This window comes from Limanda limanda, chromosome 6 (assembly GCF_963576545.1).
Source record: "Limanda limanda chromosome 6, fLimLim1.1, whole genome shotgun sequence".
NCBI classification, from domain to species: domain Eukaryota; kingdom Metazoa; phylum Chordata; class Actinopteri; order Pleuronectiformes; family Pleuronectidae; genus Limanda; species Limanda limanda.
In genome coordinates, this window is record NC_083641.1 from 1596792 (window position 1) to 1668880 (window position 72089).

Consider the following 72089-nt stretch of genomic DNA (forward strand, 5'->3'; position numbering starts at 1 on the left):
GTTAACACAATTTCATCTGTATGTGTCTAAAGTTTTCAGTTGGAGTCTTTGCAGAGTCAGAAGCAGGCTGTGTTGACCAACAGCAAACTGCAGCAGTACCAGGCCACCATCACACTGAGGTACACTGTCAGGAAACAGCTCAGTAACAGTGTGTGGACAAACATGTGATCGAGACATCTCATACAATATTTATCAATGATAACTTTGTGTGCTCTATACAAACTGCAGAGATGAGGCTCGAAAACAGATGAATCGTTTGTCTGAAGAGCTCGGAGCTGTAAAGCAACAATACAGAGACGACTACCAATCTGCCATGACAACACTGAGAAATCTCAGAGGTACCCAATTGTATTTGTATTTTGATTGTAGTGGGTTATTTTTTAAAGAAAAATATGGTAATATCAGCAATAAATTCTTTGCATTAACTGCAAATCATATTACTATTGAAGTCCCTCACTAACCTTAACAGCATCTCAGTCTCCAATGTTTGTGGAAATGTTTAAAAGTAAAAGCTGCAAACTGATAAAAAACGCTGAGCGATTTACTGAACTGTGCAAATATGTAAATATGTAGGAAAATACATAATCCCCGTTGAAAATCCTTACCTCAGACTGTGCTGTTTCAAGCATGGTACAAAACAGCAGAGGCTGGCAGCCTTCTCATCTCATCTCATTTTTGTTTACTCTGTATATACTTTCCTCAGAATTAATTGGCCAATGAGTCGTTCATATAAGCATAATAAGAAAAAATCTTAGCACATTCTTCTTGCATCTTGTGCCTCATATTTAAACGTTGACTCAGTTTTTGTGAATTTCCTGTGTCCTTGCATAGCTAAAGATAAGAGTTAAGGACTCTCCAACCAGGTAAGGTGACCTGTCTGAAGCCAATGAGGGGCTTCACCAGCGTGTGTCTGAATTGGAGAGTCTGGCGTCTTTCAGTGTCCTCTAAAGGTCACAATATAGTTTCAGTCCTTTTATAGCATTAATGTAAAAAGTCTTTCTTGTTAGTGTTTTTAGCTCTGCAGCTGTGATGAAGTTACTGTACCCCAGCAGACTACAGAGGTTATTAAAGCAGGATTAGTCCACAAAGCTGTATGGAGATAACCCCTTAAACACAAATGCCCTTTTTACCTTCGCAGAGGAGGTCATGGTTGTTTATTTGTAAACAAGGTTACCCAAAATCTACCAAACAGATTATCATGAAACGTAATTGAAGGTTGAGATAGGGGTTAGGGAAGAATCCAGAAAACTTTGGAGTGGATCTGGATCAGGGGGCTGATCCAAGTATTTTTTCCCCCTGTCTTTAACATTAAGAGATTCAGCATTTTCACAGATTTCTAAAAGAATATTTCGTGGACCTTGATTAATAAAATCAGACATGTTATGGGGTCTGATATTTGTATGTATGTGCAATTCGGTTCAGATCGAAATAAAAATCCAGATCTAGTGAATTTAAATGTCGTCTCATAAGGGGACTGTTGGACCTTGATGGAGGCATGTGCTCTCCGAAGTGCTGTTCTAGTTAAGTTTTGTTTTCTCATCCACTAAGAACAAACCTGAAGTTCCAGGAGTCCACTCATTTCAGCTTTCATTCATCAATATCATTATAAATGCATATGACGAGTGGGCAGATCTTATTGTAAGAAGCCCGGCATTAAATGAGTAGTTGCCTCACTGTGAAAACACCATTTAAATACCTCAAGACTTCATATGCTCCTCTATGCTGTGGCTACTTCCAGTGCTCAAAATCATCTGTTTTTATTAAAGCACATTTGGAAGCACATATGTTGCTTGAAACGCTGTAAAGACACTTGTTCGTGTTGCAGCAGCAAAGGACAACTATCACTGAGAAACTGTGGAAATTAACAGCTTCACCCTAGCCCATTGTAGCTGATTAATTTTATATGAACATTTACCTAGATTATTTAAATATGTTGTTCGATTCACGCTGCAGGATTTAAACAAAGTGTGGCAAAGGTGGACGTCTACCGTCCAGCACTGGGAGGCCAAGAGAGAGCTGGCTCCCATCACTGCAGGACACAGCTGAAAACACATGCACACTGATAATGAGCAGCACATACAGAAGAGATGTATGTCACAAACAAACATACACAAACACATCCACCCCTGATCACAGTGATCCTTTGTTTTTATTCAAACATTAAACAGTGACCAACAGAGAGGGAGAGATAGCAGCAGCTGTGTGAAGTAGCAGCTGTATTGTCAGACCTGTGTGTGTGTGTGTGTGTGACGTCCTCAATTTATATCCATCAGATTTTACATTGGTAAGAGAGGAAACATGCACTCTCATCAAAACAAACTATACAACCATAACATCTGATATACCTCTTGACTATACAAAGACATCTGATTTTTTTTATACCAACTGATTCTTTATACAAAAGTTAATTTTTTATATATCACTTTGTACAAATGTATGATCCTGCCTCTGTTGTAGTTGCACATTATTATGTGGATAGTTGGCTTCTGATATTTGGCGAGTTAACTGTGAACATATGGTGCAACGTCACACTGTCCTGTCGCGTGATTCCCGGGTCGTATAAGAGCATGCAGATCTGATCTGGGAACACGAGATGCGAATAATTCAATAGCAGAGTTTGTTCCACTTCCAGCAGAAAGGGGCTCTGACATCAACCTTGTCCAACAGGGTGAGGTCGTTGCCCGTTCAGTGAACTCCAGCGATGCAAAAGCTCCTCTCCACTCCGTTTTCATCCTGCGGTTCGACAAATCTACCAACTCCTCTGTGTAGACTTGAGTTGACTGTAGATATAGAGACTCCCTGTTTGGCTGCACTTTGCTACAAATCCTGAGAAAAACATCAACCTGGAATCCACCTCCTTTTGTTTTGTTTTTGGAAAAAAAGCTGACAAATCTTAAAAACTTACAAACACTCACAGTAACAAGAGACCAGTGGGGGTGACCGATACAAGCCATGACAGGGGCTCAGACACCATTGCTCTCTACAGCCATGAGAGGGCAGCATTGCCTAACAATTTGCATCCATTACCGAGTTGAACGGATACCAAAATTTGGACAGGCTGGACACTGCTGATCCCAGTTCATTTTAAATTCCTTGTACCGTTTGAGTTACTGTTGTTACCAATCTTTAAACTTCTGATTTCTTGTTCTTTTCTACTTTATATAGTTGATGCTTCAAAGAAGGGAAACAAGTGAGGAAACATGTTGCTTGATTGAAAACCAAATAGCATATGAGTCACACGCAAAATGAGAGAAATGTTAAAATACAAAAATAGATGATTTGAAAATAAATTTAAAGGTAGAAAAATATATGTAATCAAATGATATTCATGTACAAGAACAATGGTCAAGTGACCCATGCTTTAGTTTGGTTAATGCAGACAATCGACAGTAAACTTTTCAAACTGAAAACTCATTTGTAATGCTGAAAAGATACATTTCCTTCCTGTATCTTTTTAAAGGCAACAATAGGCGTAATGCGCTCTGTAGCATCATTTTAGCTCTGATGAATGTATGATGTAGGACAGGTTGTGTGTGTGTGGGCTATGAAGACGGAGGTCTTCCCATGGTCGCCAGGCCGGGTGGAGAGGTCACCATACGGAACATTTGTCTACAGGATTCATTGGGGAACCCTTGGGACAGTGGAACACACGGGCAAACTCATCAAACTGGGAGACGCTGCCGATCACTCTACACGGGAAAGAAAGACAAACATCCAACATGGTAAACATCTGTGTATGTTTGTGCTATACTCACCTCCGCCAAGGAACTACTGAGGGATTACCATGTAACTTGGTGGAGGGATGTGGTATGGGTGTATTAGAATTGAAAATAATTTGCATAAATCTAACTTATGAATGGATCATGAGTGTGTACACTGTACCTGTAGTGCTCTGGCGCGTGTTTGTCAGTCAGCAGCTGCAAGTAAATGGACTGAGATCTTCTCTTCATACACCAGTTCTGAAATGACAGCATTGACTCAAACGTGAGATTAGATATTTAATAGGTTATTAAAGGTGAGGTTGGTAAGCTGTTTCTGAAACACTTCTTATCTTGTTGGTTGAAATCCTCTTCAGTCCTGATAACCATAAGTAAATGAAGTTGTCAGAAGAAAAGACAGTGTCTGTGGCGCACGCAGGACTGAAGTTAAAATGACCAAGATTATGACCACCATGGTTGGCTGGCGTAGCTGTCTGTCACTAACAGACCTGACTGCCTGTACACAATCAGGTCGGAGGTTAGCGAGTGTGAGTCACAGAAAAGTCCTCTAGCAGTTGTCAGTGCAGGTTCCTCTGTTTTGGGGGCGTTGCTTTGCCAAGAGGGCTGATAGGAGGGGGTGAGATGTATCGGTTGTATATTTTTAAAGTGCAGCCTGCTCTTGATAACTTTTCAAGGATTACCAACCCTTGCTTTAAATTCAAAAAGTCATGTCCATTGTCCCTGCTGTGCAGATGTGAGTTTTCTTTGTGAACACTGAGGTGCCTGGAATGTCTCAGAGCTGAAGATGATGCTTCGTCACACAACCTAGACTCAAATATAGTGTATAAATAAACGTTAACGTTAGGTGATTTTCTTATCACCTCCCCATGTCAGGAGTTTTCAAAAATGGGATAAAACTCAGCAAACCGGATTAAAATGTATTTCTAGATTTCTGTCATTGTATCATTAAGCCATGGCTTTTTCGACTAAACCGCCATTTAAATGATGGATCATAATAGACGAGCAGGGGTGGCCTGGTGCTTTTAGACACCACACTGTCATCAAAACTCATTTGTTTTTGATCCCTCCAGTGGTTAATGAATCCATCAGCTCGTGTTGGGATAATAAAAACTCCTACCTGCTCTGTGTGATCAGTCACTCCAGCCGAGAAGAGCTGCTGTAATGACTTAACATACAAATGTAATGAAAGACACAAGTGTGAATTAGTTGGGAGACTTCTGTACCTGTGCAAAGGCAATGAAGAGCAGCTGCTCGTGAGTGTACTTGAGTCCAGGCAGTGGCCTCTCCGGACCGTGCTCCCTCACCCACTTCTGGTACGCCTGGACAGGAGAGCGACAGAGGATTCAAATCAACTGACAGAATTATGTTTACACACCTCATTTCCACATAACCTATTCTCTTCGCATTAGATAGAGATCGATGATTTCCCTTTGAAGAACTCCATGAGATATGATGAAAACTTCCTCGTTATACTTGCCTCAGCCAATCTGACTGATGGACATGACCACCAGGCCCGTGACCCTATTGTTGCATACTTATTTTGTACCTATTTGTACTTTTTGTTTCCACTCCCTTCCTCAACATAGGCCACTGATACAGTCGATATGGAATTGAAGTATGCAGCATCGCAGATCCTCCACTGTCCAGACAAGCACACACAAAGACACACACAAACGCACGCACGCACGCACGCACACACACACACACACACACACACACACACACACACACACACACACACACACACACACACACACACACACACACACACACACACACACAAACACTGATGCAAGCAGAGAGGGGTAATTTAAGTTTGAATGTTTATCTTTTATCTTGATTAAGAGGCACTTCTGCTTTTTACTTTCACACAAATAAAGCTAAGAGGTCATGCATAATAAAGAGAGATCTTCTTCAGAGTCTTTGTGTACTGATAGAACAAACTCACAGTATTTAAACATTGATGTTATGGCATATTACTTACAAAGTACGACAGCTTTAGCCCGCCCATGTCTGCTATGTTCTCCCCCAGTGTCAGACGACCATTCACCTAGACACACAGAAAAGAAACCTCTGAAACACTGACAGGTCTCAGCTCTGCCTATGCTGTTTTTGCTGGTAATAAACAAGGCTGCAGTCGGCCTAAGCTTAGCATAAAGATAAAAACAAAAACAAATTAATACAGAAGTAGCTTACTCTGTACCCACTAGCATCTTAAAACTCAATAATAACACATTACTAGTCTGTATTAAAACCTAAGTCTCAAAATTACAGGGGTTTGCCTACTTCCTGGATGATGTCAGGGATTCCGTACTTGTTGACACTTTGAGTTTGTTAGGCAACCGGTGGAGACTCCGGAAAAGGCAGGTCAGCTGTTTTTCCTTATTTCTGGACTTGATGCTAAACTCACCTGGCTAAGCTAATCCCCTGCTGGTTGTAGTTTTAACATATAGCACACAGACGTAAGAGTGATACTGATCGGCTCATCTGAATCTTGGCAAGAGATTTACCTGAGCGGTAGAGTTACCAAAACACCACCAGGCCATGAAACTCTCCCATGACGCCATCAAAAGTATACTGTATTTAATTAGTATTGCTCTCTGGACTTTGTAGACACAGATAAAAACAGAATGTAACCATAATGTCTGAACACAGTATGAGATAGAAAAAGATAAGGTTAGAGTCATAATAATGTTATCTGTAGAAAGGCTTTTAAAGCTGCTGCAGAAGCACAAAAGACATTATGCAGTTGTTTTTGCAGGCTGAGTAGTGCTCCTGAGGAAACCAAACTAGGAATGTAAAATGTAAAATGGGTAAAATGCTCCTTTAAAGAAACATTAAAATAAGGTTTGCATATCCACATGTAATCTGAGCTAAATTATGCAAGTCTTTCATACGTTATTATAGTAGTATTGATCTTATAAGAAATAATAAATAAATCTGCATCATTGCGGTAATTGACACTGACTTGGTGTGTAAAATGATGTTACCATGAAAATTGAAAATGCACTTAGGACAGGTGCAGTGTGCGTACGTGTTTGCAAACCCACCCTCTGGTTATAAACACTGAAGTTATCGTAGAGCTTGACGATACACTCAGCTTTCCTTTGGAACTTCCTGTAGGAGTCCTCCGTCCACCACTGTTTGAGGTTGCCATGGCTGTCGTACTGGCCCCCTAGGGACATGAACCATTGCATCACTAAGATGAAGGGCAAAAGGGCATGGGTATTAGCATGGAGACACCACAACCTGCAACTTTTCTTCGCAGTCCAAAGAGCTGCCCAGCAGGTCATCTGTTTTAGCACTTTTTGGTAGCTGCAGGAGTCAAACCATAAGGTAATTGTTCTAAAATCCATAGTTGACCTTGGCTGATGTAATCAGTTCATGAGCCAATGGAACAACTTTTCCAACAAACTTTAAAGGCAAAGAAGCTGGTAGAACATTCAATGCAGCATTGAGAAGGTGGCTGGCAGGAAGTTCACCCCCTCATTAAATTATTTTACTGTATTTTAAAGGGCAGCACTTTGACTGGAAATGAAAGTTAGAGATTGTGGCTCAAGATAGTCTTTACTGCACAGTCGGACACACAGTAATCCTACAAATGTCATAAAGTTACAGCAATCACCAGGGAACCCTTGCTCTTTCTCTCAGGTAGTCTTGTGTGTTGCGATGATGGGGACACAATGGTAAAAAATGGAGATATGTGTAAGTTGAAATGGATGATGGGTGAGGAAGCTGTCATTCTCACCCCAGTCATCATATCCATGTGTTATCTCATGACCAATGATAGCTCCTATTCCTCCGTAGTTGAGAGACCTGGCAGCAGAAAAGAGAAATAATTTACAGAACTGACACTTTGATAATTTGTACAGGTATTTTGAAAGGTCTTGAGCTACCTTAACCTAAAACAAATCTAAGAACTATTAAGGGAGAGCATGTTTTGCTTTTAAAGTTAGATTCATAGGCAATAATACACCCTTGATCGGTTCAGTACACTCTGGAGTTTTGCTGCTGGTCTGGTATGACCACTAGCTTGTGACGGCGACAGAATTTTTGTATGTAATTTGAACTGACTTAGGATCAATCAGGATTTTTGTTCATAACAGGTCTGAAGGGGGTCATCATATAACGTGTTTGTGAGCTTTACAGGTGCTGTTAGGTAGATTTTGTTATTTTAGGAATAAACATCAATGGGCATTAACTAGTTAGCTTTTCAGGAGATGAGGCAGAAAATGAGGTTCAACAAATTTCAACAAATTTCTGGAGCATAATATACACCTTTAGAGGCTTTCATTTATCCTACAAGGGGAGTTTTTTTTCTAAAAGTAATAATTATCAATACTTTGCATTACTTCCTCTTACAAATACACAAATGTGTCTGTACCTTTTGACCTTCTGAGGTATCGAAATTGCTTTGTCTTTCTTCCCCTTGTCTTGGTTGAGACTGGTATTGAATAAGAAGCTAAATGCCATGTTCACGCTGATTAGAGAACATCGGAGGTCTGTTTTCATGACCTGCATGCGTCCATCTCCCTGCTCCCTGCGTCCAAAGACCTATGGGTCGCTCTACCTCTCCTTGACTGTGGGCTGATCCAAAGTGCTGTCAATGGAGCTCATGCAGATATAGAGAACGGTTAGAGGGCAGGCTCAGGGCTATTCACATGGCTACGTCTGAAAATGACTTTCTGACAGCTAGTCGATACGCTGCCTCACACTGGGCCAGACTCCCTCGCTGAACTAACTGGCTGATTGAAGCATCATTATACTCAACGTGATAGTGGAGGTGTGTGTGTCTGTGTGCGTGCTTGTTTGGGCGAGTGTGAGCAGGAGTAGGAGAGTGTAAGTTTATGGGAGGTTAGGGCTACTGCAGTAATAACTTAAAGGGGACAGGTGTACACACACACACACACACACACACACACACACACACACACACAAACACACACACACAAACACACACAAACACCTTACAAAAATTCTAAATTAATATTAATTAACATGCATGGCAGTGGGTAAAGGAAGTAGTGGTGATCACACCTAATGAGGCAAAGAAGTGCTACCCAATGTTGGAAACACAAGCTGCTAAATGCAATTAGCTCATAGTTGTGTGAAGTGTCTGTGTGTGTGTGTGTTTGTGTGCATGTGTGTGTTTTGTGTTATTTTTTATTTGCTCAGGAGAGTTGGTATGAATGCAGCAGGTGCAGCTACTTGAACTGGATTGTATGCATTAACTTAAAATAATTCTCTGCGGCGGCAGTAGGATTCTGTGAATAGCTTTGGTGAACAAAAGGGTGTGATGGGTGGAGAGGCAGTTGTTTCCCTGCATATTCCCCAGTGCTGCGCATGGCTCTTTCACTGACCGTGATCCAAACCACAGAGAGTGGAAGCTTACTTATTTTAAAGGTTTCTCTCACTGGTGCGTTCAAGGAAACTCTGACATACAAATGATTTTGACCTAAAAAACCTTTTTGCATAATTTGTCTTACAGTGTACATTGTATAATCATTCTTAAATGCATAACCATGGATAAAGTCTTAAAATTGCTTTATTCAAAGTCACTTTAGAACTTGACTCTGGGGACTTGAATTTGTCCAGTGGATAACCTGCGCTGGCGGCCAAACTGCAGCAGTGGTTATTTACCATTCATTTACATGCCCACATTTAAAAAACAAATGGCCCAGGTTAAAAAATAACAAAATTCCCTTTTTCAGTGGATTATCACACTGTACTGAACAAATACATTGAAGACAGTGGTTAGCTGGAAGGGAAATTAATCTGTTACCTCCATGAGACTGTGAGAAATAGCCAAGAGAAATGTAAATTATATGCAGGTATAAATCATTTATCCTCAGTCAGTTTGTAATTAATGGGTTCAAACATGCAAAACTACATGATCCTCTGAAGTGATTGTTTCATGTGGTAATTACAGCATAATGGTTCATTTAATTTACCTTCATTTCCCCAAAGATCCTGGTGAGCAAGGTGCTTTACAGATGCCATCATTACACAACCTGACTGAGAGCAAATGGAATGTGACTACAAGGAGGAAATGAGAAGCCCATGTCTCCTGGTGAGGTACAGTGAGTTTTCTGTCCTATAAACCACTGAGATGTTTATATGTGACAGCCTAAAATGTCATGTAAAAGTATAGCACAGGAAGAGAGGAGTCATAAACTCAGCAAACTGTCCAGATCAATATGGTAACTTTACTAACATTCACTCACATAAGGTATTTGAGGATTCTGGTCATACCAGACCATGTAAAGCTGTAGCAGCCAAACCCAAAAGTGAAGTAAACTCAGGAAAAGTGCATTTTGTGGCTGATTCAACTTTTGATATATTATTGAAGTAATCTGAAATTAATGTTATATGTAATTTTTAAAGTTGTATAGTGTGATGTTCTGTAATTTTAGTTTGTTAATTTCAGTCGCTTTGTGTTTTCTGTTTCCTGTAATTTTTTGTTGTCTCGTTCCCTTGTGTGTTCTTCAGCTTCTTGGGTGTGTCACTTCCTGTCTTGGTGATTGTCTTCCCAAATCCTCATGTGTTGCACCTGTGGCTAATTACCCCTGCCTTCCCTGTGTCTCTTTATAAGCCTCTGTGTTCCCCTTCGTCCCTTGTCGGTTCGTTACTCGTGTTACACGTTGTCGCTTATGGTTTGTCTTGTCTTGCTGTCTCGTCCAGCTTTCCCGTCCTGGATCTTCTGTGTTCTCCGTGCGCCTTGTAGCTTGGATTATGATCCTCGTGTTCTAGTTTCCCTCCAGTGTTACCTGTAAGTGTTTTATGTTTTGTTTTGGACTTGTTAAAAGACTCTTGTTATATTAAATACCCTTTTGGTTATAACCTCTGGGTCCATCTCTCCATCCTCAAACCGTGACAGTATAGATTTCAATCAAATTGTTAGGAATACATGTATACGCTTTGTAGATGTAGGGGGTCTACAAGAAGGATTAGATCCGCTTTCCCCATTTTTGTATGACGGTTACGTAGTTTGAGTCAAACCTAAATATTAAAGAGTTGATCAGTTGCTAAAGCATTATTATTATTATTGTTATATACTTATACTGTTGCTGATTGTCAAACTTTAATACTTCTCGGGTACATACATAAATGTGTGTATAGTATGTATGGTATTCAAAGCGATGGCTTGATTGATGTCTGGTCAGATTTCAAATTCAAGTTTTTCCCCTTTTAGACGCACATTTTACATTTTTTAATTCTTGTCTCGCAATAATTTGATTTGTAAAGATCCTACATTTTACCATAAAAGGGAAAATGTCCACTCAGATACCGTATTCAAAAATAACATGGCTATTGGCCATGATACCTGTCAAACCTTATTAAAAACACAAAAAAGTACCTTTGCAAAATGCGCAGCCAAAGAATAAAATGTTTGTTCTCAATGTATCACTAATTTGAAGTTATGACCTTTTTTTTCCAGAACTGCTGGAAGGCCATGTAAGTTCAGCAAAGTTACTTTTAGAGTCGACCTCTCCGTGATACCTGTTCCATTAGCAGGACCTTCTTCAGTAATTGAGCTCTTGGTGGGTAGTTAAATTGGTTTAATCAGCCATGCTGGGACTCAGAGGCTGGCCAGACTAACGCAGCCTTTAATAGCCTGTTGTTGTGGCTGTGAAGATGTTGTTTCCTCCCTGTGGGCAGCAGCAGCAGCAGCAGGGGAGGGCAGGGACAGGAGGAGGGCGACTTACTGTGGGAACTCAGGGTTGTAGAGAGTGGGCTGAAGGATGCCAGCAGGAAAGACTGGAAAAGAGATGAGGAAACAACATGAGCAAAGTGGAAAGGTTCAGGTACTCCAACAGCTTGTATGAATATCACACACTTTCAGTGACAGTATACGGGGTCCTGAAGGGGGAACAGACAAGATTGGAGAAGCAAAACACTGTTACCAGATCACACTGAGTCAGAACAGATCAAAACACTATCTAACGCCTGTGATGAAGCAGCAGCTTTTCAATGTTCATCAAGTATAAATGCAGAATAAATCATTATTATAAGTATGACATGCAGTTTACAGTATCCTTATGACATAATATTGTACCTAAAGTGGAAAGCTCCTCCGGCGCTACAGAAAACATGATAGGTCTGTTTCCCCATTTTTTTTACTGTTGTTATTTAGTCATGGAATATTATCATGAACTATAATTACTAACTTACATTTACATGCCTCCTCACAACAGTCAACAAACATAGCCAGAATCTCCCCTTCTCCTTTGTAACAAATTTGAAGAAATGTGCTGAGGTGTTCCTTAGATAACATGTTCACAAGGATGGGTCTGACGGACAACCTAAGAAAAACATCCTCTGGCTGTCGCACAGAAATTTAACATTTAAAGACATCTCAGGGAATTAAAGTAACTTTAAGTGAGAGCAGTGAAGTGGTATCATTCAAAAATGTGTGTGAATATCTTGCCTCTATTGGGAGAATTTGCCAAAAAGGCTATGATGTTTGTTTTTCTGTTAGTAAGTTAGTTAGAAGAATTACGCAAACAAAATTTAAGAACATTTTGTGGAATGGTTGGGTGTATCCCAAGAAAAAATCCCATATGTGGTTGTAGTGAAACTGGATAAACCAGTGAATCCAGGATTTTTTACTTTCTTTTACATTGCAAGACCGGCCATTAGTTTGGTCGATGATGAAATATCTGGAGAAACTTTAGAACACTCCCTCCAGCTGCACTTTGTCTAATAAGCAAATGTTAACATGCAAATGTGTTAAAATATGATGGTTCACATTTTACATTTTGTAAATCATTATCATGTTAAAGATAAAACAGCGGACATTGGAATTTAGATCAAAGCACACATGAGTAGCATCACACTGACGGTTAAATATCCTATTAAAGGTTTCAAACATTTTGAACAAACCTAAAATAGATTACTTTGTCATGGAAACATTATGTGACATTTTCTGACTGGAAATGAACTATAACAGAAATTACACAGATTTAGTTGTCTCAGTATCTTCAAATAAAAGCTGATGCTAGACATAAAAAAAAGTGACTAAAACAATTCGATTAAAGATAAAATTTATTGCAGAAATGAGCATACTGAGAAAAAAGAGGTGAGAAGTGAAAAGTTCAGGGTTAAGTGAGAAAAAAAAAGTGTTTGGTTGAAAAAAGATGACCCAAGGGACACTCATGACTGTTTGTCTGACTTCTCTTGTCCTCGAGAATCAGCTCGCGAGCACACCATTGATTTTTCGGTCAGAGATTTAATCCAGCAGGCAGGCTGACACAGACAGCAGGGGAAGCCTGGGAGAAGATGAGGCGAGCAGCGAGGGAAGGGTGACATAGCAAGCCTAGATTTGTTAAAAGTCGGGAAAGTGTCACGGCTTGTTTTTCCTCCAGGGGGGTATTAAGTATGTGAGGTGGAGATCGAAGTAGAAAGTGAGTGATGACGGGGAATATGATATGAGGGAGTGGATGCTGTTCTCTCTAAGCAGCCGCCATGTTTGACTTTCAGAAAACAGGCGGCAACATGGAGTAATTGTGTGTAACTAATGCGAGGTCCATGTCATGGTGCAGAATGGCAATAGGGGAAAGTGTGTTTGTGTGTGAGTGTGTGTGAGTAGACAGATGGCAGAGAGAACACAAATATCAGTATGTATAATGAAGACTTGCACTGACCCATTTGGTTCTTGTTAGGGAGGTAGTAGGCATTAAGGGCCTGGGGGGGGAGAAGCCACCTGCGGAGAGAAAACAGTGTCAAACAAACAGAGGATTACAAATGGGATCAAAGACACACACACACACACACACACACACACACACACAGATATCTGGAGTGCACGGCCTCTCACATGTTGACTGTTGGACAGAGATCAGGGGCAGATCAGGTCATCCAGTCTTGAGATGAACAGGACACTCATTGGCATAATACATTTGCCAGCTCCTTACCCTAACCTTAACCATCACAACTAAATAACCCTGACCTTAACCTAATTATAACCTTGACCCTAAAGCCAAGTCTTAACACTCAAACAAGCCTTTGAAAAAGTGAGGACCAGCCAAAATGTGGTCTGTGGTCAAAATAGTTTTAAGAAATATATAAGTACAAGTACAACCACACGTACACACCAATGTACCGGCTTAAAAACACACCCTTAATCCTGAACAGAATCCACCTCCTCTGTCTCTCTCTGTCTAAACTCCCTGGTGAGAAACGCTCAGTGTGTGCGGTCCCACGGCCAGAGTTCCTCCCTCCCTGAATATGAAACTGCGGACAGTTCCTTTATGGTAATCCACTTAAAGCCAGACTAATCGATTGGCATAAAATCCCCCAAATGACTAACTCTGAAAGTGTGAGATGCCCTTGTTCTCGTAGCGAAAGAGTGATGACTGCGTGTGGACTGCAGAGAGTTGGAGAGGAGACAAACACAGGGAAGAGGAGGAGGAGGAGTGATACTTTATTTTTTTTCCCTGCGACAGGACAGAGTGAGTGATGGAGGGTTCACTTTTGGGTGATATAGAGGGAGTGTGTGGTTTAACTCTTCAGGGCACTGAGTGTGGGCTAATGATACAGTTGTTTTGAGCACCTTGGAATACTAATGTGACTCATTGTGTTGTCATAGCGGAGAGGCACTCAATCCAACCGTTACAGGGCTCTATTTTAAAAAAGAGAGCTGAATGTCCCATAGCACTTTTCTGCTGTCTGGCTGTGCTAGATAAGTAAATCAAATGGATTTCTCCTGCTGTGTGTGTCAATATGGTATCTGTTGGTTTAATTTAGAGGCACATCAACAAATGTGTCAAACTACAAAGGGATTCACAGGGACACATGTTAGGCATGTCAGACATATTAGCGCGACCCACTCACAGTGGCGTAACTGCAGCAGCGTCCGGTGTGAGCCTCAGCTGCGTGAGCTCAGAATACATTTCAGATATATTGACCGTCTTTAATTCCTTTCCCCTGCGTGTCAGTGAGTGGTGACGGCTGCCTAGTGTCACTTGTGTAATGCGAGGAGAGGACTCACGCGTTCTTGTCAACCTCTTCGTGGATCTTCTTGACCGACAGCTTGATGTTGAACTTGATGCTGTTGAGGATGTTCTTGAAGTAGGTCTTCTCATCCACGACAAACTGCAAAACCACAGACACAAGGTCAGTGTGAAGACTTTCACTGTATGCAGTACAGGAATCGTTAGACATTTTGGGAAGTGCACTGTTCATGGACAGTTCCAGTAGCTGTTAAGTTTGACACCACTCTCATGTGTGTATACTGATGAAGCTACCACACTCTTAACAGTCTTCTCGAAGTGGGGGAAACAGAGAGCCCGGCTTTGATCGATAGTGACAAATGCGCCCTCTTGAGCTCTCACTTAACAAATTATACTTCAATCGTTTAATCCGTATAAAAAAAAGTAAATTTAACTATTTGCTTTGTGATGTGCCAGAATATTTTGTCTTTCACACTTCTTGAAAGGTTTCCGAGGGGTTTTATTACCACTGGATAGAGACAGGTTTGCTGTTTCTGCTTGTTTCTTGTCTTCAGGGCTAAATTAATAAAACTGGCTTCCGGCTCTAGTTTCATATTTAAGTGTTTAGTTCCATGCCTGTTGTAAACATGCTGTTGGAATGGGCTGTTTGTTTGGCCTGTGGTAATGCTGGTTGCAGCTTTCTGAAAATGTAAAAGTTACGTATGATGAGCTGGATTCGGTTTTTTGCTCTGATTTTAAAATCAATATTTTTCATGAAATGAAACAGATTTAGATAAGTTTAAATGATTCACCGAACTGTGCATAATCTTCAGACCCAGGTTCACATCTTTTTTAATTAAAAGCTCTGCAATTCAGCTCGATATAAAGCATTGCTGCAATGTGCATGTGCTTTTACTTTGAAGACTATTGATAAAAAGGAAGTGATTCTATGAATTTAGCTGCCGCGGGATATGCAGCCGTGAATGTCTGTTTCATTCTCATGCGGTAAAAAACACTAATTCACACTTTACTGCACTGTCTGCCTTTTTATTTTACCTTTATTCATATTGAATATAACATGTGTCCAAATTGCACCAAATTCAACAATGCACCCTCTAGAGCCATAAACAATACATGTGGGAAGTGTGAAACAGATAAGATTAACGGTTCTTTCATTCCATAAACAACTTTTAATTTAAGTCTTGGTAAGAAAGCCAGTAAACATATTTGTTTAATTGGATGTTTTTGGTTAGTGCAAGCCGAACCTTTAAGTCAGCAGCTAATCAGCTCTAAACAGTGATAATCTGCAGTGAATGTGGCAGAATTTATTCAGGATTAAATTCCCCCTGTTCGGATGCTGGCGTCTAGCGTTAAAATGTACTTGCAGTCGTGTACTGTACACAGATTGAGGACCCTTTTTGTTCACATGCCAGAGGAATTTTATTTTGCTTGCTTTGGAAGCATCTCCATCCTTTAAACTGACAGTATACATATAATCTCTCTTTTTTTGTGTGCTTGTTTAGGCTCACAGGCCAGAACTGCCTCCGAGTGTTTGAGAAGAAAATACACACATAAACACTCAGTGCTGTGATTGTGGCAGCATGGAGACCAAGCATAGTCTCTGACAGAATCTCCAAAACCACCTCGCTACCTCGAGTCGGCACTTTTAACATAAAACCAAAAACACTGGCAGAGCAACAGTGTACTTATAAATAACGTTTTTATTAAAGGAATGGTTTGGCCTGGCGGACTAAAACTATATTTCAGGCTGAGAAATTTTACACGATTCCCGACGCCCCTGTTTATACAACTAATTTTGTCGGCTAACCCTATGTACTTATGTAAAAGGCCCTAGAGCAGTCTTACATTTTGTCACTATGTTGATCTGGTATCAGTTATCTAGTTTACAAAATACAATGAAAAGCATCAGAATGGTGGAGGATACCCTGCATGTTCACTATAAATAGCCCATTCAAGCCATGCTTACTTTTTTATGTTGTAATAAACCCATTTCTATGTTGTATTAAAACCATGAATAAAAAAAAAAATGGCACTTACTTATAGCACTGTGTAGTTTTGCTTTATTTTTGAAGAAATTGTACTTTCTTGATTCTTGTTGTTCTTGGTTTGTACCCTCATGGTTGAATGCACTTATTGTAAGTCGCTTTGGATAAAAGCGTCAGCTAAATGAAATGTAATGTAATTTCATATAGACATCATCAAGCCGTCATTTATACCATATGATAAATGATTAGTTCATCCCAATAAGGTGTCAGTTCACATCTTTTTAAAATAAAAGCTCTGCAATTCAGCTTGATAGAAAGCATTGCTGCAATGTGCATGTGCTTTTACTTTGAAGACTATTGATAAAAAGGAAGTGATTCTATGAATTTAGCTGCCGCGGGATATGCAGCCGTGAATGTCTGTTTCATTCTCATACGGTAAAAAAACACTAAGTCACACTTTACTGCACTGTTTGCCTTTTTATTTAACCTTAATTCTAGGGCTGGGCAAGTTAACTCGTTTTAATCGAGTTAACTCATCACTTATTTAACTCAGACAATTACTTTATCTTGCATTAACTCAGGTTTGATTATTTATTGTTTTATTGTGAAAGTCAGGCTTTTGTTTTGTGAAAGTCTGTTGCTGACTGCTGCGGAACCGGAAAAAAGAAAATAATTGGCGGATAAACAACCATGGAAAAAGGGTACGGAGCTTTTACATGGCCATTTTCATTTTAAAGTTCTTCCAGACGGCGGAGTCGACAGAACCAAAGTAATTTGTAGCCACTGCCAAGGTATACATTTTTCATAACGAAGAGGATAACATTAATGCCCTGGCAGTGGCATTGAGCTTTAATTTTGTATTTGCTTTGATAACATTGTTAAGTTGAGATTTACACTGAATATTTTATTTAACTGCTACTGTATTAAATGCTGATGTTAAAAGTGTTTGCACAACAAATGTTATGGCACTTTCGTTCATATGGCAGAACATTGAAAATAAAATTGCGCTATACACTACTTTTTAATTCATTATTGGATTTTGCGTATACAAATGCGATTAATCGTGATTAATCAGGAAAATCATGCGATTAATCGCGATTAAAACTTTTAATCGTTGCCCAGCCCTACTTAATTCATATTGAATATAACATGTGTCCAAATTGCACCAAATTCAACAATGCACCCTCTAGAGCCATAAACAATATATACACAGACAGAGATTTGTGGACTTATATGTAGATGGACATGACATCCCAATAAGGTGTCGACCCTTTCTCCAAGCACAATGCTTGTGGCTGAGGGGTAGAGTGGTCGTCCTCCAACCTGAAGGTCGGCAGTTCCATCCCCAGTCTGACCCATCTTCATGCCAGAGTGTCCTTGGGCAAGATGCTGAACCCTGAATGGCCCCCCATAGAATAACAAACTGCTGCGAATAGATGCACTGTATGAATGTGTGTGTGAATGGGTGAATGTAAAACTGTACTGTAAAGCGCTTTGAGTGGTCTTCATCAGACTAGAAAAGCGCTATATAAATACAAAACCATTTACCATGTTAATGCAGCAGTGTCATGAAGACTTCACTCCTACATCATAATCTTAGCTGATTTTTCGATCTTTATAAGCTTCAGTGTTTGTCTATAGTCCTCTAGGATGGAGTGATACCTCAGTTTTGAACTAAACATGACAAATATGATGTCTATAACTTCACTTTGTCTTTGAATATGACAATATATGATCCATCCATCATCTTTTTTGGATGTATCGCTTCATATTGTCTTTCTATGATTTCTTGGGTAAAATTCTTTTCAGATGATACTTTTCTTACCTTGACCTTTGACCGATTACTTCCAAAAGTCAATCATGTAGAGATACCCACCCATATAATATAATCTCTAGGTTTGGCAGAAATTCTGCTTCATGGCTAAGCTGGCACATGGGGAAACAATTTGGAGACTGACCCAGTAACCTGTCTAAATACTGTGTTTTCAATGTATGCTATTAGTTAGTGTTTTTGTCTGACCTGTTCCCTTCACTCAAGTACTTCAAAACTACATTTGGGTAGATGTACCTCATCACTACCCACCACTGATGTTAACCAGTTTCACTGTAAACTTTGACTTGTTGTCTGGAAGACTTAGGAGTTAAGAGTATATAGTTGCAGTTTCATGTTTGAGTCACCTCCCCTCTTGCAGCAGAGCCTTCTGGTTGAACTTGATTGGTTTAAAGTTCTTGGGTTCACGCTTTCATTCTCTCCACCCACAATTAGGCAAATCCTCATCCCAGTTGTCCGCAGATGTAAAGTATACACTTATCTTTTATTTATGCAGCTGTCCCCACAAGCTCTCCATCAACACACTCCTGATTGCACATTTTCTTTGCCAGCTGAACTGCTCCCAGGTTTTACATGTGCTACCTCGTTAGATTTACATACTTAAAGCATGCGATTTATATGAACACTCTCATCAGTGCGTGTTTATATACTTCCGTGCATGATGTATTTTTGCTCGATCTGAATACAATCACCCAGGCTGCATTGTAATGGCTGCTGGAAAGTGATTCTGGAGAGGGGGAGGGGTTGCTGGGAAATAGGATTAACAGTGAGGGTGGGTACTTGTGCATGGTGATGGCTGGACAGTTTGTGACTCACCCCATATTCCTGATCTATGAGCTCAGGTTTGAGCAGGAAGTCTGGGTATCCTGTCATCACCATCATGTGCTTCAGCTGCGAGGGGGAGGGAGAGAGGATGATGAAGAGATGGAGAAGTAGAGGAGGAAGGGCTGGCCTGAAATCACGTAACATCCATTTGCAATAATTTACAAACACTCATACACACTCGCTTAGGGACCAAGGTACACAACCATCCTTCCACACACACACACTAATCAAGCAAACCCAAAGTAATAGGATTACAAGGAAGCTCTTTATATTCAGCATGGCCCTCTAAAAGGATTATAACTCCATATTGTAAAAGTATTAGAAGGAATATCTTGCAGTGCAGACCCTAAAGCAGCACCTCAGAGAGATCTGGATTAGGAGATCCTCACTTCTCAATGTCAAGCCCTTGATGTATTCTATCACACACTTCCATCTAACCAAGCAATCAATCAAAGCCCTGGAAAGAAAAGAACTGCAAAGAAATAATTAAATCCTTTTCAAATACTAATCGGATCTGGCAGGGAGCTGTGTCTGCGATGCAGAAGCTGACTTAGGTTCCGAACCTTTGCTCTGGCAGCCTCCTTGGTGGCCTCATCCATCCAGTCCAGATCTTGCAGACGGAGGTCCAGGGAGTGTTTGATGTCCTCCACCAGCTCCTGTACCTGGAGGGAGATTACATCATATTGGAAGAAGTGTCAAAATCCTTAAAACATATTACAACCTACGTGGATCTCCATAAACACATGTTCAGCGGATGTTATGACAGTATGGAAAGTTTTTTTAATAATTGTAAATGCAAGTTTCCTCTGCCATCAATTGTGGTTTCTTGCTGGGAGCAGGTGGTAGTGGTGAACACTTGCCAAGAGTGCTTTTCTGTGTATCATTGCTTGTGCTAATATGACTGGTTAATAAGAATTAGGAGGTAGAGTGGGACGTCCACTAATCAGATGTGCGATGGTTCAATCCCCAGCACCTCCAGTCTGCATTCCAAAGTGTCCTTGGGCAAGATACTGAGCCCCAAAGTGCCCCTGACGCCCGTGCAGAAATTGTGTGAATGGTGTGTGTTAGAGATAGGGTGTTAAATGTGTATAAAGGTGCCGTATGTATGTGTGTAAATGTACTGTAAAGTCCTTTGATTGGTAGATTGCAGTGAAAAGCTCTTTATTTATACAGTACATCTACCATAAAAAGATTCATCTAAATGTATAATAAATCAGAGAGTTACAATGCTGAGTTTGCTCCACCTGTGTCGTCACATTAAGCTGCAGTTCTTGAAGTCAGTTGTGTGTAATGCTAATTCCAGTCTAGTAACCACTGACCCTCTGTTCAGCTGCGACAGGCCACAAATCCCAAGTCAAAGTGTTCCGCCATCAATGGATTGGTTTTATGTGATTGAATAAAAGGTTTAAATAACATGGGACTCTGTGCTGTTTTCCAGCTGAGCACCAACACAAGTAAGAGTAACTGAAATGGGTCAACTAGGATTTTCAGTCCACAAAGCATGAAGGCTGCAAATGTCTGCATGTAGCATGATAACCACTGCATATTGTAAGACATGATTAACTCAGCCCTTTACACACCAGGGGTGTGAAAAATAAACAAGAAAATGGGACTTGCCTTCGAATATTCCACATTTCAAAATTCTTCTTACCGGCACTGATACAAATTTGCAAAATTTTTTCATTAAAAAGTTTGAGAAGATTTGGCACATGTCATTCCTCAGAAAAAAATGAGGATTCAATACCATTCAGTGATGATGATCTTGTCCTCGTCCTTCTCACCCAACAAAAATATGAGATTTTTTATTTCAAAGTCTGAAATTCGTCGTAGAGAGTAAGCTCTGGATCCTTGCTCCTGATCGGCCCAGACCTGAGGTGCTGCACCTCTCACCGTGTATGTGTGTGGAGAGCTGTGTTAGACCAAACTTAACCTGTGGCTCTCTGATAACCTGGTGCTTTAGCATAAAGTTAGAGTTTCTTTTGGATTGTTTCCTTTTTCAGTATCTTCTACTTTCAGTTTTAATTTCACTGTCCTTTGTAAATCTTGCCAAAACCTTTGAAGTGTAGAGCTGCTATTTTTGGCCTCACCCATTTTTCTCCTGTTTTGGGTGTTAGGAAGTTTAGTATTATAACAGTTTTTTGTGGTTCATTCAGAAGTGTGGTGTTGTTTCTAAATGGGGTTATTTTGTTTGTTGTTTTGGCCCGGGCTCTCCCCAAAGTTAAACAGACTTCAAGGACTTCATGGCTCTTAAAGTCAGTTGTGTGTGATGCTAATTCCAATTTGTCGTGTGGAGTACCCACAATGGAAATGAACCACCTTCAATTAAACCAGGCTTGGTGATATTGTCTCATATCTGTCGTGTCAATTATTTTCAAAATTCCAATTAAAGGAGTCCATGGATTTAGCAGTGCACACATAAACAGTGGATTTTTCATGTATTTGTTCTTAACTTCAGTAGATTTATTTCCCGGTCTTTTTACTTACTTCACAAAATATACTGTATCAGCAAATATATTTACTTTCACTCAAATGCATTTCAACTGCAATGTATTGTGTAACATGTTCATATTGTTTTTAATATATTTTTTAATAATCAATAACGAGAGGGGAATTGGTCGACTGAACCAATCAGAGTGGGCAGGTAAAATTAAATCCTGCTCACTTGTGAAGACTCAGTTGCAATTACATAGTAGACTGTTGCATTAGGCAATAGACTCAGCAAGGAATTTTTACTTTAAATTCTGTGAGTACATTCATTTTACCCAAGTGGAAAAGTTAGTGTGTTACTTTTGTGGAGCACTTGCTCCATCACAGCCTATTGACGGACTCACAGTACATATATATTTTTTAAGGATAAAGATCAAAATAATCTTTTTTATTCAAACCCTGCCACTGGACTGGAGGCAGTTTGTTTGAAGATCGGTGTGTGTGTGTGTGTGTGTGTGCGCGTGTTATGCTTGTAGCAGCTAATGCTGTATGGAGCCACTAGTCTCAAGCAGAGATGCAGAACAGACTCCAGAGGTCTGATAAACTAACTTCGTTCCACGTCCACACCTCCAGATTTGAGACCTTTCAAATGTAATCTCCAGACAGAGCTGATATTGACTCAAGTCACGTCAGTTGCGGAAGTTTATCGTACAGCACAGCTTCCTCTCAAGACACAAACAGGCTTGATGTGTAAAGCTGATGGAGTTGCCCTTTAAATAACCAGAAGCTGCATAGGTCTATGTACAATGATTCTGTGGATATTTGTTTGTCACATGCAGTTTTAGGCTCAGTGTCCCTGGTAATAATGTGTACACTGTATAATTCCACATGATTCACATCAAACCCACCTTTATGTAGCATGGCACAATGTAAGTGTGTAAGGGTTGAGGTGTTGGATAGTTGTTAGTATCCGACTTTTATGTTAGAGAGCAGAGTTCACGTCCCGTCAGAATCGATGACAACAACTGTTTCAGACTCTATATCTTATCTTAACCACGCTCTAGATGCCACATACAGATAATGTGTCCAAAATAATTTAAAATGTTTTGGCACTAAACATAATTAAATTATTAAATAAATTGTCTTTTCTCTTGATAGGAGCAAAGAACTTCTTCTGTCCAAACCTCAAATAACCTTTGAAAGAACTCTACTGGTGCTTTCTAAAACCCACGGTAAGCAGAAATGCTACTCCTGAATGGCACCGGGACATGTTGTGTCCCTCGACAATATCTCCACATTGGCGATTCAGAGTAACAACAAAGCTTGTCTTTCCCACTCTGTCTCCTGTCAGCCTCTCAGCTCCTGACGCTCATTAATTCCAGGTCATGCTGAGGCAAGCAGCATCAGTGAGTCAGTCAAGGCTACACACATCGCCACTGGCCTCAGGTCTGGTACCTCTGGTGTTGATAATGAGGTCTCCAACCTGTGTGGACATGCCAGCATTGTACACACCCATGTCTCAGAGCAATGTAAAATGATCGACGAGGACAGGGACAACATCAGAAAGTGCAGCAAGTGTGAGACTTTCTATCCTGTAGACACTCTAAAGGACCAGTAGTGTGATGTTTAGATGCTTATGGATTCAACACCCATTTTATTAGGTTAACAACATGCCCTAATGGAGGCTTGACCCTAAAAAAAACCTCTCTTCCATTATTTTCTTCATCAGACAGAAGCCACTGACTTGAATTGTCTTTGAAATTTACACTTTGTATCTCATTAGAATCTTAAATAGAACATTGGGAGCTTGCAAACTTTAATTTCAATTAAGGTACAGTACATAGAAAGTAATTAGTGGACTCATCCACTTGTGTCCGACTTGCTTTAAAAGTCCTGAGCTTTGGCAGAGATTTTAAAGTTTGCAAGAGGAGAAGAAAAGGCAGCTCAAAGCAAGAGAGCGTGCACGGTTGGACAGTCAGAGTATAAGAAGAAGAAGGAGGAGGAGGTGGAGGAGGTGGAAAGGCGATGATGGAGGGCTTAGAGTCTAGGGTTACAGAGGTCAGAAATTCCATTGGGACCCAGATCCCCATGTCCTAGAATTGACACCAGACTAGATAAGAATACATATAGGGGAGGATAAAGGTGAAAGAGAAGGCGACAAAATGGCAGAAGTGAGAATTAGAAAAAGATTGACCTCAGCGTAGAACAAATCAGAAACAAAAAGAAGCAGTTAGTGAGAGGTACAGAGACTAAGGAGATGGCTGTGATTAATCCAAATTAAATCCCTCTAAGTCATCTAGACATGTCAAAACCGACAATGGGAACCCCCCCTACATCGTGCCTGTCACAACCCTTAGTGTCAGATTTGATGGAACTACTCTAAAATATTGTTATATTTCAGCAAAAAGTGCTGTCACAAAAATTTAATTCCTGGTCAGTTATGTGGGTTTTCCTCTTGCTGCCTTTGAACATCGCGTAGTTTGACATTAGTGAAATTTCTCTCCAAGTATTTTTTTGGAACCATTGGGACTGCAGAAAATTGCTCATTAAAGGGACTCTCACCTTTGTTGCATTTTTACACTTTTTTTGGATAAGGTTAAATTGGTATTAATAAGGTAATGACACTCTAAAATGCAAGACAGACCCACCAGGAGTAAAAACAAACAATTATTTCACTCTCATAATATTTAGTGAAAACTTCAACCAATAAAATTCTTCGGACCGAAGGACCTTATTGGCCGACAGACCTGTCTGTTTGCTGCATGGACATGCAGGTTTTCCGTCTGCTTCTTGTGGCGCATTCGGGCCCGCGTCATCAAGGCGCGTCCTCAACTAGAGGACTAGATAACTTACCGGTGCTTCTGAATCCGAATCCATTGCTTTGGTAAACAAAAACTCACGTGCGTGCGCGGAGGCAGTGGGTTGTAAGTCTGCTTGTAAATAAAGTTTCTTCAAAAAAATAAAAACACCGGGATGGTTGTAAGTCTGCTTGTGTAAATAAAGTTTCTTAAATAAAACACCGCGGATGGGAACGAGGGGGTGGGGCATTGGAGGAAGGCGGGATGATTTGAATGTGCTGTAATTCTCAAATGCAACAAAGGTGAGAGTCCCTTTAATGCAAACATCTTAGTCTAAGTATTGCTGGAAAAACATTCATTAAAAATAAATGATACAGTTGCAGCTTGACACAGGGTTAAATCTCCAAACTCGGTCTTAAAATTCTGAAATGTCTGAATTATCTCCCCCAATGCAACTTCCCGAAAAGTTGTGTGCCGTGTAAGGCCAGACCCAGCGTAGGAGTGTGGCTGGTTCTTAAACTGTGTAGTCAACAAGAAAATGGTTGGCAAAAAATGTTGTTACATCCCCAGGAAGCCACTTTATTTGCATCATTTGAGCGAATGGAGTCACATGCAATTAAAGCACTGCTTGCCAGAGTGTGACAAAGTACCGGGTTGGATTTGGGCTGCTTCCTTGCATTAGCTTTTAGACCAAATGTGCTAGTTTTGGTTTACTACTATTGGTTTACTTATTTCCAGATGGAATTTTATGACATATATGTTGTTCTCTCTGGGCACCAACCGACTCTGCCCATGTACTACAGGTAGATATTCATTGCCCAGGGAGAGGAATGACAGAGAACATTAATGCTATCTCACTTTCATATTACAAATTAAATGCATATGGTATGCAACTACTATAAAGTCAGTTTTGTAGTGCACTGGTTTTGAAGTTTCAGAGATAGTCAATTAATATCAGTAAATAATGTTTTCACTGTTCCGGACAGTAAAATAAAACCAAAAATCAAGCAAAACTGTGACTTTGGAGTCACACTTACACCTAAAATATATAGAAAAATAATACCCAAATAAAACCTTTAAAAAAAAATTTTTTCCCCAAGGTCTATGCTTGATTAATTACTCTCTGTATGTCTAAATCATCAAGTGAAAATTAACAAATTTGGGACCAAATGGAAAACCATCACAATAGAGCCATCCATCTTTAGTCCAAACATCCATCCATCCATCCATCCATACCTTAGCCTTGCTGTGTGAGGAGAAGTGCTGGTGGACGAACAGGGCTCCTAGAGCCATGCCAAAGTGTTTGTTGGCCTGTGTGAGGCAGAGCCGGCCCAGCTCCAACTGCTGCTCTGTGCCGTCAATCTCCCGAGAGAACTCGTGGATGATGCTGCGGAAGGCGGTGGACAGGTGTTCGCTCAGCGCTACCACAATGCGCCACAGCATGTAGTTATGGAGAACCCTAAGACAGATGACATGGAAAGGACGGGTCAGTTACATTTCCATAGATTTGGTTTGGATTTAATCAACCATTGAAACACGGTAACAGCTCTGCAAACACCATATGAGAGACAGATGTTTTTCGATGAATAGTGGAGGGATTGAACATGAGGCAAGGAAGAATTCATACATTGCTGATGGGGATCCAGAGAAAGGGGCAGATTCTGGATTTTTTCCGAATATTGTTTGAAAGAACATTTTTGACATTGTCACCAATTTGCCCAGGAATCATTCAGGGATCTTGATGAAAAACATCAGGCACAGAAAACAGGACTGATATCTAGTGTCAAATTTGGTGCTGTTTGATTGATTTTAAGGGGACTGTTGGGCCTTGGTGGAGATGTGCACTCTGCTTCTTTAATGTACGTCTATAGGACTATGGACAGACTTGAGTCTTTGTAAAGCGAAGTCTGCAGTGTCGCAATCTTCCTCATGGACCAGTTTCTGTTTTTACATTTGTCCTCCGAGCCAGAAAAGTTAGAGGGAAAACCAGAGGGGGACAGTGATCGAGAGCGAGTGGTGAGGAGTCAAGAGGGTCTAACAGTTAAAGCACAGCTCTCTCGAATCCAGAGGGACACTCAGCGGAGGGGCAGCTGAAGGGTGAGGAAAGTGTCGAGTGGGAGGAGAGAGAATGGATCATTCATTAATGTATTCAAGCTGTGTCTCCCCGAACTCCCCCAGACGATAGAGTTAGAGAGGGCTGCTGTGTCCTCATGCCCCCACTGGGTGCAAACATCTCATCTGCCCTGCGGAGACAAATGCCCACCTCAGTCACCCCTACTGGGAGATCGCCATGCGAACCTCGAGGCATGTTGTTGTTTTCCACTGTTTTTTCCTTTTTTTGATGCAACACCAGATATTAAATCAAAAGCGCCTTGGCGACAGCACCCTGAGGTCCCCGCCAACAAAGCACTTGTGAAGTGAATTTAATTGACGGGAAAAGTGAAAGGAAAGCAGGAGGTGGAGTGAGGGGAGGGCGAATAAATGAACGAGAGCCTCAGGTGGTGTCCTTGATCATCAGCCACCATCAGCTAATCAACATGTGTTACATGTGTGGCTGCATGCCTCACGCGATTAGCTGCTCTGTGTAACTTTGTCATCACCTGTGTGCGGCAGATTTTGTGTGTGCCTCAAAAGAGAAGATACACGTATGGAAGTCATCTATATGGAAATGGTAAAACCTACATCTCCTCCTGATGTGTGGGAGCGTTGGGGAGAGGAGCGAGGTTTTACTCCAGGCATCTATGAAGAAAAGCGATGACAGTAATCTCTCAAAGCAAAGGGGGATAACCACAATGAGCTGTGTGCTTTCTAAAAAACAAACACACAACGTTAATTAAATTTGCACCTGTGGTTTGCTTTCTTTTCATGGCTGCACGGTTTGAGTGTACTAGCCGATTAAATGCGGCAGTCTTCATCAGAAAGCAGGACAACGGTCATTGCAAACACTTAAATACAAAAGTAATGTGATGCTGTTACATCCATAACAAGTCGTAGATACCGTTTTAAATCCAGCCCTCAAATCATTGTTACATTGAGTCAGAACACTCATGAGACTGCTGCTATGGTGATCTGAAAACGATGCACGTATTCTGACTTGTTAAACTACTTGTATATCAGACTGGTAGTGAAACACTAGAAATCACAAGGTTAATAAAAAATATATTTTCATCACTTGACAAATTTACAGCTAAGGTCAGGCTGTAGCAGTTTGACTTCCTATTGTAGTACCAACCTCTAATTACCAGGTTTTGGCAGTGATGCATTGTTTGATGGATGGTTGATGTCAATTTTGTCCTCAAGTGTTCAGGGGGAGAGACCGGACAGAGATGTCTCAGGCTGGTGTGGGGGCTAGAAATGTGTGTGTGTGTGTGTGTGTGTGTGTGTGTGTGTGTGTGTGTGTGTGTGTGTGTGAGAGAAAGTTAGAGAGAGAGTATGTATATATTTAAAATCAGAAGATGTTTGCTCAGAATTTGAGGGTGTGATGAATAAATAAGCTGTGTCTCAATTCAGGAGCCGCATCTTCAGAGGCTGCATTTGAAGACTGAAGGACAGCAGTGCGAATAGACAGTTCCATTTCAACAGCTACTTCAAATGCAGCTAACAAATGTGTCCTTCCATTCCCAAGCAATGAAGGATCCAATAGGTAAATCCTGGTCTAACCTCTCCTGCCACATATCGGGTCAAACTATGCTGTCTATGCTGCCGTCAAGAGGGGGGGTCTTTGTGGGATAGGTAGCCCGCATCCTCAGAGGGATGCAGCCCTGAATTGAGACACAGCTTTTGACTGTATATAAAGATGGATGACTTGTCCCCACTTCCTCCCACTATCCAGTAATGAAGCTACAATATCCTGAATACAAGACTGCACAGTAGCAATCAGGAATGGAGCTTCGTTAGCGAGGTCATGGGAATACAAGGGCTCCACCAACTGTCAGCTTCAGTTGTCAATCATGACCTTTCACTCTAATCTCTATACCATCAAATAACTAATTAAAACCAAACTGACTGTAGAAATGAACACATGAACAAATATCAGTGTGATAAGAACTACCTCAAATGACAGAAACCATCATGGAGATAAAATTATTTAACTCAAGATTTATGACCTCTTGTGCAGCCAGCCACCAGGTGGTTATGGAAATAGTATGGCTTCACTTTTAGGGGAAGCTGTCAAGTTGTCCTACTTTTTACAGTCCATTGTTGAATACAAGAGATGTGAGGAGTCATTAGAAGAACAATTAGTAGAACAAGTTATTCCTGACTCTTGTTGAAGGTTAAGGACAGAGGATGTCACACCTTGTTAAGCCTTATGAGACAAATTGTGATTTGTGTATATGGGCTATACAATATGGGCTATGCAAATAAAATGTTATTGATTGACTGATACACTTTATAACTAATAGATGGGTAATTAGTAAAGCAATTTGTATTTGTATGAATGTTTTGACAAAGGAAACTCAAAGACATTTTCAACAATCCTTCATAGCAACAAACTTTCTTCTAAACATCCCATCTTTTGCATTACATGGTGATTGGAATTAGTCACAAAATATATCAAATGCCATCAATTTATCATTAGTCCCCTTGAAACTCCCCTAGAGGGTCACATCACCCCACTCTTCCCTGCATGTCATGTGTGCTTTGCACAGTCATGGAGTCACAGCTGAGCTAAACGAAAGCAGAGGGCCTGACTGCCAGAGTCCTCTACAGATCAGGAAGTAAGTTTAATTACTCGAGGACTAAGTGAAGGATCATTAAGTGAATCTTTTTTAATGTGGAGGATAGGGAGATTAAAAGATACTGTCCATGTGCACTGCATCAACACATGAGCACAGGTAATGACCCTGTAGGTCAGGGGTGTCCAAACTACGGCCCGCGGGCCATCTGCGGCCCGCCATCCATTTTAAATTGGCCCGCCTCAAAAAAAATAAAAAAAATAATAATAATAATAATTTTTTTTTTTTTTTTTTTTTTAAACTAACAATTTAGTAGCACTTAAATGGTACTTCCTTATAGCACACTTATTGTAGTTTTGCTCTATTTTTGAAGAAATTGTACTTTCTTGATTCTTGTTGTTCTGGGTTTGTACCCTCGGGTACCCTTGAATGCACTTATTATAAGTAGCTTTGGATAAAAGCGTCAGCTAAATGTAATGTAATGGACTATGGCCCACTGTATTGTACTTCTCAGTTAACACCGTTACGCCCCCCCCCCGCCCTGAGCGACGCGATGGTCAACAGTCCGCTCCAGGGCAGGGGGGCGTGGTGGCGTGAGTGGCCCAGACCTTCGTATTTTTTTCTGTATGTGGCCCTCGGGATAAAAAGTTTGGACACCCCTGCTGTAGGTAATAGAGGGGGGAAAACCTCCTCTGGTCCAAACTTCACTTCTGGATATGCAGACAGCAGAGATATAATATTTTACATATAAAATATTAAGATAAAAGTGTAGTAATGAGACATAAAAAGAAAAAAAAGGTTCTAAAATACAAACACAAACACAGAGAGAGAAAAGCGGACACATTTATGCGTGAGATGTACATCCAATGCACCATATAGCAGCAGGACTGCATGTATTTTCAGCTTGGGAGGCCCAGCTGGGAATCAGTCCTCGACTGCTGAAAGCTACTTAACCATGAAATCCAACGTTTGTGAACAAAAGCTTTACAACTACCTCGAGTGTGCATTTTTAAAAGTGGTGGACCCAGCAGGAAGTGAACCCACCGCTGGTGCTCCATCTTTTCTGTGGGTTACTCGTGAACTCAATTTTATTGTCTTGCTTAAAACACCTCTAAACAAACACACATGAAATGAGAGACTCTCCCCGCTAGTCTTCAAACAGGCAGGAGAAATAACACACACCACCTACCCCTGCACACGCCCTCGAGAGTGACGGATGAACAGAGTGAGCAGACGGAGAGAGAGAAGAGAGAGGGGGTATGTGGGCGAGAGGCTGGTGCTTTCCCCTTCATTGGAGGCCTGCTCATCTGGCTAATGGGATTGGCTGCAGTCACCCCAATGCAAGGGGGACTACACTCTCACACTCTCACACACACACTCTCACACACACACACACACACACACACACTCACACACACACACACACACACACACACACACACACACACACACACACACACACACACACACACACACACACACACACACACACACACACACGCACACACACACACACACACACACAGAGACACTGGAGGGAGAGAGAAAGATGGATGGATGGAGCATGAAGAGACAGACGTGTGACTTCTCTTGTCAGTAGCCTTGTATGATGGGAAAGCCATCAATGTGAGAGTATGGTAAGGATGGAGAGAGATAACAATGGAGAAAAGGATCAGTCAATAAGATGCCTAAAAGATGGAGAGAGAGAGAGAAAAAAGGGACAGAGGAGAAAATGAGAGTACAATGGATAGATGGAGTTGTCAATAGCAACCCAAAACCAAGTTTAAGAGAATGAAGACAGAGGAGAAGAAAATACTTAATGCATAGAGGGAGACATGATTGGTAGTAAAGGGAAAGGATTAGGATGGAGTTTGAATGAGGCATGGATGGATGGATAAAGAAAAACACATCGGAAAATGTAGCCATGGAGAAGGGAAAAGAATGAAGAAGGGAAATGAAAAAAGAAATGACACTGGACAGGAGGTATAGGAGGAAAGAAATACAACGTGTCAATAGTAGGAGAGCAGGAGGGGAAGTGAGAAATGAACGGAAGCTGGTGAGATGGTAGATCCATTCATTTTTTTTACCGTCCATCCCGTTGTCATGAAACACAACAGTCAGATGAAGCACCTGTCCGTGTTCCTGTCGGACACCTTTTCACCTCAGAGTTCAACTTCAAACTGTTCCTCCAATTTACCAAGAATCCACTCCTCTCCCTGTCTGCATTCATATAAAAGTCTGTTCCAATGCCTTTGGGTCTGTAATGAGTTCAATGCACTCTTGATCTGTGTGTGTTTGTGTGTGTGTGTGTGTTTGTGTGTGTGGGCGTCAGTGAGTGACAAAAGTTCAGCAAAGTATGACTGTGTAGAAAATAGTTTTTCTGTGGCCGTTTGTGGCATTGAGAAGAACAAAACCACTTCACCGTCTGCTCTACTGGACAATGACACCACGGGCCAACACCTCTGCCACGACCTTTGACTCCAGCTATATGAGGCTAAACAATGGAATCGTGCGAGTGTGCCTCAGTCTGTACAGTAGTGATCTAGGGATGGTGCCCTGGTAGCGAAGTCCAGTTGATACAGACGCTTTACCAATTGTGAGTCAGCGTCAGCTGTCAATCATGACTAATTAAAACCAAACTGACCAAATTTAAGCCAGTATCAGTAGTGTCCACCTGAAAGTATAAATATTTCCCTCATGGTGAGGGTAACTATACAGACACGTCAACAAACTGTTGGAAAAACCAATGCAAATGCATCACCACCGGAGTCTGAATAAAGAGTGTTTTCCTCTTCTGCTAACATTGCATGAATACAGAATAAATATCAGCATGCTAACATTATCATAGTGACCGTGTTAGCATACTGATGTTAGCTCTTAGCTTAACAAGCTCAACACAACACTGATAAGTAGAGCCTCACAGAGCCGCTAGCATGGCTGTAGACTCCATATTACTTGATTAATATTTATGCTATTTCCGCTGTTGCGACATCTATTTATGAAGTCAATAGCATATAATATCCCTACTTATAGTGAAGTAATGTTTTGTCAAATTAATTAGTTGGGAAAGGAAACATGGAGTAACAAACCTACCCAACAGATGAAACACTGGAGATAGGAAGTGTTTTTTGTTCTGACAGGATTTTGCACTTGCAGGAACAGATTCCTGGTGTTATCTCCATGTGAATGTTAACTTTAGTTTCCTGGAGTCTGTATTTATATGTGTGGATGTGTTTTCTGTTCTTGCTACAAGCTGTGTGACTTGTTAATAACTGGCAGTGGTGGAAAGGACCCCTTGATGTGAGCAAGGCAATGCTAATGAGCAATACCCCATAGTGCCATTCCACCATTTGTACAACTGTGTGTGTGTGTGTGTGTGTGTGTGAATGAGCAACGCCAACCTTTGTTTAAAATCTAAAATGAACTTCCTAGGAGACGGAACCTGGAGACAGACTGGAGGTGGAGACTGAGCAAGAGAGATTAAAAAGAGAGAGGATAGCAACAGAGATGTTGGGAGAGAGTGAGGAGCAGGTGAGGGAGATGACAGAAGGTAGCCCCCATAATTGATTGAAGTAGGAATAGATAGGTAACAATGGCAGAGGGGCAGATGGAGAGATGGGAGAGCAGAGAGTAGTTGGGAGATTGAGGCAGATTGAGGCAGATTGAGGGCAACTACAGGGTGGTCATGCAAAATTGAAAAGGAGAGAGCAGCCAGAGAAGATGGGGAACGAGAGACAGATGGAGAGAGGTGGTGGATTAGGGGATAGGAGAGTTAGGTGAACCGAGGGTAAGAGAGAAAAGAAGACTGACTGAAAGAAGAGACAGACAGAGAGGAATAAAGTCTTAAAAGTTCAAACTGCTGCTGCTAACTGTCATTGTATGGAAGCCCATTCCTGCTCAAAACTTCCTGTCTCACTGCAGTTTCATAATGAGCTGGAAAAAATCTGCACTTCTTGTGCTAACAGAAACAGTCTCTAACTTATTGTTAAGTGCAGTAGCATCATTGTAGAGCTGTGTGCAGCTCCTCTTCTCACTGTATCTCTCACTGTATCTCTCTCCAGTTGCTTATCTCTTCTGCTTAGTGTAATGCAAGGTAATATGGCGCGGAAAATTGCGGAAACCCAACAGTTTGTGAATGCACGCATCGGGAAAAGTATTAGACATGACAAATATTATGTTGATGAGAGGTTATACATGTCGGTTTAGATACATTTTCAGTTAATTGTCCAGCCCTATATGCACTTACTGTTGAGGCTCTGCAGGAATCCTTCTGAAGTCGCTAGAAGCATGATGACATTACGAAGGTCAGATGTTTTTGAAATGGACTTGAACAGCCGATGGGGCAACTATGGATCAAGATGTAGTCGATTAACCAAAATGTCAGTGGTTTGATCTTGGCTCCTATGCATTCAGAAGTTGGGTTAGATAGTAAACCCCAAAAAATTTCCTTGACAGCTGAGCCAGCAGTGTATGAATGGCGTGTTATATAGAAGCACTGAATGGATATGTGTGTGCTATATAAATACAGTCCATTTATGTTCAAATTTGGGCAATTTTCTGGCGTTTACCAGGCAGAGAGTTTCTAGCAAAACGTGTTGAGTTGCATTATGGGAATTGCACGAATTTTGGAGCTAAACTGAATAAGTCAACAACTGCTCCATTGATTTTAACTATTCTTGAAAAAATATCAGGTCAGTCCTCCAACCTAATACAAGTAAAGCTGCTGTGTATAGCTCCGCACTGGAGTTTCACCCTGACTGAGTGAAGAAATGATAACAGGGAGAGAAGACAGGATTTCATATAGCTACAGGTGGAGGGGAGAGAAAACAGGGAGAGAGGGTGATGGAAGCAGAGTCTAGTTTATTACTGAAGCCATCAGGAAGGATGGATGGACAGACCAGTCAGAGAGAAGATTGGTAAACAACAAGAGAAGAGACAGAGCATCAAACCTGGCTCCTGCAACCTGTGGAGAAGTGAGGCTGCGATAATGGATTGGATAGAGGCGCAGGTAGCTGTATATTCACAAAGGAGATAATGAAACCCTTCAATGATATGACCCCAACTCAATGCATATGCATGCAGGACTGTTGTGATGTACAACTACATTTCACAAAGATGGAGCTCAGCAGGAGAGCAGATAAAAGGGATCAGGAATAGTCTGTTCTAAAAAAAATAGCAGCTCCAAACAGAAAACCTGACACTGATGGGAGCTGAGCAGAAATATACATTCTTCTGTTGTTGATCATTAAAGTAATTTATATAAAATACAAAGGTTTGTGGATACAATAATAAGAAGTAAAGAAAAAAACATTTACTATGAATAAATATAAATACAATCTAACTGGAGAAAGGAAAAATCCAAGTGCAGACATAAAATTGAGCAATTTATAGCAACCATGAAGTCATTTGCATGATGGCACATATGAGTTGGGCTGATGTTACATAGAAAACTGACGGCAGTTCTGTGGCTTTGTCTGAGGCGGTAGAGAGGGTCATCCACTAACCAAAAGGTCAGTGGTTCGATCCCTGTTCCAACAGTTCGGTTCAAGATACTGAAACCTAAATTGCCCCTGACGGTGCCGACAGTGTATGAATGGTGTGATACTTGTACTGTGAAGCACTTTGAATGGTAGATAATACCACTGTTATACTGTGCATTTACCGTATCGTGTACCAAGTGGTGGTGGTAAAACCCTGTCAAAAGAAATGGCTCTCCTGGAATCATGATTTTGTAGGCAGTTCCAATTCAAGTTTAAATTGATCCTCTGATTCTAGCTGCTGCTCTTGTTGTGTTCATCTCAGGAATAGTTGTTCAGTGATGAGGGGACTTGTTAGTTAATGTGTCTTTCTCTGTGTCAAGTTCTGATCTGGAGCGTACACGATGTTCAGGTCTAACAGGTTGAGGCACTGATTGGTTGACCAGAGGAACTGATGGGTCATAGTGACAACACAGTGACCTGGTCCATGTTTAACATGTGGACTTGCTGTTGTGACAAATGAAGTACCACCCACCTCTTTGCCTAACAAAAAGGTAGAGGTGACATTTTAGTCAACCGCCAAGTCAACCATCCAGTCAACCATCCAGTCAACCAAAAAGAGATAGCAGGCAACTTGGAGTAAATGTTACCCATCTTTGTTTCAGGCAAAAAAAAAATCATACAAAATCTGAAGTTCAGAAATTAGAAAAGACCTTTAGACCTGTAAAAAGTAACTGAGTGGAACATGAAAAGTCCTCTTTTTGTTTTAGATCACGCACTGCGTTTGGTCAGTATTTTTGAGTTAAAAAACCCCTCTAGTCTACTGTACAATAAAAAAAAGCATCTGTCCGATATCCAGTTCTCGGATTCTTTGGCAACTTTTTTCCCCTTTCTTTGCTCCTTTGCTTGCAAGTGGGGGTTAGGAGCTCTGTGCCCACGTAATGACGATGACTGAGAAGCTGGTGAGTCCCATAATGAGGCCGAACACCATCAACAGTATAGTCCTGTCAGTGGCTGTAACACACATCCTGGTGTGCAACAGCCCTCTAAAGCTTCCTATGGAGTCTGTCATGAGGAAGAAGGGGGGATGAAGTAAGTGTGCGTGTGCGTGTGTGTGTGTGTGTGTGTGTGTGTGTGTGTGTGTGTGTGTGTGTGTGTGTGTGTGTGTGTGTGTGTGTGTGTGTGTGTGTGTGTGTGTGTGTGTGTGTCCGTCCATGTGCATCTTTCTTAGTCTGCAGGTGGTAGAAAGGTGTGGGTGTGAGATCAATAATAATCATTTGCTGTAGAAGTGGAAGTTCACCCAACAGTGACTCACCTCACACACGCACACACACATTGGCTTATGCGCACACAAATACATGCATAGCAGCACTCAAAGCCCAATCCATACAACTCGTGACATTATACGTTGTAGCCAAAATAGTAGTGACAGCCCTAAACCAAAGGAACACACACACACACACACACACACACACACACACACACACACACACACACACACACACACACAAACTAAAGAATAAAAGCGCTTACTCGCACTCAAAAAGAAAAGACTCAAAAATGCATGGGTCTAATTTCATCAATTTTCCATACACCTCAGTGCCCTCATCTTTCTCTCCCTGCCCCACACCCTCGGCCGTCAAACCACACGCCAGCCATTCTCTCTTGCTCCATACCTCTTTGAAGTGGTGTTGATGATGTCAGAGACTTTCTGTAAGTAGTCAGTAGCCAGCACCACGATCTCTTCGTCCTCCGAGAGGTTTTCGAGGAAGATTTTGTCCAGCAGCCGTTTCCAGTGAAGCTGTGGTTGGACAAGGAATGATCGAGTCACTTCTTTTTTAGGTTAAATACAGTTGTTGTCAAATGTGCTAAATACTATTTGAATTGTTGGGAGTTCCAGGCCACGGACCATGATGCTTTCCAAATCAGTTTGGTCCTGTGTTAGACACTTAAAAGAGAAATATACCAACCCAGATGCTATGAGGATGAAAATATTTGGAAAATAAGTTTAAAAATATGATGACGAAACTTAAATTTTTCTCTCTCTAACCTGTAACTGCTTCACAATGCCAAGCTCAGTCTGGGAATTGGCCCACATATACACAATTTTCACTTCCAATTATTGCTGCCCAAGTAATGTTATTTTATGAGGAACTATTGATATCACATCACAACTGTGAAATGGACAAAGTGAGCGAGTCAGTTACTGTCTATCTCTTCCAGTAAAGATGCACAGTGTGCACCGACCTACAGGACTCGAAGATATCGAGAACATTTTATCTTATCAGCTCCACACTTGGTAAATGTTTTGTTCAGGGCTAAAGAAAGTGCATTGTAAAATTTGGACGTTCAATATTAATACACTTTGAATAAACAGGCGTTATGTAGAAGCGGCGGCCATGGGACTAATCAACGCAAGTGCCTACAATGCATTCACAACAACGGCAACACCTGAGTTTCCAGTTCAGGGTTCTGCATACTGAGTCGAGCTTCACCAAACTTTGCATGAACAATTGAACAGCTCTTTCCAGCAGTAGGTCTTTACTTGCTGCAGTTCAAATACTGCAGGTCACTTTTTACAGTTTCCACTGCAAGCAGTATCACAGACAAAGTAAACAGCCTATTCCAAACAGGCAGGTTTAGAATAGAACTGCACTGGTATAATGGTATAAATCAGTTTTAAAGAGCCATGAACCTCATATCTTCCTTAAATTCATTACAGTCACATCACACATGAAATAATCCTCTAATATTGCTACTTGTATTGTGTAGTGCTACAACTTTTAAATCCAATTCAGTATATAGGCTATTCAACTCAAATGAAGACGAAGATGCTGAGGATGGTGTATCAGACAGCAGAGAATCGGGCAGATTAAATGGGTGTTTAAGAGCTAATGCTGCAAGCAACAACACTGGAGAAGGAAATCGCTTGTACAACCCTCACGGCTGCTGCTGTCCCTCCATTAAAAATGTGCCCTTACTTCAGGTCTGCCTGTGACCCGGTCCTTAATCAAACAGGCTCAGATCTTGCTGCTAGCAAGAGGCCGACGGTAGGATGCACAATGTTCCTCGATATAAATAATGCAAATACAACTGATTTGTCTTTGTCTAATGTATGCTGCATATGCTCGTATTTACATTTGTTAGACATAAATTATGCTTTTAAAATTAAATTTGGGGAGTTGGTATAAGGCAGATTGCTGCTTGTTCCTGCTTGGTGCTTTTACATATAATTGCACAGCAGCATCCTTGTGACTGTATTTTTTTCAGAAATCTTGAGTGACAAGCTCCAGGGTTTTAGTTGCAACACACTGAAGCAACATTGGAGTACTCTATTTGAATCTTCAACGTCTGATCTACATCTTTCCATGTTTCTCCTTTTCCTTGTCACACCCCTTGTTTCCACACAGTTTTTTTGGGCTGGGAATCTGAAAAATATAACTATTTTTCTTCTTCTCAGCACATTCCCAGTTTCCATCTCCACTCCCTCCCTCCAGTCCTCCTTCTCGACCATTAAAACATCTTGACGATTCTCTGTTGGTGTTCCCGCTGCTTCAGAGGAGATCCTCCACTTTCTTGACTGTCCCTCTTAGTGTCTCCAGTGTCTCACCCCCTCCTTCCGTCCAATCCCTCCATTGTTTTCCATCAACTACCCCTGCTGGCGGACAGCTCTTGAGAGTCACTTAGGTCTCTGTGTGTGGGTCTGATTCAGTCCACGTTCACATGCATATTAAATCATAAATGATGTTTATGTGCTGTTTGTGTGTGTGTGTGTGTGTGTGGTACCCACACTAGGAGCGATGCGCTGTAGCTCCCTCAGGGTGATGCGGTTGTACATGGTGCTGATGTCCTTTCTTTGGTCATCATATTCGGACACAGTTATCTGGTGAGAGGGAGGACATTTTACACAACAATGCACACACGCACATACACTAACATGCACGCACAAACACTCACATAAGCTCACATGCACATGTAATAAGCTCACATTAGCCAGACGAGTCTCCAGCTGTATAATCTCCTTGGACTTCTGCGTGGAATCTTGAGCTCCCAGCATGCTCAGCAAGCGCTCCATCAGGGCCTTGTACGCCGCCAGGATCTGAGAAGCACAGCGACATCAGCGTTAATAGGCAGGAGAAGCCGCGACATCATCAGTAATGGCCAGCGACGGGGGCTGACATGTGGCAAAGTGGACAGGATAACAAAAGCACAGCGGGCGACAGAGGAAAACAGGTGGATTGGTGAAGAGAAGAGAGAGAGATGGGTCAGTATGACAGACGGAGGCGGAGAAAGGAAAGAGAGGAGACTAGGAGGAGGGGAGGTTAGGAAGGAAAGAAAGAACCTAAAGGACGTCAAGTGTGAGGTAAAGGTAGAAAAAAGATAATGAAGGGGACGATAGGAGAGGGAAAAATGGGAGAAAACGAAGTGATGGGAAGGAGGGATGAACAGGGAAGGGTTAGATAGATACTGTCCAGAACCTACAGTATGTGCTCAGTTATTACTCTTCAGGCTCTGTGCTTTAGCACATTCAATTTGAAATTAAATAATTGTACTTGTGCCTAGTGTCAGCTTTCATTTGAGTGGGTGAACGACAGTGTGGAAAGAGTCGTGTGTTCGATTAAGCCCTTAAAACAAATACTAAAAGGGTACAACCGTAATTGGACACTGGGCCACCAAGGTTTCTTAGGCCGCTGTGTTGTCTCAACAATAGTTAACGCACAAAAGAGATCACACATGGCTCACAGTTGATTGAGAGGTGAGATTTTAGGTTTGGGTCAGTCGTTTCATTCCTCTTCGCGGGTCAGTGACTGCAGAGTTTGTTTTTTTTTGGATCTTTTGGGGTTATTGATAATAGTGAGAGTGAAATGGGGGGAGAGATCGGAGGAGGACGGCAAACGGCCAGGTCACATGCTGCCTGCTGCCGAACCCCACGTACTTAGTACAGGAAACTGTCTGTCCTCTTAATAAAGGATAGTGAGCCAAGGATTTTTCCCAAAAATATAAAATATGATTTAGTTCGAAGTAATGTGAATATGTCAAACTACCTATGACCCATTTAACCTTGGACACTGTGTCTACAGTATATCTCCCACACAGTCCTTTATATATTAATGTGAACTAGCTCAAATGTAAGCTGAGACTGAGCAAATGAATGACACATCAATTTATGTGTCTGAGGCGCAGAGGAACAACAAAATGTGTAACTGACCAAATTAAGTGATAGAAACCAAAGGAGGCATGTTTACCTTTACACTGTCCTCATCCTCTCCCAGATAGAGGGTTCTCTCCGGGAGTGTGAGCCCCTCCTGATCAACCTGTACACACACAGACACACACTCACACGGTCAGAAGATCAGATGGTAATTTTCTGGTACGTAGTTCCATATGTGACATATGTATTTTCAAAGGAATGTAATAATGCCAGTTTGTGCAGGCTATGCCACATATGCTAGACTTGTACATTAGCTATGACCTTCATAAATAATTCCTGCAGTGTGTGCGCTGGACTGACATGTCATCTGTTATTTAATCTCAGCTTTGCGCTAATAAAGGTTTGTCTATGAGCAGTGAACAGTGACTCAGATCAGATATTACACAGCTAACCTGACAAGAAGAAACACTCTGCTTCAGACTGTTTCAGAGCAGTGATGCACTTTAAATAAAGGCTTTATTATTAAGGTGTGTTCAGAATAAAAGTAAACTGAATTTTGCATATTGAGAGCCTGCAATAGGTCATAATAAGGCACAGGAACTAAATGAGGAAGAGTCTCACCAGTGGACACAATTATATAGACCAGGTGAAAACTCACTTTGTGTTTAGCCTGAACACACCTTTAATGTCCCATGATTGTCCTCTTTTTACCTAGGATGAATAACAATCAATAAGTTTGTGGCCCCATGAAGTCACATCGTGCATTCACAAGTACACACAGCTTCATCTCACCCTGATAGCGTTCCTGGAGGAGTTTTTATCATCCACATTGACAGTGAGGGAGAAAAAGACGGCAGTGCTGTACACCCCCTGTGTCCTGTACAATAGCTCATCGAAGTCCGGCCTCTGTGGTGCACCTTCGCTCTCCCACCCAGCAGCACCCGGAGGAGCCCCCACCAGGTCCCAGCCCCCACAGCTGTCTATCACCTCTGTCATAGGGTCAGAGCCGAGCTTGTCGATTTCCTGGATGTTGACGCAAGATCTGTAGAACTCCTTGACCTTGCGCTCCGCCGAGTTGGGCCCACGCCTCCGTACTGGCTCCAGAAGGAGGTGCTGTAGTTTCTCCTCGTTGTGCTCCCCTATAGCTGTGATGATGCCATAGCTGAGCTTGTCGTCTGGGATGAGGTTGCGCCTCAACCAACCACCACAGGCAAAGGAGTAGAAGTCCTGGCAGGGCTGGATGGTTGGGTCAATATTGGACTGAACGAAGCGAGCCGTGCGCAGCAGGGAGCGTTTGCGTTGGCAGTCTTGTCGGCACTGCGGGTCCTGCATGGCGTCCAGGGAAATGTACTTGAGTGCCAGCATGCTGCCCAAGATAACACACATGCCTCCAGCAAAGACCAGTGCAGAGAGGAGACAGATCTCCCTCCGGCTCCATCGAGGAAGCCCTCCACTGCTGCTGGCGCTGCTTGGATCTTTGTTTCGACCGTTTGACAAGGTCCCTCCTCGGGTTCGCCCCACATGGCGGTCCAGGCTGCCTCCAAGGTGAAGAGTCATGCCATTGCTTAGGATGTCACTGCTGTACCGACCTCCATGTTTTACTTCCTGGAACTCATCATAGTGGGCAGTTAGTGAGTACGTCTTCTCCATGGCAAATAATTGTTTTAGGTAGAAAGCAGCAGATGGATTCAGGGTGAAATGGATGAAAAAATTACTTATTTCTACGTTCAGAGTACTATCATGACAACTGCCGCTAAAGGGCAAAACGCTGAAGAGAAGTCAAAATCCTGTTGGGCTGTTTAGGCAAAGTCTCCTTTATTATTTTTAAATCAGCAGAGCGAGGGGGCTCCCATTGAGCATGAGGAATCTCTCGGGTCCTTCTTTCTCTCGCTCATCCTCTTTCTTGCTGCTCCATTTCCATTTGCTCCTCTTGCTCTCTCCAACTGGTAAGTGGTTCTGTAAGGCGAGAGAGAGAGAGAGAGAGAGAGAGAGAGAGAGATTGGAAATTGAATCCACAATTACAGCAGCAGAGAATGACAAAGTAGCACCTTTTTCGGCACATTTCCCCCACATGGTTTCCTTATGTTGTTTGTCAGCTAAAGCTGTTGAATTGATTGGTGATAGTCATCCCTCGGAGGGAGAAGATGCCCCCGGTGACTCATGGCTTTGGAAAGATCAATGGAAAATGAGAAAAGGGCTGAGTATCAGCTGGACATGGAGAGGCGTGGCAATCACCATAACTTAGCCTGTGTCAGTTCAAATTGATGTAAAACTTTTTAATATTACAGAGGGGCAGGCAGGATTTATGTCCTGTCTCACCAGGCTAAAGACACACACACCAACACAGATACACACTTACAAACAAGTCCAGCAGCGATGGCATTAGCCGATCTTCTTCTGAGATTTAAAAAAAATTATAAGAAGTTATCACATTACAAGCAGCTGCCAAAATATAAATCAAATGCACAAATATCCCATAATGTTTACATTTATCCTGACGTTAAGTATTTTTTCAAGTAAGTCCCACAAGACACTGGATTCACTGCATGTCCATGAGCTGGTATAATGCGGCACTAACAGACAAACTGCATACACATTAAATATTTGTACTTCTGTTTGTATTCTCCTTTGCTGATGCATGCTACTTGCTTACTAGCCTGTAGGCAATATCACAAGCCTTTAGACAGGGAGACTGACAGACAAATTGTTTTTTGGAAGCTCTTCCACTGAGTTTGCAAGCCCTTTTCTCTATCTCTTTGTGTGTGTGTGTGTATGTGTGTGTTTGTTCGTGTGTGTGTGTGTGTGCGCGCGCGTGCGTATGTGTGTGTTACACAGTGAACTTGCTTAAAGCTGTGAAGCTGATCTGTGAAAATGGATCCGTTATCTCCGTTTAGAATAGCAAACTTCAGCACCGGCGTCTTTAACAAGCTTTCCCTGACCTTACAGTGGAGTGCTCTATGTAGATAAAGAAGAGAAAACAGTCGGGAAGAGAGACAAAATCAGAGAAAGGAATAAGAAGTTCAGTCTTTGCAGGTAAACAGAGACGAGCAGCGGGCGCTTCATCCTGTGAGAGGTGGCAAGTACAAATCTTATGGGAATGGCAGGTAAGTGGTTAGTGGGATAAAGCAGTATGTGTACAGGTGGAGGGGGTGATAGACAGAATATGAAAAGCTTGATGCATGGAAGGTGAAGAAATAAAATTCATATCTCCAACTGCAGAGATCTGTGGTTCGAGCAGAGATAATGATAACAACGGATGGATTGTGCAAACACAATTGACTGTGTTTTTATTGCCGGGAAGCCAGCAGGGGATTCTTCCTGTTACAGCACAATTTTCCTGGGAATAAACGTTCATGTGGAATAATTTGATGTATGATTTATGGTAGGAGCCAGTGAAGGGTATCCCCTCACATAAGAAGGCAGAAAATAAAGCTCAATTTAAACTTTACATTCAGCTGGGAAGGTTTGCATGAAGTAAATGTTATCATCTGGTCACATCTGCAAGGATCAGTGCTGCCTGAAAATGAATAATAGCCCTGACAATCGGCACATCCCAACCTCACAACTCATTGTGCTACAAACAGAAGGCTGTGTGCTTCTGCTGCTTTAGCCCATTTACTCCAAATCAAATGTAATTTACGTTACAGCTCGCCAATTTAATAACCATGCCGTGTTTCTGTGTGCATTTATTCTGCCACTCCACACATCCATTTTATTTTCCATTCAAGGAACCCTGTGGTACTTGTGTTGTCTTGTTACCAAACCAAAGGTATGTTTACAGTCAGTGGTGTCCACCATTATTTTTATGTCCATTTAAATGAATATGGAAGACAAGTCTAAAGCCATACTTTCCTGGATACGAACACTGCCATGTTTCACCAATGACATTATTTGCAACCAATCTTCTAGCGATAAGAGGAAGTATTGAGGTCCAGCCAATACACCTGCCGGACCACTCGCAGGTCAATCATGGCAGTTCAACCCATTTCTTTAGCAACAAATAACCAACTAAAGCCAAACTTCCCAGAAAGATGTACACTCCAACAAAAATTAATGTGATAAGAACTACAAAAATGACTCTTCTTCTTCTGCCTCGACTTAAGTATTGCAGTATATCATGACATGTTACTGCCAACCGTTGGTCCTTGGAATATTGTAGACAGACACACAGCTCCACAGCCGTTGTAGAGGTTAAAGGTCCAAAGGGATTCAAACCAAGAACCTTCTTTTATTGTTTGTATTGCACCACTGTGCTGCCCATCTCTTCACACCAGGGTCACCTCACTGCACCACTGTGCTGCCCATCAACAAAAATATAAAATAAAAATAATTTGTTGTTCAGGAGATAGATTGGCACACACTCTGGCATGTTCAATTCAGGTTGTGCAGGTAACTAGCCTGTATTTATATATCTTATATAGACAGTTTTGCCATCTCCCCATTCACACACACATTCACGTCCAATGTATGTGCTGGAAAATATAACTGATTCCCATGAACCCAATTTAAGCCGTTTTCAGACATGCCCTGCCAGTAAAATCGGGAGAAGGAGTTTACAAGCAGTCGGACTTTAACACCTGCACAACGCAGTGGGCAGTTCTCTTCACACCGGTGTCGGCTCTTATCACCACAAACTCTCTTGCCATCTTTGCCTGTGTTCTTGTCTGTTTCATTGCTTTTTCACTTATATATTTGTCTTCTTTTAGTTTTTTCATTTTGTCACATGTCATGTGTTAGAAGCGCCATCGACCCCTAAACTCGCTTGCGGTGAATCCAGAGGGATTCTCACATTGAATTCTCCAGAATATGGACTTTACACTAGGAGGCCTCCGGAGAAAATACGGAGGACCTGCCGAGTTCAGTGGATGTCTGAAAGCAGCTCGAGTGTCCTGTGCTTAGCCATTCGGTATTTCCTGAATATTGTATAAAAAACAACAAAAAGCACTTTGAGATTGAATGTTCAATGAAACACTCTCCTTAATGCTGGATTTTATATCATCCAATTCAACCATCCTGTTTTGTGTGTGGTGTAGCGCTCCCTACTGGTTGGTCGAGGTGCTTGCACATTGGATGGTGGAGCTGAGGGGAAAGCATGAAGCTCCTATGCATCATTACATCCTCATCGTGCTTTTCATGGCTGCCACATGAAAAGCAGCGGCTGGCATCAACATGTTGTGAATGAGTGTTTGCACTCTCTTCCTGCCAAGAGCAGAGTTCAGTGATGGGATGTGTACTGAGGAGATGAGTGGGCCTTTCAGTGGGAGAACATGTGCAGAGAACTGGGTGAGAGTCAAGGAAAGTGTGTCTTTGTGATGTGTCATTATCATTATCAGTTTAACATATCATCTATCAATCCTCCTCCTAGTACACACATACTCACACACACGTGGTCAGAAACATGTTGTATCTATGAAGGAGAATCTGGTGATAATAGTATTGAATTTCTACACAGCACATGCATTCTCTCCTTCACTCTGTCAAATGCACATGCACTCTCTCAGGTCAGGACTCTACAAGCTTTATAGAAAAATTATGCTATGAATGTACGAGTACACACACACAGACACAGACACCCCCACACACACACACACTATAACATTCTGAGTGGACACCCAGCCCATGGCTAATGGATTGGGTCTTGTGTGTGTACCATCACACTGAGATGCATGCATGATGAATGGCTATTTACCGAAAATGACAGGGCCTAATATCTGAGAGTTATACTAAAACTGCTGCACGCTCTTACACACACATACACACACACATGCATGGAAACTGAAATTATAGCACAGACACGCACACACAATCGGTCGTGCATACCACCTTGTCAGTTGTCAAGAATTTCCCAGCGATTTTTTTTCTTTTTTTTATCAGACATTGACTTTAAGTTATTGGTAGGGTTCTCAAAGTGGGGTCAGGGGACGTCCAGGGGTCCTGAAGACAGAACCAAATCGACAGCTCCTATTAATTCCAAATAAACGACATAGTATCATATTTAATTGGTAACTTCAGTCAAGTTATTTGAAAAGTGTAAAGTTGTAGTTTTATCAGGTCTGAACCACAATCTTAGCCGTCAGTGATTGAGAATCAGGGTCAGGGACGTCACTGTCACAGCTTTCATCCTCTGCCAGGAAAAAAAGATGCTTCATGTTGAGTGAATGCAACTTGAGCTGTTACCAGCCACACCACCATATAGAGCAGGAGTGGGGAACCTGCAGACTCCAGGCTGTACACATCCCACAAGACAATTTATATTTACCCTCAGAAATACAAGAAAACATTTTTATGACAGCAATAAGTCTTTTCTGTGATAACACAAAACAATGTCCTTCAGAAGGGTCCCTTCCACTTGCTGTACCCTAACTTCATGGTCAAGGTGAATGAACACACAGTGGCTGACAAGGATCATAGTGACATGTCCAGAAAAGAAAAGAAGATTCAGAAAGTCGCGCTTTCCAAGTGAAATGAACAAACTTCTATATTTGTTTGAAGTAAATGACAAGTGTGTCTGTAGTTTGCGGGGACGTGATCAAACTGATGAAAAAGGCCAAGTGCCGTCCCAGCTGGAAACATGCAGCTGAACTGGAGCTACAAGGACAAATGGTTTTAGATAAAGTGATCACATTCTGACAGGGACAGTGTCAGTGTGTTCGGTTGGGATCACTGCCGAGTTTGATACGAGGGAGGAATCAGAGTTGTTGCAAGACAAAGGTGAGGATTAGCTCGATTTTGTTTTTGCATCTTCCAACACTCTGAAAACAAAAGTCTGCTATGACATGTGAACATGGTGAGTTTCCAAAATCCTTCAGGCATTTGTCGCGACGTTTCAGCTCATGGAGAGTTAACAAAAGAAGACAGAGCATGAGTGTTAAGCTGTTTAGTGTGGAACAACTAATGTATGAAAACCAACAACACAAAATCATTGAGCCACAAAGACACAATGTGCTGAAAACTCTCGGCCTCCCTCTGTTTGAGTTCTTTAAATTTTGTATCCTCAGGATTTTCCCTTTCTTAGGAGACATGCACTGATGGCCTTCTGGCTGTGGACTCGATTTGCTCAAGAACGTGTGACCCAAGCCTGGAAAACGAGCTGTGAGGAACATCATCGACAACACTACCACCTGACATCAGACACTTTGCCAAAGAGAAGCAGTGCCAAACATCGCATGAAGCTGTTTTCAGACATGACCTGCGGAGAAACTCAGGGGACTTGGGTCAGGACTTTCTCCGCAGTTTTCCTTTTACACATGCACAACGCAGCGGGAGGTTCTCTGCAAGGACATGTTCAAAACAGCAATAAATCCTCCACGGGATCCAGGTGAGGGGTGGCGCAGCAGGCAGAGGCAGGACCTAACTTATTCATTCTGCTGCCGAGATCCCTTGATTTTTTTTACAGCACATCAACAGTTTGCACCTTTTCACCAAAAAACTCTCTTGACATCTTCATCTGTGTCATCTGAGTGTGTGGCGCCGCTTTGTCAAGATGAGATGTTTGTTTTATTTATTTTTTATTTTCATTTATGCGTTTGTGTGAGAAGCAACATCAACACACCCACTTGCTAGGGCTGAACATGTATGGGAAATTCGTGAGTTGTGGATGTCTGAAAGCAGCTTTAAAGGGTTATTTGTGTTAAATCATTTTGTATGGCCTGAAGAATGTCAGAAAGAATGAAATGACCCCTGATACGAGAAATGTTCCCCACCCCTGATATAGACATTATAATAACAGTTACGAATTCGAGATGAATATCATATGTTATAGACGGCTATTAAACATCAGAAAATGCCTATAAAGTGTTACTATAGACAGGGGGAGAGACAGAGGAAACCTGGAACAGCAACTAACGGCCAGCAGTCACAGGAAATTCAGGGTGTGAATTTGTGAATTTCTTCAAACAAAAACAGGTTTGTAAGTTGCTCTTTAAAGAAACTACACCACACGTCTCCTGTTCTCTAACTGCTATCGTTAAATCCTCAGTGAAGATCAATGGTTAATCAATAACTGGAGCCCTCTGTCGGGTCAGGTGCACATCACTGTTACAGTGACTCTGCAGATGGATACCAGTTCTCATAGAATTATGGCAAATGCGCAAAAATGGTTTAATAGATGACTGCTCGACAAATATGTGTGTTAGTGATGCGCGAGCTGATTGATTCTAAATGTTTAAAAAAAAGTGAATATTTTACTAGTGTAAATCAGTTTCCTAATAAATGAGCACATCAAATAGAGATGTAAGCTGTACCAGCTTGAGCTGTACTGAATTATCGCTCCAGACTCACAGTGCTTTAGGAGTAACAGGCTTCAGTGCTTTGGAAGTTAACGCATCAACATAAAAATCGTTCCCCTCGGCAACAGATTTACAAAGTAGCCAGAGGGCATGTTGCAAAGACCATAAAACATATCTGTTCATACAGACTGTAGTATTCACTGCTGAAATGAGAGTAAATGTCCCACCATGTTAAACCTGCATATCTCCTGCCTTCAGCAAGCTCGGTGTCTCCCTCAAAACTTATCACCAAAATTATTACAATTTCCAGAGAGACAAACTTACACCTCAACATGAATTCACTGAGAGCACATTCATATATTCTCTGCTGCAGTTTGTCATGATGCCACCAAGAGTTCCAGAAATAAGAGCTTAGCGGGGAACTCTACTTCTATCTCCCCTCAGTTGCGTTACGTCACCTGAAAGCCCCCGATAAATGGGTTTATTATCCCCTAATCAAAATGGTCACAGAGCCTGCCCCGGCAGCTTCACGGCACTCTGATGGTTGAGCATTGGGAGCCCCTCGAGCCTTATCACCAGTCGCCAGAGGCTGCAGTAGAGTGCTATGGTGTGTTTGTATGGGAGATTTGGACGTATTGCTCAAGGGTCCCACTGAACGATGCAGTATACTTCTTAGACTTGTACTTCAGAAGAATCCCCTTTGGTGCTATTCACTATCGAGGTGCTATCTGTATTTATTAAATATTCCACATGTGCAATATAAAGACATTCTCAATAATAAATGATGACAGAACAATGAGTCAGGAGAACCCCTGAAGAACCCTCTCAATCGCTAACTCTCTCCATCCAATGCGCACACGCAAATCAGTCAAGTGAAACACTGACTGACAGGTATAAAGCACTTACATACAGTAACTCTATTAACCGTAAAGACTCCCATAAGTCTTTACTGTAGAGCAGCATGCCAAACCACATTTCAAAAAGTGGGATTTTTAACTACTTGCGTTTTCATTTAGGTAAACTTTTACCACTAAGCCCCCCCCCCCCCCCCCCCCCGAGATATTAAGTTATTATTTCTACTCAGCTACTCATGAGAAGTACGTTAACAGTTACCCACTTTTTATGTATTTCTGTCAAGGGAGTTGTAAATAAGTTCTATTTAGTTATATTCCATCCAATTAAAGGCTGCTTTTATGGGTTGTGTTCTGTGCCTGATTAAACGTAATCATATCATAACATAATATTTTACTTTTCTGAAGTCAGATTCTGCAGCTTGGGTCAGTTTCACCAGTAAGAAGCACAGCAGCATTCACCTTCTGAGGTGTTAACCTGAATTCTTCAGCAGAGAGAAAAGCGAGTCTCTGTCGGTGGACGGAGCCGTGAAACTGAAGACAGATATGTAGGATGATACGCTTTTCAAAAGACTATTCTGAAGACAGCGACCGTAACATATGAAAACTTTCTGGGCGATGCAAAGCTGGTGGTGCGTAAAGATGGAAGGCAGACTTTTTGCTCCGCAAAAAAGGAAAGATAAAGAAACAACAATTAGCCCTACTTATACGCACAGGTGAGAATTGGCTCAATGCATTAAGAAAGAGCATCTTGGTATTGACCAGACAACTACTAGACTCGTCCAGGTGGACGTTTTGATGAAAATGACTGTGGCACCATGTGCGTAAAAGACGAGTGGACCCCTCTCAACAGCGCGTGATCGGCTCTGAGACGTGATCCCCAAATTAAGCTGCGCTGCTTCTTATTTTTATCTTTGCTCCTCATATATTAACATAACATATACAATAATAACATGATTGTTATAATCACACAACCCTGTCGTGCCACACTGCACACAACGCGCTGGCTGGTGGAGCGACTTGTTTCAGCTCGACCGCTCTCCTGACATGTGGATACGGATGGAAACTTGTTCCAAAAACACACGAGGAGCTTACCTGTGGTGAGTAAATCTGAGTCCCAGCCGAAGAGTTAAAGTGCCCTGGTCCGGTCTGTGTGAAAATGTATGTGTATGCGTGTGTATAGGCGGATGGATGGAGATCCACACCACTTAAGGTCCGACTAGATTATCCGGTCCGCCCCGCCTCCGGAGATCGACACACACAGGGATCCGCACCGCTCTCTGCCGCCGCTGCAGCTCACAGCCTCCGATGTATGGAGAAGGGAGAGAGGGAGGGAGGGGAGGAGGGGAGGAGAGGAGAGAGAGGGGGGGGGGGTCCCCCCCTCATTAACAAGGTGAGGCACGGGCTGACACACACACACACACACACTCACAAACATCATTAAAGTGAACAGTTTTTAATTCTTTCATTTTCTTTAGCTCCTAATTGATATTTGCGTGAGTAATTGTGTCTAATATCTTAAGCGTAATTGCTTTGACTTAATATTGGGTTATTGAGTTATTTGTTTTCTGGTTTGGAAGAATATAAATTTGGATTTGCTGACTCATGCACATTTCTAGACAACTCAATCCACATTAAAATGATTCTATCATACAGCAGATAAAAAAAAACCAGCATATTCCCATTTTTAACCCACTGCATTTTATCAGCTAAAAGCACCAACAGGCAGACTGTGCAGACATCTCCCATGAGAATGTGCCCAGCTCTAATATTAATGGACAAAGTAAGTTCCTCTGTTATTGAGTTAAAGAAGCAGATTAGAATTGTAATATGTTCCCAGCAGCTCAGAGGGTAAACATCAACTAATTTCCAAATGAGTAAGTCTATTCCACTGATTGATATTATAGGGCTGCAACATTTTACTGTGCCACCCCGACACACAGTGCGTTGTAATAAATCGTGTGCTCCAAACAACCGCTAAACATTAGCTATAGACCTGGAGAACATTCATCTCCATGTAGCCTCAAAGTCACACAAACCAAACTAATCAAACCAAAAAGGTCAACTAATATTATTATGCAAATCAGCTGAGTAACTAACCGGCCATTTCATTACTCTGATTGCTCGGTGAGAGGAGGCTCGAGCTGAGGGAGGAAGAGTGTCAGCGGATTTTAGAGACAGTGACTACAAATGGGTTCTTTTTGACCTTTTGTTTGTTGACTTATTGGAAAAGAAAACTGCTCTACAGAAAGTACCAATTTTAAGAATTGCACTTAATTGCCAAGGAAACACAGCTGTTATAAAATTGATGTATTAAGATGCCATACAGAAATAACAGAAAATACCAGCGCAGAATAAAATCAACTAAACTAAATGGTTCATGTGGAGCTTATGATGAAGAAGAGCCAAATTAAATAGAGTAGTTTATGGAATATCCTTGCTTTTTTATTTCTGCGACATCTCTCCACTCACACCTGCATAAACTTTGTTTTGGGACTTTTACCTTTTGGGAGTGAATAACGCAGACTCTAAATTGTTCAACTGAGGGCTTTATAAGAACTTGTGGTTTTGGAGGATAGCTTTTTTTTAATTGTTTGTTTATTGATCTGATGGGACAGCTAACATTAAGGTTGTATCATTTTATACGGGGTGAGATATTATTGACATTTAATGATAAAGTCAGTCTGCCTGATTTGATTCAAAGAATTCAGTTGATCTTTTTGTACTGTAGGACACATACACTGTATAACCAAAGTGAATTTTCACACTGATTGACATCTTTTCACGACCAACATTTCATGGCTAAAATTGCTCAGAGCCTTTCTCGCTCTCTGTCCCCTGCAGTTCTGGGGCTCATTTGGCCAACAGGTAACAAAAGTGAGGACAACGGGCAAACGGGGCACACTTTTAATCTGACTGAGTGAAGCAGTGGAGATTGGGTTCAGCTGTCAGCCCGTGCGGAAGCAGGACACTTGGTAAAATTATGCCACAACACTGGCGGCCTACAGACCCAGAATTATAACGAGCGGCCCAGCAGAGCAGAGGGGAGGGAGGGAGCCTTGTGCAGCCGGGGAACGCTGACAATGAGCAGATGAGCTGGGATCAATGTCGGAGTTTGACAAAGAGAAGAGGAGGGAGTGCATGGATGAGTGGCGGTCTGGTCCCTCAGCACTTTGACTTAGCCTCATTTTTTATTAGGTTGTTATTTACACACCTGCTGCCACAGGGAAAGGCAAGGAAACTCACTCTCTCCATCTTTTCCTGGCTCTCATGGACAGACACATATACAATCAACAGCACCGCAGGCACACACACACACACACACACACACACACACACACACGGACGCACACGCACACGCACGCACACACACACACACACAAACACACACACACAGGCGCAAACACACCTGCGCTAACTTCCCTCAACACACCCTCTTAACAATGATTGGAAAGTCCATATGAGCTGCAGACAGAAGTCTATTTTTGAGAGTCAAAAAATATAACTTTTGTCCTGGTTCACTGGATTCATTAAGGTCCCTGATGAAGCAGACATTCCACAAAGGAAGTTAAGACAGAGACAGAGATGATAATTCTGAAATTACATAAAGCGGGAAGTGAGCTGATTTTACAAGAACACATTAGCGACCAGTAGTATAGATTCCACCTTCCTCAGCGACGGGTGTAATAGAATTGGAGAGGTAGTCTCCACGTAGCTCTCAGGTTTAGCCAAACTGAAGATGGGTGGAGGTTGCTTGCCTAAAAGGTGCAACTACTAAGATAAGAGGAGGAGGGAGGAGGATGGGGAGGAGGATTTTTTCTCCTGTGTGCTCAGCACCTGAGCCTGACCCCACCCCATGTGTCCACCACCCTCCATCTTCCACTCAGACAGGCTAATGGGGAACTGGGAGCACCATTTATATTCCTTGCCCCCCCACCGGCACCCTACCTCAGCTATCTGATAGGCCGATTCTACCCCCCGGAGGGGTAAAAGAGATGAGTGTGTGTTTGAGTGGGTGTGAGCGTGCATTTGGTTTTGTACGTCTCTTCATATGAAAATCAAGTTTAGTGCAAGGCCTTGGTTCATGATGAAGGCTTCAGTGTATGACTTCTATCATAAACATCAATTTCCTTTCATGAATCACTGTCAAATCTCTCTACATAACTGGTGTTAACCTTTCATCTTCTGTATAAGCGTCATTGTTTCTTTGATGTACGAGCAGATTTCCCAGAAAAGCCTGATGCTTCACACTGTATACTTTTGGGTTCCTCTTTCATTTTCACGGTCTTGACCTTCTATGTAAACTGTTTTGAGATAACGTATTTAATGATTTGGTGCTATACAAATTAATTGAATTGAATTGAGTTGAATCACATTGAAGCGTGTTTCACCACATTTGGAACACAGATTTTTTATTTCTTATGTCTTATAAACTCTCACATAAAGAATAATTCAATTAGACCAAGCAAATATCTCTGTTGCACTCAGTCAATGAGTGTGTTTTCTATATGAGGTCACAAAGGTCAAGGTCAAAAATGATCAAAGTGTAAAACCATAATTCATTTCATTGAGCTAGCTGTAGGGATTTTAAGGTTATATGTAACAAGAGCTGTCTTCAAAAAAATGATTCACTTAGATTTTCAAATCGGGAACAAAGGAAACATTTATTTGTATTCAACAAAAACACTTTCATGATAACACAATTTAGACTTTGTAGCTGGAATCCAGTTTCTTAAATCAAATAACTCCATGAGCATCTTTTGTGTGCTCAATTTGACACCATTCTGTACATGTTCAGGATGAAAGCGACACTGGGGAGAAACACAAAAACCTAAAGCTGATTAAAGTCTTGGCTGGAAACTTCTGGCAAAACAAATTATTGTTATGTTGCTGCCACAATTTTGTGAAATGTCAACACCTTACTTCTGAATCCTCATGAGGTAAGCTGGAATTCAAGGTGTGAGGCTTGGTGGTGTGTGATCCATTGGTGATATACAACATTCTTTTCAGTCTTCTCAAATTTGTCTGTTAGTACTGATACCAATGCAATATAATTATTGGCTCAATGCATCTATGTGGAGCATTGCCCATTTAAGCGGGTCATTTGGATTAGTTCTTGAAAAGTGAAAGTTGCACTCATATAGGAACCAGAGACTTGGCAGCAGGCACTATTTTGCATGTCATCATACACATCTGAAATTTCCATTACCCTCTTTTGTAGTGAGGAATAAAGATACAGTTTTATCCACAATAATAATAACTATATAACGATAACTGATGCACACAGAATTATCAATGTACAACTGCAAAGCTTCTAGATATTTTAGCAGTAAATGCACAATTGAGCAGATGTACATGTGTATTAGGTCAACAGACTCTTTGGTCGGTTTTTGCATACATTCAAGAGTTGATATTGATATTACTTAAAAGCAGTATATACCACACAACGTAGTTAGAAACCTTACAGCTGCATATCTATGATACATCCAGTCTTTTTTCTCCACAGGATGAATGATAATATTTCATGAATTTACCTCTGGCACTGCCGTGAGGCTGAAATGAACTTCCAATATAGTCAGGAATTCTGCTATCATGAAATTTACTGCATGTGTTCAAGCTCCCCAGAGGATAGATTCTCAATGTTGTGGACTGTGAAGAAGCTTTCCTCCATCACCACTCGGCCAAAGTGTCAACTTTTACCCAACATATCGCATAATCTAAGAGGTACTGTATATTACCATGATATCTGCTCCCAGGGGGATTTTAATGAGCAGTAAATAAGTTCTAAAGTACCTATGTGTCAGCATATTCATATGCAATATCACTGAAATCTAATGTGACTGTAAATATCTGTATGTGTGGGCAGCCGGGTCTCCTTCAGTTCACTGAATTTAAAATGAAGTTTGAGAAAGTATGTAATTTTCTAATACTGGCAGTCAATTTAATCATAGTTGTATAATTATAAATTGAAACAAGCTTTTTAAGTTTTCTTTACATTTTTTACAGTCCAGAGTAAAATTTGTTCTCTGATTAAATGAAACTGAAACTGAGTTGAACCTCTTCTAAATATCCGGGGCTCACGTCCGTGTTTGTGAGTGTGCCAGTATATTGAGCCAAACGTCTGAGATTCCTCTGTGACTGATAAAAACTGAAATGAATCATAATGAAGATGGACAAGAACTTGGCTCGAATTCCTTCCTCCTCCTGCTACTCCCCTCCTCCTCCTCCGCTTTCTTTTTTACATCCTCTTTTTTCCTCCTCCATTCCCTTCTCCCTTCTCATTTGGGTCCAGGTCCCTGCTTGTGTAGTTGGTGACAACGTAGGTCAATTCTATTTTCCAGTCAAACGCAGCAAACCACTTGGTTCCTTTCATTCATTTAATCAAGAGGTGTCTCACACGTCATAAACTAAACGTTGACTTCCAGGGATTGACGGCTCCTTCCCTCTGACAGTCCCTCAAATGTTGAGCAAACTTTTGCAAAAGTAACTCAAATGAGGAAACTTGTTTGCAAAAACGAAACGAACTCTGAAAATCCTTGAACCGCAGTTTAAAAACTTCAAACTTAAACAGCCTGCCGAACAAAAACCTAAAACAAACATCTCCCACGAGTCACAGCTGCAATGTTCATTAATTGCTTAATTAACCATATTTTTTTCTGAAAGACTCGTCTGAACACTTCTGAATGTCACAGACTGCAAACGCTCACAAATACACCGCTACACACACAGTTGCAAAAATGTTTCCTGAACGTACACACACACACACACACACACACACACACACACACACACACACACACACACACACACACACACACACACACACACACACACATCGTAAAACGTTCATAATAATGAAGGATAAAAAGTGCAGGAAACTGCTGCAAAAGAACGTCCCTCTGCGGGCCTTCTGTTACTTTCTGTTGTGCTCACAGCTTTTATAAAAAAAAACTAATAACGTCCCCTTGGTCGCTCCTTTCCCCAGTTTCACTTGTTTAGTCTCAAGTGTCAGAAACCCCATTACAGTAATTAAGTCAGTGGATCCTCAAAGAGCTCCCCTTAAAACAGCCGGAGAGGGAGGGAGGCATGGAGGGGGAGAGATATGGTTGGAAGGAGAGAGATGGATGGAAAGAGCTCAACGGCTTTAGAGATAGATGATGGAGTAAAGGAGAGATGAAGGGGTGGATGAGAGCGTGGAGGAGGAAGAGGCAGAACAAATATTCGCTTCAAAAACACAGGAAGAAAAACACAAGAAGCGCAGTAAGATGTACATGTAGCGGTTTTACTTCGGTAAATCAGCAGCATATTACCTTTGAGATGTCGCTGTAATTACAAATTAGACCATATTCCAGATGGTTGGCAAACACCGCCGGCCTCTTTTACAATGAGCGTCATTTATTGCTCTGTGGAACCATTCTTCATTCTTCTATCGTGTTGCTCTCAAAGTTATTCAAGCTTCCCATCCGGGCTTAATTGTTTGCTATTATAATATAAAGGTAACATAATTAACTTGATAGTGATAGTTTAATGTCTTAAAAAGCATTACATCCTCATGTGTGGTAAAAACGACTGGAAGAAGGATCTCTGGAGCTCTGTGACGGAAAAACAAAGAGAAGCTGATGTGGAGAAGCATGAAGGAATAACATTTCATGGAATAATCTTCAAGGATAAGCACAGGGTCATTTCTGTTAGGGCTGAGCAATATGGGATTATCAAGATTCAGTCAATATCGATAATTATCAGTGTCATATAATTTTTTCTCTTAAGTTTAAAGAAGTTGAAACCCTGTCTTCTCTTATGAGCAGGTACTGACAAACACTGCATAAAAAGCAAAACATTTCAAAATTTTAATTTAAAGGCTAGATGTTTGAGATTATAAATTTGATCGTAAGAACTACATTACCCATAAAGCTCTCGGTCCAGGGGACAGAAACACTAGTATTCAGTATACTGAGCTGTTTGTGCAAAGCCTCTTTAATCACATGTGTATGCACCTTTTTCTATTCAATGAAGAAAATCTCTCTTTTAAGCCTGGACTTTCATCTTGTCATTTGAAAAGTAGTACAACAATATCGATGAAAATTTTGTAATTATTGCTATTGTTTTATTACCCAGCTGTAGGTGTTGTGACCTTAGATGGGCTAAAATGCCTCTATCGTGACTCCTGCTGAGAAACACATTGACAAATCCAAGTAACCTGAAAACAACAATAAATGCTTCACATTATATGTTTTGCCATGTAGCAGATTATGAGATCACATAATCTTCCTGCTTGAAAATAGGTCTGAAATTTACTTTGCAGTATTAGTTATCAATGTTGCCCCTTTTTGTTCTTTTGGTAAATTGACTGTATTCCAGTCTTATGGACCACTCAAAGCCGTTAAATTACAAATAACATTTGACGATGAAATGATTCACAAATATTCATACAGTGCTACTATAAGCAGCATTTTCTTTTGTGACACAGCATTAATACAGTGTTGGTAGAGCCATCAGGGGTAATTTGTGGTTCAGCATCTTGACCAATAACACGTCAGAATGTGGACTGAAGGAGCTGGGGAATCGAACCACCGACCTTCAAGTTAGTGGACGACCCTCTCTACTTCATGACGTTGTGTTGCTACAGTTTTAAACCATGAGAGAGGTGCAGATGGATGACGTCTTGTATGTTGTAGTGCTACAATATGTCTACATCTCAGCATCTGCACACTTCGACAAGCAGAGAACTTTAAAGATTGTTTTGTTTTATTGCACGATGTTTAGTCATTGTCCTCTCACACTGAAAAGATGGGAAATGTCACACAATAAAAAGATGAGTTTATCCCTGTGGAAAGATTCCCTGGGTTTTTTTTACACGGCAAAGACAAGAAGATTGCTCCTACATTCAATTTGGCTTTTTTAATCATTCATATGTGTGGTTACTGGGTTCTGAAGATAAGACAGGTCTAATATCTGGCCGGCGGTAGGACCGGTAAAAATAATTAATAAATTTGTTTTTAAGTAACAAGCTCAGCATTATTGACCTGGTGTGACTTAGTGTTCCTCTGTGTGTCTGAAATAAACCTAGATGTCCTTTCAGTCAGCCTCACACACACACAATGACGGCAGCAAACTAAAAAAAAAAGAAAAAAGAAGCTACGATACCTCAAGGCTCAAGGGAAAGTGTCACAGCTGTGATTGGAAAAGGCACAGACCAGATTAGCAGGTGGCAACCTGAATTCAGAGAGAAAGGTACGTGAACATGAGGGAGGGGTGGGAAAAGGACAGGTGTCAGGGCTCCATGATAAAAGACTGGCAACGGACGAGTTATAGACACTGAGGGGAGGGAGGGCGGAGGGAAGGAGAGGGTTGGAGCTCCAGTGCCAGAAGTGCTTAAAGCTGTCCTCCTGCATTGATATTCTGAGCTCATAGTTTGCTAACCCCTCCTTCCCGCCTCCTCCCCCCTCCCCCTCCTCCCCTTTTTTCTTCAGAGGGTGATGTCATCCCTATATGGATCCTTTGGTCAGATGCCACCATCACTTACATCTCTGTCACTGTCACCATCTGCACACACATCCACTTAGCCCCGCAGCGACCTCCATCTTAATGCACATTTGCCGCAAAGGACAAAAATATATCGGTTTCATTAGATGGGTGGAGTCGGGAGAGAACAGGCCAAAGTGAGGCGGTCTTCCAGCTGCACTAGTCTGAGATCTGCAAAAGCTACAAGAGCTTTACAGCTTATTTAGGTTAGCTAACCACAATGCTTAGGGCCGTTGTGGCGGGGTGTGCTCCATTTTAATATATCTGAGTGGTTCCAGTGGTGCTTACCCACATGAGGGAGGGTGGAGTCATAAATCACCTCAAATCATGATGAATTCATGGCTGGGAGGATAAGGTGGCGTGGTGGGTTTGTTGCTTTGCTGTTTTGAATCAAAAATGGAAGGTTGCCATAGGCGCCGTCCATCACCATTTTAATTACCAAGCAGATCACAAAGAGAGGTACCAGTGAGCAAATACTCAAGAGATTCAGATATATTCACATTGTCTTTGAACTGTTAGGCACTGTCAGCCAAGACCGAGAAAATCAATTGCCCCTTTCCCACCGGTCCAAAACTCACCAAAACCGACATACATCACGCTTTTGTCTACAATGGGAATGGATACAATCAGCATTCACTCCCAGATTAAATGACTCTAGAGTACACACGGATTTGAATCTGCTCTGGTTCTTATCAGCAGTGACATGACAACCGGGTGAACGTACTAATTCAGAAAGACAACAAGGTGAGAGAGCTACCAGATTTTAGATTGTGACGTCGAACATGATCACAATTGCCTTTTTTAGGAGGTTCATTTAAAAACTTGTGTAAACCAGCTATGTCAGTGTAAAAACGGAATCTGACACATTGTGACTCACCTCAACTGATCATGTGCAGGCCTCATTTTGTACTGCCAATTTGTAGACAGTGTGTGTGTGTGTGTGTGTGTGTGTGTGTGTGTGTGTGTGTGTGGTGTGTGTGTGTGTGTGTGTGTGTGAGAGTGTGAGTGAGTGTTACATTGACACTGTTGGATGAAGGTTGGGGAAGACCGAGTGAGAGGGAGGAAACTGTTTCCATGCTCTGCTACACTATTGGCTGTCCATTGATTAACAGGGTCATCTGAAAGTGAGTCTCTTTCTTGCTCTCTCTCTCTCTCTCTCTCTCTCTCTCTCTCTCTCTCTCTCTCTCTCTCTCTCTCTCTCTCTCTCTCTCTCTCTCTCTCTCTCTCTCTCTCTCTCTCTCTCTCTCTCTCTCTCTCTCTCTCTCTCTCTCTCTCTCTGCTACCCAAGAGTGACCCCCTCCCCCTCAACCCTCCCACCACCCTCCCCATTCCTCTGTCCAGCATTACACCACGAGGCAATTAAAGCCATCCTGCCAGCGACTCTGTGTTCCGGGCTCGTCATTTTTAACTCGCCGTAATTAAAAGTGTTACACCGACAGCAGCACGAGGGATGGGTAGGTGTGGGGTGATGAGGTGTGGGATGATTGAGTGATGGACAAGGCAAAGGTTGGGGTGGTGGTAAAGGGGGCATGGGACAAAAGCAGGACAGGGGCAAAAGTCGTCGTCTTCAGTTCGATTGGGAAGAGAAATTGCAGGAGGAAGGAAAATGGGGTGTGTATGTGTGTGTGTGTGTGTGTGTGTGTGTGTGTGTGTGTGTGTGTGTGTGTGTGTGTGTGTGTGTGTGTGTGTGTGTGTGTGTGTGTGTGTGAAGAGGTGGGTGTTTAACATGTTGACAGGGTCCCCAGGGATTTACTAACGAGATGACCAGGTTGAGCCCTATGTGCCTGTCAGTTCTCTTGTCCAATCAATCAATTACTCCAGATAGTGTACTGGAGGGCAATACAGGAGCTTGTGTGTGTAAATGCATGTCTTTGTCCTAATAAGACAAAATCCTGTGTGTATTGGACAGCAGTGATTCCCAAGCAGGGGTCCTCGTACACCAGCGATCTGCAGTATTCAGAGAATGTGAAAAGTTCATGCGACAGAAAGCTGAAGTCAAACTTTTGCTTCCTACTGACATTTGTGTGTTCATGGTTCAGGACTGAATATCATGGTTTGACAGAAGAGATTAGGTCATGAGTGAGTCAAGCCCACCGCTGATATTTAGCTCAATAACAGAAAGCTACATGTAATTGATTATTGACATGTACTTGAATAACTTTATTGAATTAACTTTTATATATTTCAGTTTTTCAAACGTACAATATGCAACTTCAACCACTCAGGGTCTCTCAATTAAAATAGTAAGAAAAGGCCGTGCGTGGTCCATGACCAGTCACCAATACAAGCAGTGGGATAAAGCCGACTACTGTGGTTTTTCTTTGTTTGTCCTGGAAGTAATAGCAAAGAGAAGCACAGCCACAGCTAAAGCTGATTTTTCGTGAGTAAAAGGCAAACAAATTGAAGTTGAGCATTTCCCTCGGTTTGGAAATTGTTGGAATCATTTTGGATAATATAAGTAGGCTACACAAGTCACCAAAATACATAACTAGGTCTAGATGTTTTGAGACATTTAATAAAGACTTGTTACATACTGTGTCTTGAAATAAAACCTAGTTTCTTTAACATGGCCAGTGTTACTTGAGTTAATCTGACTGAGATTTGGAACAAAAAAGATTGGGAACCAAACATTTATGGTAGATGTGTGATTGATGATGTTCAATAGAGGCCAGATAAAAGTACATCTATACATTATTTTCATTGCAGGTGTGTAGGACTGTATGGCCTTAATATCTCATTTTAATGTCCTTGCAGCCTCTACAGCTATTTTTCAAGGGAGAACCACACACACACACACACGCACACGTGCACACACACACGTGCACACACAGACGTGCACATACACACAGACACACACACACACACACACACACACACACACACACACACACACACACACACACACACACACACACACACATTCACACGCACACACACACACACACACACACTCACTCTCCATTAGGGAGGAGTTAACATTTGCAGCCCATTCTGAATTCTCCTCCCTTCAGCCTTCTCTGCCTGTCCACTTTCCTTTTCTTTCCTCCTACCCTTCTGCTCTGCTATTCCCAATTTTTTTTTTTTCAGGTCCAATAAAAGAGCGTGAAATGAAAACATAATTGGGTTTTAATCTGTCTGTGGAGCTCCAGCCACCCGCTGACAAAATCCCAACCAGATTGCTCGTCACCGCCTCATTAAGGGATGGATGACGAGGTAAAAGTCATGCCAGGAAAGAATTTTTTGTCTCTAAGAAACATGTGTAAGCATATGTGTGTATAAGAATTAGCCGTGTGTGTATTTATTTACACCACTCTCTTTCCCCCAGTATTGGTTTTTGTTTGCTCTGAAGAAAACACAGCCAGCCAGGCTGCAGGACAAGGTGTGCTTGCAACCAATAAACAAGGGTTCAAGTGGGAAAGCTCAAGCACCCTTAAGTAGATACTTATCACCACCTTGAGAACATGTGTACGTGTACACTGGCTGGTGAGTGTGTGTTTTTCTTTCTGTCTCGTGGCTGTGGAAGCAGTGAGCTCCTTAAAGAGCCCCTTGGGATGAGCAGAGGAACCAGAGTGAGTGCTAAACCTGCCTCCACTCTGCACCACAGCCACACATCTGTAGTGAGCTAGGAAGAAAGCACAGGTAGGGAAGACAGCACTGCATTTCTCCCCGGTTCAGTTAGAGTAAAGATGTTGGGAGGTCCTTGTTTTTAATAATGAGTTCATTTTCTGTAGAAGCAAAAATGCTACACCAACATTCAGATACTCTTACAGATTTAAGTGGGCTGAAGCTGTGATTATGCCCAGTGTGACGCCTCTCTCTGTCATACTTACACTTGAGTGCAGTCAGTGCAGTCCTCTTCTAAACTATGGGTGTCGCCGCTGATAAAAATACACATATGGAATGGTTTTGTTTCCAGTACGGCTTGCTACTACCTCCAGGAGCACCACTTTTGGCTTGTGTGTGCTTCTTTGTCTCGACAAACCATTTGCAGAGGTTTTCTAAAGTTTCCTGTACAATTTCTATTTTTTTTACCAACAGTCTCTTCAATCACACCTCAAATATCTATGCTCTGTCATTAATGACATTGATAAGGATACATAGACATCTGAGTCAGACCTGCTCGACTCTTGCCACAAGCTCAATCCATGTTGTGCTAGAAGTGCCAAGTCAAAAGAGTTTTGTGCGACCAGCCAAAACAATGGAATGAGGCAGCAGAAATTATGTCATTCCTCATCAGTGCAAGTACAGAAACAGCAAGCATAAACTATGATTCAAATTTTAGAACTCTTAAACTCAAAAGAATTGAAAACACAAGTAGCATAAGTCTTCATTAAACCTGATAAAACAATAAAAATCACACTGTGTAATAATATCCTGATTTAACCTCTGGGATTGGTCAAATACAGACTATTTACTGTATATATAACAAAGGAGACAGGACGCTATGGAGTTAGATAAAATACTACATATTATGTGTCTCTCTTCCAGCTGGCCGGTGATTCGCAAATATTCTGGGTACCCCTACAGTCGTAGTGAGGGTCCAAAAAATCTCTGTTTCGAGGGCTATAAAGCCCTACCCCTCGGCCCTACCCCATCATCCCAACAGGTATTTGGACAGCCTACCAATACACGTGAACGTGCAAAACGAGGAGGAAGGGGTAGGGCAAAGGGCTGAAATGGGATTGGGCCTAAGTCTTTGCACTCTTCCTAAACATAGTGCCCCGCTTGAAGATATCTAAAATAATTTTAATTTGGAAGATTGAATTTAGTACTTGTACTTGACTAAATGAAGCAAATTGGAAATGTATATACAAATCTAGGAAAATACTCTCTCTCTATCTCAAACTGCAAAAAACCCATCTAGTTGTCTAGGCTTGAATCTGTGATTTTGCCAAATCGGTGCTATATAGAGACACAAGGTCACCTTTGGGTGAACTATCCCTTTAAGCACTCCAAAGTTACAGTGTTTGGCTAACCTTTGCACTGTTATAATGAACGCTTCTGCACTCTCTTCTTTTAGTTGACGTCTTATGTTAAACTGATCCCTTTGAAAAATGACATTGCATAAAGGTATGAATTCACTTGATATTCCTATGGTTTCTCCTTTAATCCTGATGCAACAAGAAATCTCTCAAATCTAGATCCATGTGGGCCATTCTGATGGATTTGTCAAATGGCTCTGGATGTGAAACTTGTGTAGCTGCGATTTTTTTGGTCTTTTCTCCCATTACTTTATATATACTTTAATACCGATTTAATTTACTTTTATTTTCATTCTACACATTTACTGATATCAAATCTCAATATATACTTGAAGATATTTTCTTTAAAACTTTTCAATAACACAAACACACAAATTCTAAATACAGATTTGCAGATCAATTTACACATTCACAAAACCTGATTACACACAGATGGATTGAGACTCATGTTTGTCAATAGTTTTGCTACAATAATGGCCCCATATCTGTTTAGCAATCGACACAAGGTTCAGATCCAGAAATTAAAAACTTTTCTCAATAAAAGCTCTGTAATTTAGCCTGATAAATAGCATTGCAGCATTAGAACAAATGGGCTTTTACTTTGAAGACAACTTGCGAAAGAGGAAGTGATTCTGTGAATGTCGTTGCCACGATGGAGATCAGCACCAGTGACTCTCTTGAATGTCTGCCTTTGTCTGATATTGGGAAATACAAATTATTAAATTATTAAAATTATCTGGTGAGTCAGATATTATTGGCCACGGGCTGTTGGTTACCTACCAGTAGTGTAGTTTACCCGAGGATGTAAAAGAAGACAGGTTCAACTCGGTCCGTGACTGACTTTTAGCTCACTGCCCCACCCCCACTGACACAGAGCGCTTGTCCCCTGCTTTTTCATATTCTTATTAATATTGTCCATATTGCACCAAACACAACCCTGCACCTCTCTCAAGCAGTTAACAATACACAGGGCACGTGATAGATCAATAATTTGAACAGTCTGTGAGACATGCATTCCACATACAGATTGGATGATTGACCTGCACATTAAAAAAGTTAGTTTACAAAAAACAACCATGAAACCTAATAGTGCAACTTTATGTCTTCACTCTGTGTCTGCACAACTTAACAGTGTCACACACTAAATGTTCTCACTGCAGATAGTTTGAAACACAAGTGAAACTAATACCATTAATAAGGAGAACTCTCCATTTAGATATTAGGGTCATTGACCTGGAATTGTTCATGTTGCGTCATTGGAATGACTAAACAGAATGAAAAGAATGAAATGTTTCTTTTGTGATCGCCTCAGTTATTGCATTAACTTGTACTGCTCTGCTGGTGCAAGCTGCTGGTAACTTACAAACTTAATTAAACTTCTTTAAAAGTTTTTTATTTGCACGTCGCAAAACGACACAGTCCAGTCATGTGTCAATTTTTTTTCAATTTAAACGTAAAGAACAAAAATTGTAAGTACACAAAAGCACCTTGAACCCTCAGTGACATAAATCATGGGTACTGCAATTTATATTTCCAATGACTGTAGTAGAGGGAGAAGTGGGGTAAGAGAGAGTGAAGCTGGTCAAACAACAAGCAGCAGAAAAACCTGATAATGCATTTGTAAAAACCCTAAAGACTCTTTATCTCCAAAAACAGATTTACCACCAGCTCTCCTTCCAAAAAAAGTGGCTGGAAAAATGACTTTCATTGGTTCTAACTAACCATGAACATAGCAGTGTCCATGGCAACCTACCTGGCTTTTGCTGCCACGTTTTGCTGAATGGGTTTCCCCCTGCCACTGATGTGTTAGGCAGCCAGTTGATAGCACAACATGGTGTAATAAACAGACTATATGAAACAAGGACCGCATTGACACGACTCAGATAAGAGCTTGGAGAAAATGCTGACTGTGTTAAACAAAGATACAACTATTTAAAGCAGCAAAAGCCCTGGAGCCCAGCTGTTGAGAATGCAGTGACAAGAAGGAGAGGCAAATTATCCCAAATGGCTATGTTCAGCTTTACTTTGATTTATTTAAGAGTAAGTGCTTATTGTGGAAAGGAAATAGGAGAATGTAGATGCCATTGGGAGAAAACATATTATATCACCTGAATGACAGCACAGCAGAAACACTTATAAAAGAAAGTGTTTTTTCCAAGTTTGTTTTAATTGAATTCATATGAAGAGAGTTATTGGTTGTGAAATGTTTTAATCCTCTCCATACTCAAGCATGTCTCCTTAAATTCTGTCTACTAATGCAGTGACCATTCGAAACATGTCCATTTGATATGGGCCATTAGTTTAGTGTGTGGTGATGCTGGTTGCAGATCCCTTGAACAACACAAGTGACCTGCAGTAATAGAACAACATAGAGTTGTCTACCTGTTTGTTCAGAGTTTGGTGAATTTTGACTTGAAATGATCAATTACATAATTTTCGTCAAGAGTCCCAACCCTTGCTGCTACAGAGCCTATTTATTTTTTACTTTATTTCACAATAGGAGGCATTCTTTAACATGTCCACTGTTTTTCGTGGGGATATCTCCTAGGGCTTGATTTAAAAAATCTGTCACATTAAGGTAACTGATATCTATGAGTGTGTGAAATCTGGTGCAGCTTGATTTGATTTAAGGAAACTGTTGGGCCTTGGCGAGGGAATGTGCTCTACTGAGTGTCATCGTTAAAAATGTATTATTATTTGACGTTTCCCAGTTGCACCAAATTCTCCTCTGCATTTTTTTGGGCTCACAGCAACACACAGGCCAAGTTTGAAGTAGGTGGGATAAACGTTTACCAGGAGGGTGAATCACATACATACTTTCATACACACAGACAGATTCCTCGCATTATTTTGAGATATCCATTCTGTGTTAACAAATGTTTTCAGGTCAAGTTTATGTAAATATACTGGGCCTCGGCTAAGTACTCAGTACATGTGTGTGTTTACTTCAGTTTTTTCAAAGCGGCACGAATCTAAAACCCATTTCTCTCACATTCAAAGGAAGTGTCACAGGACAGCTTCTACTTTGAATTGAACACTGAAATAACATCTATATGCTGCCTACCTTGACTCTACGGACAAAGATTCAACTGAAACAAATGTCCTCTGATTCCAGGGAGGACCTTAAGAAAACCAATCAGTCTAATTTTGATTCCTTGAGGAATGAGAAGCACCGTTTATTTATACTCATGTTCAACCACATCGAACTAATCGGTGTGGTCGACAGCTTTTATGCTTTTTCATGGTAAAACTATAAGAAACTACTAATAACAAACAATCTCCAACATATGTTTGGAAATTTAGAAATTATGTGTAAAAATCGGCAAACATATTCTTTGATGTGGTAAAGTGCTCCGTTTGCATTGAAACTAGATTATAAAATAACTTTTATAGATCCACAGAAATTTTACGAAAATCCTTGCCACTTTGTTTTTATTGCCACAAATTATTTGTTGGAATCTTACCTCCTGTCCAATGGATAACTACAAACCCAATGATGTAACACACACACACACACACACACACACGCACACACACACACACACATGCACACACACACACACACACACACACACACACACACACACACACACACACACACACACACACACACACACACGCACACACACACACACACTTACACACACACACACACACACAAACACACACACACAAGCACACATGCACACCCAACCACACACACGTGGTTGTATATGTATATATGTATAACACGACATAAACAGTGCCATTCTCTTTGCTCTTTCTAAGATAATATAAATTTCCCTTACATATTTACAATTCCTTCTAGGGAGGATATGAAGACTTGACTCCATATCCTAATGATACATACCAGAACACACACACACTCACATTCCGACTTGACCATTTCTCTTGGCAAGAACAAATGAGAAATGAAAAGAAAAAAACACACTCCCTCACTCTCTAATCCGTTAAATCTATACTATGTCCAATCTCCTCTTTCGTCCTCTTCCTCCCCCTCTTTCAATCTCTCCATCTTTCCCCCTTTATAAATAATCCGTCATTCTCTCCTCCCCTCCATTTCACAACTCTTTACCTATTCTCCTCTTCTGATCCAATCACCCCCCTTTACCTTTCCCTCTCTCCCTCACCCCTCTCCTCCCTCCCCAGGCCCGACAGGCTGAGTAGAGTGAGTCTGGGGCTGTAACCTCCTCACACCCTCCTCTCTCCTTCCACTCAATCCATCTTTTCCGAAAAACATAAATACCAGTTTCCTATTACATCAGTCTGATGAAGCCAGCAGCTGAGGCAAGATTACATTACTGCTGAGAACAATACTACTGTTTGTGTGTGCGTGTGCATGTGAATCAATCAATCCATCAAATTTTGGTTGCCTTGCTCCCCTGAGGGACATGTATGTACATATATGTCGGTGTTACTTCAGTGGGTGCTGTTCTTCAGTATAATCAGAGGAAACAAGGTAAAAACACCCCCCAAAAAAACAAAAAGTGTGAATCTCATAAGAGCCTTGGTTGCACTTGTAATTCCTCACGTTGTGGGGACCTAAATCTGTTTATGCAGTCACATTATGTGGCCGTGTCTTTCTTATGACAAAAAGCGAGTACACGTAGTATAAATGTTATTGTTTAAAGGTGAAGGTATGTCAAAGGTTAGGGTAAGGGTTAGGCCTGCAGTAGTTATGGTTAAGGTTAGAATCTCCAGGAAATTAATGTAAGCCAATGTAATGTCCTCTGAAGTCACGGAGACAAGACTGTGTGTGTGTGTGTGTGTATGTGTGTGTGCGTGCCTGTAAATCAGATTGATTGCAGCTATAATTAAATTGTATGTTCTCCCAGAGATCATGTCTCCCCTCCCTCCCTCTGCCCCCCGCCCTGTCTCCCTCTCTTTTACGGTAAGCTGAAGATGGTTATGCTGCTCCTTCTCACACAGGAGCACAGATTCCTTCCATTTGCCACACCCAGGGTCATGTGAACCATACTGTAGCATATAAGTTGTGCTTCACATGTTGCTGTATTATTTTTACTCACAGCTGAACTACGCTGTTTATTTAAAAAAAAAAAGGATTTTACAAGATCATGTGGTCAAAACCTGGAAAGCCACATGACTCGACCGTTTATAGTCAATGTTTAAAGTTGATGACTTTGTTGGAAACTGTTGGAATCTGCAATATGCTAATATGCACATTCACGACATGTTCATTGGATCATATTTACACCCGGTGTCATTTATCGTTTGCCTCAACCTCCACTTCACTGTTTCTGTGTCAGACAATGGAAAAAGTATGAAATAGTGACTGAAATGTGTCTTATTTAATCTATATGTTAACTTCCACGCCATTACCACGCTGCTGCTCTGCTAAAAAACTGATTTTATCACAGTGACGTTGTCAATGGTTAAACTTGTAAATTGCAAGTATAAACTCTTAGAAGGTATTAAATCATTTTTAAGATCTGGGGGATTAAGCTGCTTACACATCATATTCAAACAGTTCAGACAACGTATAAATTCCACTAAGTGAAAGGCCTCAGTAGTCAGCCACATGTTACAGCATTTTTTAAATAAAATGTAATTTTGTTTTACCATTTCCCACCTCAACTCAACAGGGAACACTGTCACCAAAATAATGATGGGAATTTCGGCTCTTTAGGGAGCTGAGTATAAAGGCTCCATTCCTTCATGATAACCGATTAAAGGAACATGTCATGTTGGGAGCAACAATTGGGCATTATAATAGTAGGAGATCACGTAGCCTATGACTCACTTCCCTTTGTTCTTATCAAAGTGTGACACATCACTATAGGGATCACCAAGTGGAATATTAATACCAAGACACGTATGTACAAGAATAAAAACTATAAAAGAAATAAAAAATGTTAGCCATAAGTACATTTTTGTACAGTATACCAAAGAACAGTTAGATATCCACGCTTTAGACAGGTACATACATAGACATGACGTAATCCCAAATTAGCCAGAGACTGTCGTATCAACATCACCTGTATAGGTGAGAATATTAAAGGAAAAAGAAACACAAATGATTTGTCTAAAGGCTTTAAAAAAAAAAAGTGATGATAAGGTTGGATGCAGACACATAAACTGCATACATTGTTGATGCATCATAAAGCTTTCCTGCCGTTTCATACTTTTTGGAGTCAAAGAAAAATACCCTTTTAATTACAGTTGGCATACTGACTTAACACCTCCTCATCCTCTCATCTAACCTAATCCTCACAGAGTAACAGAGGAGGGGGAGATAAGAAATCCAAGCAGATGGGCCTCTACCTAAAGCTCCATTGTAATTTCTCCGTTAAAGAGGGAGGGATTGGCTGCGTGATCACAGTTGGCGCCTGAAGTTGGCATTTGTGAGAGTGACACTGTGATGTGAATTTTATTATTCTCCGTAATGAGCTGACAGTTATTGCATTGTTGTGCCTTAATTATGTTGGATTGGAATTGCCTTTTCGATAATGAGGCTACCTCCAAGACTCGTATTCAATTTACTCGCTTCTCTAATTCCCCATCATCTGCCATAACACCACCCCCGAATGCATGAGTGTGGGAAGGGACACACACAGTGTTTACCGTGACGTGCACGCATGAACACTCGAGATGTATTTGTGCACATAGGCTCTTAAATGCGTTTAGAACGATCTCTCTTGACGGTCATTTCATTAAAACAGCAGTGTCTTCAGGAAGGTAAACAAAGAAAGTCTTGTGAGCAGAGAGAGCAGCTGTATGACTCAGAGATGGTGCAAATACAAGTGAACAAATACATTCTAGTCTGACAGTTTATATTATCTATATTTTGCAAAACAATATTAACATCACAATTTGAAAACCCCATTTTTTCTTTACCTGGTAGCTTAAACCTTAAAAGCCCACAATTTAGCATCTGGCATATTGGTTAGCGTACACAAACTGATTGCCATCATATATTTTAACCTAATAAACTTTATACATTTATTTAATGATCTGTACATTTTAAATAGAATAAAAAAATATTTACTGAGATGCATTTCTATTTACCGTGTAATAAGTTCTTTCTGGCTCTTTTTTTTTCACAAATCCAAGCAACACTCAACCCTCATGGTACATTTTTTTGCCATGATTGTTCTTTTTTTTCTCAATAGCTGAGTGAACTGTGATAAAGTTCCTCAAGGGAGTAACTTGAAAGTTAAAGTTTGAAAATAATTTTTGCGTGTAGTAGAAAGTGCTCAGGGTCCTACTCCTCGTCTGTGTGGGGCTACATTGGCTACTTAGGCAAAACACACCATCTCTGATGGTGCTTATGTTGCATTGTTGGTCATTTCAGCGACAGGTTTTTAGAAGATAGAGAAAAGTTTGTTTTCTGTTTATGCTGCATTAACTTTGATCCTTTTCTCAAAATGATTTGACCAATGTGACTTAGGTAGTATTACAAAGAGCAAAGTGAAAATCATTAACGATATCTTTTAAGGTTTCGGTGATCTTAGTTTTAGCCATAAACCTAACTGACAAAATATTAGTTACACACTGTGGCTAAAAGTCTCAAGGGTTAAGTATGTTTATTCCAAACCAGGTTGTTCAACCTGTTTGTAAAGGGAATACTCAAATGTTAGGCCATTGTTTGCTCGCCTTGGTGTCCTCTATAATCCTTGATAAAGCTTTATGATTCAGCTTCCTCCCTCTGTCCAAAGACAATTGCAGACTGGGATTAGGTTAACTTGAGAGTCTAAATTGACTGTGTGAAGATGAGAGCACAACGCAGCAGGATGTTTCCTGCACAATTCTGATTAACTCCGATGTGGAGATCACGTGATTTTCTTTACCACACAGGGACTGCGGTGTCTCAGCTCTTATCACCACAAACATATTTGACACCTTCTTCTGTGTCTTTACACGTGAGGGACATTGTTTGACTGTCAGTCACCGCCTGAAGATATTTGTTTTGTTTTGTTTTTTTCCATTTTTGCATCTTTTACGTGTAAGCGGCTTCATCAACCAGCTCCCCCTACAACCCACTCAATGTATAGATAATGTATAGATGCTCAAAGTTGTTCTTTGTGGGGCCCTCTACGACAAAGCAGTTCCAACATTAAAGAGGTGTATGAGGGTTTTGAAGATTTTTCAGGAATTTGAAGCTTACTGAGTATACACATCACACAGAGGCTGCAGGCAGATGGCAGTAACTTCTCCTTACGTCGAAAACTAAGTTAGGGAGCAAAGAATAGCAAAATAACTAACTAACTAACTAACTAACTATCGCTTCTGGTTATATATATATTTATATATATATATATTATTTCATCAAAATTAGAGTTGCTTCATTGAGACAGTGTTTCTCTCTGCTCTGAACTCCACTGTGTCTGTCATTTATATCAGCTCAATTGGATCAAACTGAAAAACAATGCGTTCAAAGCCAATGTGAGCTGCAGTCTTTTCTCCTGCTGTGCTTCGTCAGTCTCTGTGACTTCAAACCGAGCATCAGTATCTGGGTTGTGGTACACTCGAACTGTCAAAACCGATGATCACAATCTCCCTCACAGACTTTAATCAATCCCAAAATAGCTATGATTAATGACTCTGCTCCCCTGTTGATTTTTTAATTGTCTGATGATCCTCTTGTCAATATTTCACATCAGGTTTTGTTTGAATGTTCTTGATGACAAATTCATCTTGTTTGTT

The 72089-nt window shown here is 41.3% G+C and overlaps 1 protein-coding gene across 1 annotated transcript; it reads right to left on the reverse strand.

Moving 5' to 3' along the window:
- Positions 1-3589: 3589 nt before the first annotated feature.
- Positions 3590-41492, reverse strand: LOC133003818 (endothelin-converting enzyme-like 1). The gene is made up of 18 exons (XM_061073633.1): positions 41426-41492; positions 40635-41368; positions 39937-40005; positions 38679-38789; positions 38481-38573; positions 36367-36491; positions 25774-25996; positions 19876-19974; positions 19304-19378; positions 14710-14813; positions 13364-13422; positions 11426-11477; positions 7468-7535; positions 6770-6894; positions 5704-5769; positions 4943-5038; positions 3883-3959; positions 3590-3689 (listed from the first exon to the last, which is right to left on the reverse strand). The coding sequence occupies exons 1-18, from the start codon at positions 41490-41492 to the stop codon at positions 3590-3592; spliced, it is 2343 nt and encodes a 780-aa protein (XP_060929616.1).
- Positions 41493-72089: the final 30597 nt, after the last annotated feature.

Excerpts from the sequence above, each read along its gene's own strand:
- LOC133003818 (XM_061073633.1), bottom strand. The coding sequence starts at position 41,492 with ATGGAGAAGACGTACTCACTAACTGCCCACTATGATGAGTTCCAGGAA. Across the intron at positions 19,975-25,773 it reads CCTCACACAGCAAGGCTAAG|GTACAGGAGCTGGTGGAGGA; the intron begins GTATGGATGGAT and ends ATCTCCCTCCAG. Across the intron at positions 3,960-4,942 it reads TCTTCATTGCCTTTGCACAG|AACTGGTGTATGAAGAGAAG; the intron begins GTACAGAAGTCT and ends CTGTCATTTCAG.